Source organism: Megalops cyprinoides, chromosome 3, assembly GCF_013368585.1.
Source record: "Megalops cyprinoides isolate fMegCyp1 chromosome 3, fMegCyp1.pri, whole genome shotgun sequence".
In the NCBI taxonomy this organism is placed as follows: domain Eukaryota; kingdom Metazoa; phylum Chordata; class Actinopteri; order Elopiformes; family Megalopidae; genus Megalops; species Megalops cyprinoides.
In genome coordinates, this window is record NC_050585.1 from 39,627,285 (window position 1) to 39,699,373 (window position 72,089).

General features: G+C 42.0%; 2 protein-coding genes across 2 annotated transcripts; both read left to right on the forward strand.

The window, feature by feature from the left end:
• Positions 1–1,910: 1,910 nt before the first annotated feature.
• LOC118774917 (platelet-derived growth factor receptor beta-like) lies at positions 1,911–37,590 on the forward strand. The gene is made up of 23 exons (XM_036524513.1): positions 1,911–1,981; positions 18,264–18,337; positions 18,887–19,168; positions 19,716–19,973; positions 20,622–20,752; positions 20,888–21,062; positions 22,395–22,581; positions 23,164–23,279; positions 23,532–23,655; positions 24,929–25,140; positions 25,564–25,658; positions 26,124–26,256; positions 26,740–26,844; positions 27,112–27,222; positions 27,544–27,712; positions 28,212–28,378; positions 29,621–29,739; positions 30,951–31,073; positions 31,665–31,776; positions 33,051–33,150; positions 33,827–33,932; positions 34,023–34,261; positions 37,083–37,590. The coding sequence occupies exons 2-23, from the start codon at positions 18,289–18,291 to the stop codon at positions 37,225–37,227; spliced, it is 3,258 nt and encodes a 1,085-aa protein (XP_036380406.1). The 5' UTR covers positions 1,911–1,981; positions 18,264–18,288; the 3' UTR covers positions 37,228–37,590.
• A 12,261-nt stretch (positions 37,591–49,851) lies between these two features.
• Positions 49,852–62,714, forward strand: LOC118774525 (macrophage colony-stimulating factor 1 receptor 1-like). The gene is made up of 20 exons (XM_036523871.1): positions 49,852–50,140; positions 50,619–50,903; positions 51,330–51,466; positions 51,882–52,044; positions 52,342–52,534; positions 53,789–53,904; positions 54,684–54,795; positions 55,385–55,578; positions 55,996–56,111; positions 56,240–56,366; positions 56,614–56,718; positions 57,002–57,112; positions 57,689–57,839; positions 58,254–58,333; positions 58,458–58,567; positions 59,504–59,626; positions 60,349–60,460; positions 60,920–61,019; positions 61,595–61,700; positions 62,148–62,714. The coding sequence occupies exons 1-20, from the start codon at positions 49,852–49,854 to the stop codon at positions 62,295–62,297; spliced, it is 2,880 nt and encodes a 959-aa protein (XP_036379764.1). The 3' UTR covers positions 62,298–62,714.
• Positions 62,715–72,089: the final 9,375 nt, after the last annotated feature.

The following is a 72,089-nucleotide window of genomic DNA, read 5'->3' on the forward strand; positions in this document are numbered from 1 at the left end:
GGTAAGCAGCAGGGCTCATAACCAAACGGTTGCTGGTTCAATAGGGCAAGGTACTTAACCCACAAGTTTTGTCAGGTAAATGTCTAGCTGCATAAATGGATAAAACTGTAAGTTGCTCTGGATAAGGACTTCTGCTGAATGATTATAATGTAATGGACTTGGATGCAGTTTTAGATAAACTGGATTTATTGTATGTTATGGTCGAGATTACTACTGAAATGCTGGAAATTATATTATGTTATATTATATTATATTATATTATTAGTGTAGAGTCATACAGGTGTAGTTGTGCTTATTTCATTATTTTAATGTGAAAAAATATTCTATCACTAAATGTGTTTTTCTTTTGCTGTTTCAGTAAGACTTAAAAACACATAATCACGGTGATTATTCTGATTGTGTGCTGACTTTGGTGAAAAGCTTGGCCTCGGTGCTGCAGTGTTGCCAAGCACAGTGACTTGTTTCTGTGTACTCTCCAGCCCCAGGTTCTTGCTCACATTAACAAAGCTGTCCTGCTGCTGGCACCGCAAACAAGCCTCTTTTGACTAACAGTTTGAAATTATTTTGGCAATAACAAGAAGAATTGATGTAGTGATGTAGTACCATTGGGAGCAGGCATTATTTTCCATGCAGAGAGCTCCGCAACACTGTGGGCTGACCGTACGTCTCTGTTGGCAAATCCCAATTACCTCCCATAAAGGCCGGCAAATTGCTATGTAACGTCTTGTAAAGGACGCACACTCCAAATTGGTCGTCAGAAATGTGAGGAGCGGTCTCCTTTAATAACTCTGACTGCTGCAAATTATTGCTAATTATCTCCTCCAGGCTTTTAGGTGTACTCTGATAATTACAGGAGCCAGTGTGCTCAGCCTCCAGCCCGGGCCTGGTGATCAGTAATATAGCAGAAAGCCCTTACTCAGCTGCTGGCAGGGCTAATGAATTCTGTAGCCATCCACTCACATCCTGAGAAGGGGGAGAATGAGGTGGGGAGCCAGGGCCAAAGGCAGGCAGGACCTCCCCGCTGTGGAGAGGCACAGAGAGCACCCCCTTTCAGCTGACGGAGGTCCAAGCACATCTCCTCTTCTTTACAAAACGGGACAGCCTTCCTCTCAGCGTTCTCCTTCTTTTCTTTTATATTTTCTTTTCCCCTCCCTCTCACACACACTCCGTTGAAATGAAGTGATCTGTCTTTTTAATGGATCCTGTGCCACATGGAGCTGATTTAAATTGCGGTTTATTCCTGAAGGAGATTGTCAAAAAAATATATATAGTATATGTTTTCATTTTTCTTTTTTGACTTGTTGCTTTCTGCTGGACCTGGCGCTGAGAAGCTTGCCAAAACGTTTTTGCAGGAATCCCCCCCCATCTCCGTCCCCCCACCTCCCCCCAGCACCCCACACTTTCTCGTTTTCTTGTTTTCCTTACTTTGGGAGGAGAGGAACAGACCCAGTCCAGCCTGCTGAATTTCAGAGAACTTGCCTGCCTTTGCAGAAGCTGTCATTGGCGTTGCAGGGCAGCTGCGACTGGGAATATCACTTCAGGATCTTATACAGATAGTGGTTGTTTGGATTTTGTGTCTGTTTTGGTGTTTTTTTTTTCTTTTTTTTCCTCAGTTCTGTGCTGGAGAGTACCCGCTACACCCTTCATGAAAGCGACTCTCTGCGGGACTGCTTGCGAGCGGCGTCTGGTAATGCCCCTGGGCTTTTGTTGGGCTGGGTAAACAAAGCGTTGGTTCCTCTCCCGCGGGCCTCGGGGGCCAGGAAGGATCACTGCCCTCCTCTCTGCAGATCTGAGGAATCCTCACAGCTCCTCCACAAAGGACACCCGCTGGAGCCCCAGCATCACACTCACTGCACACGCCTGGAGCGGGACACAGCGTGACGGGAGAGAGACTTCGGTCTGCTGCGAGAGACAAAACAAGGGGTGCAATTCATTATCGTAAAACGTGGGTAGGACTTTGGACTGGTGAAGCACTTTGAAGGTAAGAGAACTTTTGTTGTCTTTTTTTTGTGAAAGTTATTTTTTCCACCAGTAAAATGGATGCCCACTAACAAGGCTTATGGTAGCTTGCCTGGCGTATTTTTGTGGGGCTATTCTGTGAGTACACAGACTTATGTGTCTTTATGTGGTTATAGTCTTTGTGCATGTCAATCGATGTGTTTTTGCTCTCAGTTCCAGTCAGAGAGGACACAGATGGATGTGTCCTTTTGTGGTTCTAGCCTTTTTCCACTTGGATTGATGTGTTTTTGGTTCGAGTCTGAATGCATGCAGATCGATATGTTTTCATTGTTTTAGTCCGGGCACATTGCAATTGATGAGTTTCTCTTTGTGCTTCCAATTGGAGCTCACACCAGACTGATGTGTTTTTGTGGTTCTAATCTTACCACACACAGACTGATGGTGTTGGTGTTTTTTGTGGTTGAGGTCTGAGAGCTAACAGATTGATGTGGTTTTTGTGGTTCCAGTCTGAGCACGTGCGGATCAATGTGTGTTTAATGACACTGTCTCCCACCTGGGTCAGCTTGATCTCCTTATGACCCCCCGCTGAGCATCATTAAAGCTGAATCTGAGCAGCCGGAGAGGGGGAACCTTTTCAGAGACCGTGCAGGCATCTCCAAGCATGCAGAACCTGTAGGTGTTCGTGTCTGATTTACCTGCTACATGCATGGCAGTGAAGGTGAAAAACCAGTCTTGGGGATCAGAGTCTGCATGTCCAGGAAGAGGTTAGAACCACATCTGCACACCTGGATGAACTTCTGGTGACCTTGGGGTGAACCACAGGTTTGGATTCATCTGCTGCTCAGCTGGGTCCCTGGTCTTACTCTAATCCAGACCATCACAGCTGTAGATAGCACCCATCAGAACAGGCACACATGGCCTGGATGAGCAAGGCTGCTGTTTTGCTGTGCACTGCAGCTGGGTGATAATGACAAACCCATCGGGGACATGAAGCTCTTATCATGGTTAGCTGCGGGGGCTGCGTCCTGGTCCACAGTATCCTGCAGCTGCTTGTTAGCAACATCAGCGTTCACAACGTGGACAGCATCCTGCTTGCGCCATCAACAGACACAGTGACAGGGAGGGATATGTGGCTGGGTGGTGGGGGGGGGGGGGGTGTGGGGGTGGGCAGTATCATCAGTGTCTGGAAACCAGCAGGCTGTTCACATTTTTCTGAACTGAGTCAATTTCAAGATGTAGCTCAAACAATATGGTGAATAAACGATACATCAGTTAGCAATAACAGCAATATGTTGTGCTCATAAAACACCTTTCGAGGGTCTCAGTATGATTTTGTCATTTTGCACCAGAACTCTCACCATACATCTAAGATAAGGTGGAATGGGAGGGGTTTATATGAGCAAACTGAAATGGTGGTGATGATGAGATAACCAGATTGAAAGAGGTTGATGGGGAATTCCATCAACTCATCAGAGAGGCTCTTACTCTTTTCCATCTGTGCCAGGGGTTGTTGCTGTGGACTCAATGTCCACTGTGAGTCAGAAGCTTGGTTTTAACACCTCACCAGTAAGGTCTGTTGAGTGCTAACAAGTGAAAAATACATATTAAAAATGAAAACAGTAGCTTTTATCAAGTCTACAGTATGTTGTTACTCTGTGTCCTCAAACCAAGACATTTTCCTCTTGTTATGGTGTCTGTTTGACATGCAATTGTTGATGATCCTGCAGAAAAATAGTCCAAGATCCAAGAGTCAGCAAGATCTCTCCCCAAACCCCAATGTAAACAAATAACGTGCAAATGTTTGCGGTAGCACATGTCAAAGCCAGGAACCTGCTGATCCGTTAATATTTTTAATGTGTTGAGGCGCGCCGTATGCATGGAGTTCTGAAAACATAGAACGCAGAGGAAAACCATTAATATTCTGGTGGTGATGAGTCAAGAATGCTAGCATGGTATCCAAAGCAGTCTCAGTGTATCAAGCTGCTGAATTCTTGTCTTTATTCCCATTCTGAAATGTACGTTAATGACCATGTTATGCCGAGGGGAGGGTACGTCTCAAACATATCATTTTGTCATTGAGTAGACAGACGGTCATTTGATCCTCGCCTGCTGTAAGACCTCCTCTGATTCAGAAGTCATGGAATTATGGGATTTTGTGAAAACAAGCCGCCCTCCTTCCCTGTTCTGGACGTCTGCCTTTCTCAACAATATATGACATACAGAGATGTATCAGCTGGTGTGGGTGTTTTTGTGATGGAGAAAATCTGCTCTCCACTGAGCGTCGCGAGGTCAGGCACTGACGGAACAAACAAAGCTGTGACAACAGTACAACAAATGATCCCAACCTGAAGAGGACCAGCTCAGTTTTACCATAAATGGCAGACAGCCGGACCAAAAAGGGACCTGGGCTCCATCCCAGGAGTGGTATTTCCACTTGCACCTTTGAGCAAGGTACTTAACTTGAATAAATATCTAAGGGGGGGGGGGGGGGGGGGGGGGGGTGTGTCTGAGAACTCTGAAAGTCATGATGTGGCTGTGGGCCGAGCAAATGAACGATGATAAAAATATGGTGTGTTTTCATAGCTGGAAATTAAAATGTATGGCTTTCTTTTTTTAAAATCTGGAGGCACCTCATGCTTAAATGAGGCATGGCACTTACTCCGTTCAGACTGAGGGTCTTTAATGGCATCTGCCGGTTACCATTCCAATCCGCTGAGTTTGCCTGTTCCCCAAAGCTGCCCGAACAAACAGCCGCGCTGTGAATAAAGTCAAACCGCAAGCATGTCTCGCTTTATAGAGCGCATTTTCCTGGGCCCGTCTCCAGTGCGCTGGTTTCTGCGGCAAACACAAGGACGCTGCTTAATTGGGATTCCAGTAACACTCTCTCTCTTGCTCTCTCTTTCTCTCTTTCGTTCTTTCCCTGTTGCTGTCTTTCTCTCTCTCTCTCTCTTTCAATCTCTTGCTTGCGCTTTCTCTCTATCTGCCCTTCTCTCTTTCTTTTTCTCTCTCTCCCTCCCTTTCTCTCCCCTCTCTCTCTCTTTCTCTTTCTTCGGATGGAGTGCTTTGTTTCGGTCGGGTTTGTTTCTGAGGAGAATAATACCCGTTTTGTTGTTGTTGAAGTTTTTAGCTCTCCTTCCTCCCTGGCTTTCTGGAGGCCAGTGTGGAAAAGGGGGCTAAAGTGAAGGCAGGGCTCTAATTGTTTTCAGATGTTTCTTTTTCATTTGTCCTCTTCTTTTTTTTTCTCGCGCATGTGTGGGAGTCCGCTGTCTGTCACGGAGAGAGACGAGAGGATATTCCCAGAGGAATTTTTGGAGCGGGGCCATTTTTTTCCACCAGATGGGAATAGTTTAGGGTCAGTCCCTGTCTGGACCTCTCTGTAATGCACCTTTGGGATGAACACTTTGGCCATTTCCAACAACATCACATTTTATTCATGACAAATGAATTTAGCATTGTTGGTAATCTTTCTTTACAGGACATCCCTGTTCTGTGTTGAGGAAATTAATAAGAGTGTTTCAGTGTTTGGTGAGACTGAGGGCTGGTTCACTCTGCACTGACTGTGATGGTGAGCAGGAAATTGACCCAGTGGGACATGGGGCTTTGGCTGTGGTCAGGGAAGGTCATAACACAGTGAGAGGCCCTTTCTCCTGATAAAACACATTTAAATCTGCAATGGCAGTTGGTCAGACCTCTCCAACTGGTGAGCCGATCAGAGAACGTGTATCTGAACATTAGTAGCTCATAGTGTGAGCTAACTAGCTACACATGTGAAACGCTGATCAGCTAGCCAGCAGATAACTAACTTGTTGGCTGGCAATGCTCTTCAATTTATAGCACAGTGATGACTAGCTAATGGGCTACCTACAGTTGCCCTCAACGAGAGATTAAATGTGTTAAAAGACATTCTGTTATTGAGTGTACTCAGATGTGGTTGTGCTGTTGTTTGCCAGGGTGCAGTGTTTTGTTTTCGCCACGATGAGGCGCGGGTCTGTACGGTACGTCCAGGGGTTCAGATTGTTTTCTTTTATTATTCCCTCCTTGACTGACAAAGAGGAAGATGTCGGGTCATGTTGAGTCCCACAATAAATATGCCAAAAGTTATTGAAGCATATTATTGCCTCCGCCAAATTATTCCCGAATTCAACGCTGATGAAGCCGCGAAGCTCAACAGGTTATGGGCCCAGGAGCAACTCGGGGAATAGTTGTTATGTTTAATCGCCGGTAGAAAGTCGCGACGGACAGCGTGCTAACGGCTAACGATAGCATCATGGAGGCACGAGGAACAAGCAGGTCGTCTCGACTCATGTTCGACGGAGATGAAACCAAGTATGAACTATGGGAGACTAAAGTGCTGGGACATTTGCATTTATTAGGATTAAAGAACACGGTTCTGAGAGAACCTAACGGCCAAGATGAGGTGGCGGCTGACGGTAAGAAGAATGCCGATGCGTACGCCGAGTTGATTCAACTTTTGGATGATAAAAGCCTCTCATTAATTATGAGAGAAGCGCCTGACAATGCAAGAAAAGCACTGAAAATTTTGAGGGAATATTATGCCGGGAAGGGGAAGCCCCGCATTATCAACCTTTACACCACGCTGACATCACTCCAAAAGACGAGCAGCGAGACGGTAACAGACTATATCATCAGGGCAGAGACCGCCATTACGGCGCTGCGCAACGCAGGAGAAACATTGGGAGATGGTCTGCTTATTGCTATGGTCTTAAAAGGGCTTCCAGAAAGTTTTAAGCCATTTGCAGTATATGTTGCAAATAATGAGGATAATGTAACATTTGCGGAATTCAAAACAAAACTACGCAGTTTTGAAGCCACAGAGAAGCTAACAGCAGCGGAGTCCAGTGACAATGTGATGAAGACCGTGGCGAGAGCCGGACGGAGGCCCGCCAAGTCAAGTGCACGGGACAGGAATAATGAAGATGCGGACATTGTATGTTTCAAGTGTGGCATGAAGGGTCACCGAGCGAGAGCATGCCGACGAAAGACATGGTGCAGTCACTGTAGGAGTGACACCCACGGCGATGCCACTTGTAGACGCAAAAATAAACAAGATGGAGCGAGGAAAGCCGCAGATGAGAGCTGCAACGGATCCGGGGTAACAGATACAAAGGATTATGCCTTCAAGATCAAGGACCCAGACATCGGGGATCAGCAGCCAGCGCGCAGCATCAATGAGAAGGGCTTGATGGTTGATACTGGAGCTACATCCCACATCGTTAATGATATAGCCAAGTTTAAAAGCTTTGACGACAAGTTCAAGCCGGAGACGCACTGTGTGGAGCTGGCAGACGGCACTCAGTGCATAGGCGTAGCTCAACGTAAGGGAAATGCAGAGGTGCTCCTGATAGACAGTACAGGACAACGACGCAGAGCAACACTGAGAGACGCGTTGTTTATACCGTCTTACCCCCAAGACATTTTTTCGGTGAAGTCAGCCACCGAGAATGGAGCAACGGTCACATTTAAACAAGGACGGAACACACTGACACATAAAGACGGTACCAGGTTCAACATTCATGTGTATGGCAAGTTGTATTATTTGCACACTGAGGTTGAAGATAGTGACAAGTGCAATACTTGTCACGACATGCGGACATGGCATGAAATATTAGGCCACTGCAACTATGAAGATGTAATGAGATTAAAAAATGTAGTTGATGGTATGCATTTTAAGGGGAAGGCTGTTAAGCCTGATCAAGAGTGTGAGGTATGTATTCAGGGAAAGTTTGTTCAAACCCGAAGTAGAGATCCTGATATAAGAGCAAAGGCTCCCTTACAGATGGTGCACACAGACCTAGCAGGTCCAGTAGCTAATGAGTCTATTGATGGGTACAAATATGTGCAGTCATTCACAGATGATTATTCAAGTGCAGTGTTTGTATACTTTCTTAAGACAAAAAGTGATACAGTGCAGGCAACTGAAAAATTCCTAGCAGATACTGCCCCTTATGGAAAGGTTAAATGTATTAGATCTGACAATGGCACAGAGTTTATGTGCAGGGACTTCCAGACTCTGTTAAGGAAGAATGGCATCAAACACGAGACATCAGCTCCGTATTCACCCCACCAAAATGGTACTGCTGAAAGGGGCTGGCGTACTCTTTTTGAAATGGGCAGATGTATGCTAGTTGAAAGTCAGCTACCCAAATGTCTCTGGAACTACGCTGTTCAAACAGCAGCTGTAGTACGAAACAGATGCTTTAATAAGCGAACAGGGAAGACCCCTTACGAGATGCTGACAGATAAAAAGCCAAATTTGTCCAAAATGCAGAAATTTGGATCTGTGTGTTACACATACAAAACGAACAAGGGAAAGCTTGATTCCAGATGTGACCAGGGATTTTTTGTCGGTTACGACAAGAACAGCCCTGCTTATTTGGTTTACTATCCTGACACTGAGAAGATTCAAAAACACAGGCTTGTTAAATTTGTGAGCAAGGTAAATGTAGAAAAGCAAACACAGACAGTCGAAACAGAACCAAATGATGATGAGGACAGAGTGAGACATTCTGAAACAGATAAAGTCACACAGGAGGTTAATGAGAGTAAGGAGTCAAGAGTGAGAAACAAAAATCCACAAGACAATACATCTGATGAGCGTGACAAAGAAAAGTCAATTGAGGAAGGTAGTGAATCTGCCAATGGGAGGTATCCTATAAGAGAGAGGAGGAAACCAGGTCATTTAAGGGATTTTGTAACAGACAACAGTGATAGTGATGGAATAAAAATTACTATGGATTACTGTTACAGGGCAGTGTGTGGTGTCCCACATACATTCAAGGAAGCTATGGAGTCCCCTAACTCAAAACAATGGGTTAAAGCGATGGACGAAGAAATTCAATCATTAAAAGAAAACAACACATTTACTCTAACTACTCTGCCAGAGGGCAAGAAAACAGTGGGGGGTAAATGGGTTTATTCTGTTAAGAGTGACATTGAGGGTAAAGAAAAGCACAAAGCAAGGTTTGTAGCAAAGGGTTACAGTCAGAAGATGGGGATCGATTATGGTGAAACTTTCTCCCCAACAGCAAATCTGACAAGTGTTAGGGTATTGCTACAAAAAGCAGCACAGGAGAACCTGCTAATACACCAAATGGATGTGAAAACAGCTTACCTACACGCTCCCATTGATTATGAGATCTACATAGATCAACCAGAAGGTTATGAAGAAGGGGAAGGTCTGGTGTGTAAGCTGGAAAAATCTCTATATGGTCTAAAGCAATCAGGCCGAAATTGGAATAGGATTCTACATGACTGTCTAACTGAAAATGATTTCACACAAAATCCAGCGGACCACTGTGTCTATACCAAATGGACAAAACATGGGAAGGTGATGATGATAATCTGGGTGGATGATTTGATAATTGCCGCCAGCAGTGAAGAAGTAATGATGGAGGTAAAAGAGATGCTTTCAGAAAAATTTAAGATGAAAGATTTAGGTAGGCTTAACCATTTTCTTGGTATTGATTTCTCTCAGTCTGATGGATGTGTGAAGATGTCACAAGAGAAATATGTCAACAGGATACTGGAGAAGTTTAATATGGAAAACTGTAAACCTAGAGAAACTCCTTGTGATCAGAAACTATGTTACACAGAGGATGCTGTTAAGATGTGTGATGTTAAAATGTACAGAGAGGCTGTAGGAAGCCTTATCTATTTAATGACATGTACACGTCCAGATTTAAGTTTTGTGGTAAGCAAGCTATCACAATATTTCTGTGAACCAACAGAAGAACAGTGGGTAACTGTGAAGCATGTGCTAAGATACCTCAGAGGTACTACAAACAGTGAGTTGTGTTTCAGAAGAAATGACAGTGAGGCGTTAGGCCTAGTTGCCTATAGTGACGCAGACTGGGCAGCCGATACCACTGATAGACGTAGCACTACAGGTTACTGTGTAAGTCTAAGCAAGAACAGTTCTCTAGTTTCATGGAAAACTAAGAAACAGCCTACAGTAGCGCTCTCAACCTGTGAGGCAGAATATATGGCTCTGGCCTCTACTATACAAGAGTGTATATACCTAGAGCAGCTATTGGAAAGTATTGATGACTACAAATACACAAAAACATTGGTGTATGAGGATAACCAGGGAACAATCGCCTTAGCCAAAAACCCTGTGAGCAGACAAAGGTGCAAACATGTGGACATTAAATATCACTTCATAAGGTCCATGGTAAATGAGGGAAAAGTGACCCTGGTATATTGCACTACTGAAGAGATGGTTGCAGATGTTATGACCAAACCTGTTACCAAATCAAAACTGAAAAAGTTTGCAAGTATTATGTTTGGTGTCTAAAAGTGTAAAAGAGGTCCACATTTGTATTGTATCCTATTGTATGTAATTTTTGTTTGAATTTCTGTAATCTGAGTACAAGTGGGGGTGTTAAAAGACATTCTGTTATTGAGTGTACTCAGATGTGGTTGTGCTGTTGTTTGCCAGGGTGCAGTGTTTTGTTTTCGCCACGATGAGGCGCGGGTCTGTACGGTACGTCCAGGGGTTCAGATTGTTTTCTTTTATTATTCCCTCCTTGACTGACAAAGAGGAAGATGTCGGGTCATGTTGAGTCCCACAATAAATATGCCAAAAGTTATTGAAGCATATTATTGCCTCCGCCAAATTATTCCCGAATTCAACGCTGATGAAGCCGCGAAGCTCAACAAAATGAACACAATGTAATGTCTTATAATTAATCATCCTATGAACCAATAATTTCAGTGTGAGTTAGCTAGCCAGCAACAGTATTGTATCAATCAAGGTGCACACTGTGGGCTTGACATGGTAACCACATTTGCCTGCTGCTGACAGTTGCTGTCTGCCCTCCTGTTCAACTGCCCTCAAAACACAGAGGGCCCCTTTTGTGAGTTTCCCATCAGCCATCGCTCTTCAGGTTGTTTTTCTTTCTTGCGCTGACTGAGAATGAGTTCACATACACAAAAAAAACTTGCAGTTTATATGTGACGGGTGTTTTCTTGAGTGGAATTAAGATGCTAATGGAAGCTGCAGATTAGGCACCAGACTGTGGCTTTCTTTAATATGCTTAGAGACCCTCTCACTTTTAAGTCTCTAGAATGAAGCATCACCCCTCAGTTGGACTGTATTTTAAAATACAATCTCCCCCACCCCCTCCCAGGGGCCTAATGTTTTGATGTGAAACTGCAGTTTTATTTTCTTGGCATAACACGTTCTCATGCTCGTGACTCAGCTTAATTGAATCAAGAGAAAAAGTTTTAAAGTCTTGATAACTTGGACAGGTTTACTGCACTGTGAAACAGAGGCATGATTTAGTTCCTGTGCATCATCATAATTTGGCCCCCGGATCCTGAGGATGTTATCCTCTGGGGAGGCTGGTTCCCACCCACCCTTCCAACACCCCACCCCCCACCCCCCGATATGGAAAGATAACAGACACATAAAAGTGTGTTTGCACTGGAACATTTTGCCTCAGTTTTCCCACAGACTGCTTCAAATCCCTGCCATCTGAAGACAGCTTGCGAGACTAATTCTGTTGTTATCTGTAAACGGTGTAGGGAGAAAAAAACAGACGCACACACACATCTACAAGATGTGGAGGTTAGCACTACAGAGAGGGGAGTACACGAGCCTGTGTCTTGGAAACTTTCCAACACATGTTTTCTTTTCATTTTGGCCACAGGTTAATCTTGCTGTACCATCTCTCTTTAAAAAAAAAAAACTACACTGGAAGAAGACTCAATGGCTACACTGAGTTTCCATTACAGGCACTAGATTCTATGCTTGAGAGCTGATGTGGAAAAACTGCGACAAGATCAACCGATGAGGAAAAACTGCGACAAAATTGAAACAGGTGCAGTTCGCATTAAACCCTGACAGAGATTAAAGAGTTGTCATGCTAAAGACCAAAATGTTTTTGTTTCTTTATGAGCAGCCAGTGTAGTGTAAATTTGGCCCAATGACTCATTTGTATAATTTCAAGTTCTTGCGAAATAAGAATATTGGTACACATTAAGTAAAACAAAATTTAAAGATCAGTATGTTTACAGGGCACTTTGAGGTAGTTTTCCTGAAAATTGTCATAGGCATCAGAACATAAATGATGTCAGAGGCCCCTCATAAGGATGTAGTTGTTTGGGACAGTCTGGCCAACCAAACACTTATCCTGGATTTTTATATTCTTATGGAGCAGTCCCGGTGTTCTGTGGATTTGTGCTACCGTATCGAAATGTCCTACCGTAGCGTAGATTGGTAGTCACATCTATTGATCTTTGCTACCCTATAAGGAAATACTACAAGTAGGTTGTGCTACCTTAGTAACCAAAAAAAAGGTTGGTAATTCTTTTTTGCCTTATCAGAAAATGGGTCTAAGCTAATTACATTATTGTTTTCATTAATTCATCCAACAGCAATTTTGAAAATGCTGTCAAGTAAGTTTTAATAATAGGCATAGCCTACCTACAATTTATCCATCACATAAACTGTATGTATTTCGACAGTCTAGTTTACATGATGACATGTAAATTTGTAGTCTAGTTTGTCCATCAACGCACTCTAATCAATACCAACGTAAAACTTTAAGTAGCATATTTTGATATTCTAAACCTTATCAGAAAAGACTACCAGGATATATCTATAAAACGTTCTGATAGTCTGAATTACCTTATCAGAAAGTGCTACCAACATAAACCTACAGGTAGCGTATTTCGGTAGTCTGAAATACCTTATCAGAAAGGGCTACCAACATAAACCTACAGGTAGCGTATTTCGATAATGTAGACATAAAGCTCTGTTTTAAACTCAAATCAATTCTATTCATCAATTTAGCATACAATATTTTGTTATTAGAGAATCAACAATCACAAGGCAATAGCACATAAAAAAGTAACTAATAAAAACAAAAAAATATTCACAGCAAGTGTGTTTGGGGGATTTGTGTACATGCAAGTAGGATGAATCGATGGGTTTCCTGCTAAACCCGAGGAACATGATGTAATTGTGATGTGCGCATGCACAGTAACCCTTGGTAGGACCGCTCGATAGGTAGGACAAATCAACATAACACCGGGCCCCCTGTGAGAGTGGGATTTGAGCTGCTCTGCAGGGTCGTGTGGCAGCTGTGTGGAGGTGTGGAGCTGCAGTGTTTATGCTGAGCTGCTGGATGTGTACGGTCTGTTTTCTGCCTCCATGACACCCACACAAGAGCAGGATGTCTCTGTCGCAGGAACATGCAGCCACAGACATTCTGTCATGACCACATATTCTTTCCTCCCTCCGCCCGGAAGGTTCCGGTGGGTGACGCTGGGTGGCAGTGCTGTGTGTATTCCTGTGCTAGCTACGGCTGTTCTGTCTTAGACCACACCCCTTGGATGTCCATAATGTGCCAGCAAATCAAAACACTTGTAGCCTCTGCAATGACAGACACAAAATTTTCAATGTGGAACGCGCAGAGCTGACCATCTGGTTCATATATTAAGTATTGTTGATTCAAGTCTCCAGACGGCGAAATAATTGTGTTCTTTCTTTTTTTTTTTTTTTTTTTTTGTTGCTCAGATCATCCCACGGGATAAATACTGAGATATTTAGGGGATCATTCAGTCTAACCACCATAGCAGTTTTAGTTACAAATTAACACAAGCAATTACCTTTTAAGATTCTTACACATTGTCACAGCCTCTATTAACTTTTTTCCTTGGGAAGTGTTGTTTTGCTGTATTAACCATCTTAAACTCCCTGCTGAATTTCCCGGATCCTGATGGCAAAAAATATTTTTGTGGCACACAGAGCAGTGCAGGTTTCGATGGCGCCCTATTACCATTGGCTATTTTCTTACAGATCACTTTTGCCAACTCAAGCCTGACTGAGAAACGAGTGGTTTGGCCTTCGAAAAGAACTTCCATTTATGAAACTGGCTCTGAGAGCTATGATTATATTACAAGCATAACACACACAGAGGGTGACTTAGGCAGCTTAAATTCATAATGCATATAATCCGTTTCCAGAACTGGATAAGTTCTTTGGCAGCTGCCTTGCTCAAATGTGGGATTTGAACCTATAACCTTCTTGATGGAAGTTCTGTTCCAAAAATTCTACCCCCAAGCTTCTAATGCATGCCTTCATTCATGCAGAATAAGGCTTGGTTTTTATTTGACACGAAGCAGGCTGAGAATGATCTGGCTGTGTGCTTCCAGAGGCAGTTCCTCTACGGTTGCAGCCACCCGTTCTAACGGCAGCGCCACACTTGCTGACACATGACCTTTCAAAGATCCAAACCCAGCACATTTTGTCTCTCCTCCCGTATGCGTCATCTTTGTTCCCTGGAAAAAGAAGCCCCTTTTGACAGAATGCGTTTTTCAAATCGAATTTCCTTCTGCTTGGCAGGTAGATGATGACTGTGTGATTCACGTCCCCCGGAGGCGCCTTGCCATATTAAAACCACAGTTTCTCTGCCACCTCTGGTCGTCACTCTGATTTGGATTTGTGCGTGCTCAACATTAACCCGACACCACCCTGATCTGTGGGGTTTTTGACAAATAACACTCAAACAGGTGTGCAGTGATGTATCGCTTCCTAGCGATGTGCTGGGGTGGCATTACGGGCCGTTAGTGCCGGTCCAACATCCTGTGCTGTCTCTTGTGCTTCTGGAAAAGCATGACTTCACCGGCGCTGGATTGCTCGCCTCATCTCACTGTCATTTCCTGTCATGAGGAAAACAGCAGAAATTCTCTTTGGGGGAATTGGAGGTGATGGGGGCTGGGGGTGACTTTAAAGCACAAAACTGAAGAGTATTAGTCCCTGCAGAGCAAGATACAGCCAGCCCAGTCCCTGTTACTGAGTAAGAGCCACACTGTGGTAGAGAGGATGGACCAGTCATTTTCTCTGCAGTGATAAGGCCATGAGTGGGGAAACAGACTTGCCCAGAGGATTATATTAGCAGGGATCACATGTCAGCCATAAACTGTAAATATAAGTTATCGTCTTCACATCCTTCTTTTAAATGTTTACTGGTGCCTCTCCCTGCCTTTAAAATCAGTTTGCCTGGATGGGGTTTTACTGCATTCTCTGTGAGATGGTGGAAGGTTGGAGCTTTCTGGAGAGACTAACATGAGATATCAATGCTCTGGCCTTAGAGGAAGTGATAGAGCACCCACATAATGGTGATTTTGCTTTGAGCCTGAGCCCTCAGGACATCAGAGAATAAAACAAAGATGAGATGACAGGTCAGTTAGACAGTAGAATCTTGGGGTTAAATGCGGTCAATCCTTATTAAGGTCATCCCTTTGATCACATATTTATGGCCTCTCTCCATTGCTGTGTTTCCAAGGCCTGTGATCTGTCTGTAATTGCTTCCATACCCATGATGCTCTCCACATGCCCTACTCTGTTGGAATGCTCCATCAGTTCTGGGTGCAGTGTTCCATTTCCTCTGAGTGCAATGTTGCTTCTCCTCTGGGTGCAGTGTCCCATCAGTTCTGGGTGCAATGTTGCATCACTTATGGATGCAGTGTTCCATCTCCTCTGAGTGCAGTATTCCATCTCCACTGAGTGCAGCGTTCCATCAGTTCTGGGTGCAGTGTTCCATCTCCTCTGAGTGCAGCGTTCCATCAGTTCTGGGTGCAGTGTTCCATCTCCTCTGAGTGCAGCGTTCCATCAGTTCTGGGTGCAGTGTTCCATCTCCTCTGAGTGCAGCGTTCCATCAGTTCTGGGTGCAGTGTTCCATCTCCTCTGAGTGCAGTGGTCTATCAGTTCTAGGTTCAGTTCCCTCTTTTCTAGTTGATGGTTACTCACAGACACATGTGCAATACTACTTACCTCACCCTGCTCAGGATCTGAGGAACTCCAAAACACTGGAGCACTATGCAACTGTAAGTCATTCTGAATTTTAGCATCTTTCTGGACTCTAGGAGTGTTTAATTGATTGACCCTGTGGATTGCTGGGAAGCATCAGTATAGTTCAAGGAAAACACCTCTTGCAGCTCCCCCATGTTTTGCATAATAATCTGTTTATCCTTTCAGTGTAATCTTACCCACATCTCTGTAGAAGTGCATGGAAACATGAATGTAATTACCATACTGACAGACCCCCCCTGCTTGTGTGCAGCTGGTTCCCTGGCACCCCTCAAACCCCCTAAGGGCTTTAGTGAATGTGACCTCAGAAAACTGAACAATGGGCTCTGTGTCACAGGCAGACCTGTGGGAGTAACGGTGAGCTGAATAATTGCACGCTCACCAGTTTCCACTGTGCATTACAGCTGCTGCATTTCATATTTTACAAGTGCTTTAACAGGCTGTGAATCAGAGTAAGGTTTAGAGAGGTAAAGCAGAGACAGTGTCATAAAGTAAAAGTGCATGCAGTAGTATGGAATGTAGAATGTAGAGGGCAGACTGTAGAATGTAGAATGGAGAATGCAGAAGGCTTCACACTTTGGGGAAGTGACTATCAACATAACAAATGACTTCAGTCCAACTTAGGTGAGACAATTATGGGAATTGTGAAAAGACAAAGAAACTTTTCAATTTTAATAATCCATTTAATATTTTATTCAAAATGGGCACCTTGTCATATAAATGCACAGACATCATCAGATACATGCTGACATGTGCCCTCCTAAACCAAAATGCAGCTGTAATTGCCAAACTCATGTGGTGTCAGACACAGGTGGACGTAATTTGTCAATTAGCACTTACTAGTAAAACTCAACTCATCAACTCAAAATCAAGGGCAGTCTCCTGTGTTGAACTTCAAAGTGAAATAATCAGAAATTAAAACTGAGAAACTGACATATGGTAACTTACTGCATCAGAAGTTTTTAAATGCCTCTTAATGTTTAATAAATTGGCCTTATTAATTACTTAAAAATTTGAGCATTTGAAAAAAAATAGCAACAAGAAAAAAAAAAAACAATGGCCCAAAACCAGAAAAGGCAAGTTGTTTATCTCCATGTTTTACTGCTAAAGAGCCCATAATTAGGCAGTCACGTTCCGGTCACTTTCCTCCTGCTTTCTGGAGTGCCCCAGTAGAATCACTGATTAGAGGGCTGGCAGGGATAATGACAGGACATGGTCCAAGAAGCCCCACCAGACAGGCAGCTTTGAGTTTGACAGTGTGTTTGACAGTGGGAAAGGGCTGAAACGCACCTTAAGTGTGAATGAAATTTGCTTCTCCCTGTAGAGGTGATCAAGCAGGATCAGCACAGAGCCTCTCCTTAAACCACTCCTCTGAGGATGCTTTGCATAAGTACATTCAGAACTCACGTTTCAGTCCATCTTGCCATGCTGCTGTCTGTGCTGAGGACCACAATTGAAATAAGTCTTATGATTTTACCATTTATACTCAATTTGTTTTTAGATGCCTTGTGTCTGCATTGTGGTAATAGTGCATTTTTAAATTTATCAATCAGTCTACTTTCAGCAATCCTCATAAGTGAGATATTTTATGCATGTGAGACAGGCTAATGATGAGAATAGGTCATTCAGCCCTTCCAAGCTCTGCTCTTTGCCTCTAGTCTAGAGGATTTCCAGCTCTGTTTCAAGCCTGGTCACTGCAATAGCCTGTTTCCACTACAAATGCTGATAAGCTTTTCTATGCATCTGTAACTCTCTGTGTGATGAAATACTTCCTCAAATCAGTGTGAACCTTAGTTTTAAGCCTGGTTTCCACATGTTCCCTTCTTGATCTGTTGACTTTGTGTGCCATGGAAAACAATTTTTAACCTTTCCATCACTATTCTGTCAATCACAATTAGAAAGAGAACAGCAACAAAGCCAGGCAAGCTGGGGAGGAGGGTTCTCTCTCTCTCTCTCTCTCTCTATATATATATATTTAATTATAAATATATTCACATTTAATTGTTTCAGACAGATGTTGACTGAAACGTGCCTTATTCAAGGGTAGAACAGCAGTGCCCCTTCTTTGATTCAAACTCACAACCATCATTGAGATACCTCACCATTCTGTTACAGCCCATAGTGCCATCTTCCTGTCTCCTTTTGGCTTGTGTTTTGGCTTGTTTGGATAAAAGCGTCTGCCAAATGAATAAATGTAATGTAATGTAATGTAACGTAACATCCAATAGAGCAGAATAAGTCATAGTGCAACGTGTCCATCTCAGTGACAGTGTAATACCTCTGTTAAATGCAATGAGTCCAAATAGAAGGGCATGTCCTCTATTGAGAGAAGAGATATTTATGAAACACAAGACAAATTACAGTTCTGAACCATGACAAGCGTACACAGGGGCCCCTCACTACACCAAGCTCTAATTCAGCCACCATAGCTTTGGATTTATGTGATTTATTTGATGTTATTTTTCAGAATAATACCTTGGAGCATCTGTACAATGAAGACAGATAGGAGAGATATTTTCCCTCTGGTAGTCTTAATTACAGGTAAGTACACACTGAATCTGGAGTACACAACATGACTGATATGCTTTGGATCAGGGATACTCACTAAAAAGAAGGGGAAAACCTTAAAAAATCTGTCAGATTTTCCCCTTCTCTTTAAACCACAGACAGGGGACTGACTGGGGGAGGAAGGCTTGAAAGATAAGATGAATCAGATGGTTAAGTGTCTGTCTGGAGAGAAAACCTGCCAGAGCTTTGGCCCCTCAGGATCTGGGATGAGAAGCAAGGCAGTAGATAACAAACAGAGATGCTACTCAACACAAGGAGCATATTAATGCAGCATGTGGCATCGGGAGTGGATCAAGGATGTCATTTATTCCTCCAAGTTGTGTTTGGCTAATGTTCAAAAATAAAATGTAAACTATTTATTATACATGCTCCTTATTTTTTTTCAAGGAGAATTTCAGTCCATCTGTAACTCACTGTAAATGCAGAGCTGTTGAGTGAATGCTGTTGTAAATCATGTCTTCAGTGTTCGTATTTGTCACCTGCTTGATGCTAACAGTTACTGTACCCTTGTTTTTTCTGAAGCGCTTCTGCGATCGTGTCCAGAGACAAATGCCCTCGAAATCAGTCCAAGCGACAGAGAGCTCATCCTGAACGCCAGCTCCTCCGTCTCCGTCACCTGCTCTGGCTGGAGCCTGGTGAAATGGCGGAGGAGGTCAGAGGTCGAGCTGAGCAGCGTTCGCATGGACGACGGGCCCACCTCCAGCGTCCTGACCCTGGAAAACGTGACATGGAGACACACGGGGGTTTATATCTGTGAGGAACTGGCCTCAGAGGAGACTGTGGAAATCTCTGTCTTCGTGCCAGGTGAGACGGGCTTTGACTCTGCGCTTTGGCGTGCCGTGAGTGAGTCACATCTTGAAGACGGTACAGCCTCTCCAAGCTGCAGCTAGCTCCAAGTGCTGACACGCAGGAAACTGCAGATGGGATTCATTTGGTGTACCAAAGACAACAGTCATCAGCCCAAATTTATCTCCACTTCCCTTTCAGGCAGCAGCTTTGCATGTGGAAATGACCTTTAAAATGTAGTTGTTAAGTTTGCCCTGTAACTCAAAATTTATCAGTAGGACTTGCTCTGACCAGTTCACCACCTTACTTAGCTGGTGCAAAACAGACTCTTTGAGGCAGACATTACCACTGAGGTTTGAATGTTTGTCCCACTGTGGGAGTTTGGTTAGATTCATTATTTTTCTTTTGTGTTTTATTTTGTTCTTTTCTGTGGGGAAACGCCAAAAGATGCATTTCTATCGATTTAGACTTAAAAAAAACATTCTCACTCATTTTGTCATCTTAAATGGCAGTATGTAAAGCTTGATAACTTTTCTCCCCCTGTTTCCCATGCGCCCTCTCCTAGACCCCGAGGTCTGGTTTGTCTCCTATGAGCCCAGGGTGGTGATGAAGGTGGGGGCAGAGGGCACCATCCCCTGCATCGTCACCGACCCCCGGATAAACGTGACCCTTTACGAAAGGGGAAGCAGTGCCCCCCTGGTGGGCACTTACAGCCCCAGCAGAGGGTTCACGGCCCCCCTGAATGACAGCACCTACGTCTGCAGGGGGGTTCTGAATGGAGAGGAAAAGGAGTCTCAAGCATTCCATGTGTACAGCATCGTGGGTAAGCCACATACTCTCTTGGTCTCGTACAAATAAAATGTAAAATATTAATTATATGTACTCGCTTCTTTTTCAAGCTGAATTTCAGCCCATCTGTAACAAAATGTAAGTGCATGGCTGTTCAGCAATTTTTTAAAAAATTATGTTTCCTCTGTCCATATGAACTAACCACATTTGTCACTTACTTTATGTTGACCATTACTGTACTGTGTTCTGAAGTACATCTGCGGTCATGTCTAGGTCGTGCCTCTCTTAACTCTACTGTGGTATTGGTCAAGACAAATGAATATAGATCTCCTAATCTGTAAGGCATCTACAAGGTCTCTTTTGTTGTTAATTATCCACCAGGCATCAAAAACATCTCTTCTCTCATGGGGCATCCAAAAGTCTTGGTCTTTTATGTGACATTCAAAAGGTCATCTCCACCATGAGACATCCAAACGTTCTCCTCTCTCATGTGGTTAGATTGGTAATATGAGATGAATGTCTGTAGTGTAACAAACAAGAAATATGGCAGTGTTTTTGGCCAGCCATGGACAGTGATCTGAGGCCTTCCAAAAAGATGTTCTCAATAATCTGTTAAATAAGACATTGGCGTTTACTGTGTGATTACTGTGTGATTCTCTGCTCTGCTTTGTACGCACTGCAGTTCCTGATGCAATTGACGCTTACATCAATGCCTCAAAGACCGTGCTGAAGCAAGGAGAGCCACTCACTGTCAACTGCACCGTTAAGGGTGCTGACATCGTTTTCTTCAACTGGGAGTACCCCCAGAAAGAGGTGAGGATTTCTTTAACTAGGAGTACCCCCAGAAAGATGTGAGGTTTCTCTTCAGCAGGGGATACTCCCAGAAAGAGGTGAGGTTTATTTTAAATGGGGATACCCCCCAGATGATCCGTGTTTCCCTCCCTGCAGAAAGGCAAGCACATTGAGCCCCTGACAGACTTCCTGCCCGGGCGGGACATGAGCCTCCGATCCTGCCTCAACATATCCAACGCCACGCTGGACGACTCGGGTCACTACATGTGCCGGGTGCAGGAGTCTCTGCAGGGCCAGTCCGCTGTGGACAACATCACCATCACTGTCCTGGGTGAGCAGGCCGTCCACGGTTGCTCCAAGCAAAGACACCCAAAAGAGTGCAGGCCTGGAGCCAATCAACTCTCTCATAGGTTCAGAGCCAATTAATGCTGTCATAGGTTCAGAGCTAGTTACAGCTCTCATATCCTCAGAGTCAATCAACGCTCTCATAGGCCCAGAAGCAATTAATGGCTGTCCTTAGTTTCAACCAGCAAATAAATGCAGCTTTTTTCAATATTACTGCAAATGTCCAATTACTTTAGAGATTACTGAAAATACCTTATTATGCCAGTCAAGTAAAAGATAAGATAACGCTTTATTGATCCCCAGGTGGGGAAATTTGGGAACAGAACATTTTATTCATATTGTTATTCAAAGATAAGGAAACACACACCTCACTCACCCCTGGATTGATATTAAATTCTTCTTGAGGGCAAAAGTCACTGTTTAATGCTGTACAAATTTATTCCTGGAAGCTTTGTTTTTTGATTCAATAGCATTTTCCTAGTAGATGGCTTATATTGGATCCAGAGGAAGGTGTCTTGAATTTGACTTGCTCACTAAAGCTGTTTTTGAGACTGGAATTTTTGGTTGCCAAACAGGAAACAAGCACTTTATTTAAATCTAAATTTATATAAATGCTTTCATTTAATCCAGATACACAGATGCGCAAGTGAAAAATAACTGTGATTTAGAGATTTCATTGACAAACAATTGAGGATAACGTTTTAGGAACTAATACTAATAAATGTGGTGAAAGAGCGTCTTGTCTTAATCTTGTCTAATACCTCTTTCTTTCTCTTACGAAATTATTTTTTGATGGTAGCGCGTTGGAATAACTAATGAAAACAGACATTTAATGAAACGGTTATTAGAGGTCTGACTCCTGAAGCTGTGCATGATTACATGCTTGGAGGGGGTCTGCAGGCGCACAGGCTTAATCACATGTAAGCAGACTCAGATTTACACAGCCGTGCAGACCCACGCAAACTGACGCATGATGTCTGGAATTCGTGTTGATTCTGACACTCAGGAATGTAAACAGGAAGAGTGGACTCTGGTCAGGCAGTCACAGTGAATGAAAAACAGCACTTCTTTGCCACGAGACAAAAAAATTTGAGAAAAAATAACAAACATCTCATCTTCCGACATTCTGGAGTATAGGTTTTGGTGCTGGAGCTAGACTCGCAACCCCTCAAGGTTGTGGGTTCTAAGCCTGAATGAGACCCTGAGTAAAGCTTAATGCTAATATGACGGTTGAATGTTCCATGTGTTCTGCTTAATTAACTGAGTGTGTGGCTATGCTAATGTCATGTTTTTTTCCCATTGAACCGTCTCGTTGCAGAGCAAGGGTTTGTGGCGTTAAGCTCCACGCCCTTAGGAGGGAACATATCTGCGCATCTTCATGAGAGCATGGAGCTCCAGGTGCACATAGACGCCTATCCCAAACCGCAGGTGAACTGGACAAAGGACAATGCTACCCTCGCTGGGGACACTGTGTCTGTGGAAACCAGACAGGTGCAGGAAGCCAGGTATACACACTCTCTTTTGCTGAGATTATGTGGCATGGTGATCAGGGGAACTGTAACCAGAGGGCTGCAGGTTTTAAGTCTGAGTTGCAGAACTTTCCTTGATACAAGCACTTTAACGTGAAGTGTTTCAGTAAGGGTGGCAGTGTAGCAAAGTGGTAAGGAGCAGGACTTGTAATTGAAAGATTGCTGGTTCATTTCCCAGCTGGGGCACTGCTGTTGTACCCTTGGGCAAGGCACTTAACCTAGAATTGCCTCAATAGATATCCAGCTGTGTAACTAGATAACGTAAAAACAACTGTAACCTATTTAAGTCTACTAAAATCTACTAAAAATCGACTAAAATGACAATAATGTACTGTAAATGTAAAATGTAAGTGAGAATATGTAAAATACTGTATAAATATCATCTGGGATAGGGTATAACAAGTGATAATACAAGCAGCTTTTAATTTAAAATGAATTCTCAACCTGTAACATGCAGAGCATTTGTGGGGCGGAGTGCCAGTATGTCTCTGTGTAGCTATTGCTGACAGAACGATCTCCCATAGACTCTAATGCCCTCTGCCTGCTCCTGGCCTCCAGGTACATCAGCACCTTGACTCTGGTGAGGGTCAGAAGGGAGCAGAGGGGTCTGTACACAGTTCGAGTTTCCAACGAGGATGATGTCCAGGAGCTTACATTTGACCTAGAGGTCAAAGGTCAGAACCACGACAAAGCTGATACCTGATCCTCCATTGTGAGCATGGCCAGAAACACACACTGGAACTGGAACCTTACAGAATTCTCCAGAAACGGAACAGTAACCCCCCAACATACACACAGACAGACACTCACTCTCACACACACATACACACACATACCATGAATGGGCAAATCTTATCATGCAGCAGTTGTGAGATGACGAAAACAGCTAGTGTTTCCAACCATATCCTCTCTCTCTGTCTTCACAGTTCCCCCGGTGATCATTGCCCTGTCAGACCAGCACCTGACGGGCAAGAGTTACGCTGTGAAGTGCATGGCAGAGGGGGTGCCCGCCCCCAGCATCCTGTGGCACATCTGTGATAGCATGCAAAAGTGAGAAGGGAAAAAAGTGTATATGGTTTACATTATAGGCAGTCTACTAGCATGTCCACTAGAGGGCAGTATTGCAGCATGAATTAGAGGAACTTTCAGTAAGAGGAGGAAACCTGGAGCTTGAAAGTTGATTTTGCTTTATATCGATAAGGTGTAGCATGCAGTCAAACATCACATAATGTTTCGTAATGCAAAAATACACTCCTGTTCCCTATCACCTTATCTTTATGCAAATGAACCTCCTCCCCCCCCAAAAAAAATCCTTTTAGGGCTGATATGTCCCAATAAGCCAGACCATTTTGAGAATAAGGTTCCCTTTAAATGTCCTGTCAAGTCTGATGTAGCTTACTCAAACTGAAACTGTTCCTGTTACTGGTAACAACTGAACTTTGTGGAAGTCTGATACATATACTGTACATTGCAGCCACTTCTCCCCACAGACACTCAGAAACCATGTCCAAGGACTTTGTGAATGACAGAAATATGTACTGAGGAAAACCCCTACTGCTGTCTCTGACGCATAGTACAGTATCTGCAAGAAGTACAGTACCAGTCAAAGGTTTGGACACACCTGATTAAGATTATGGGAAACATTCATTCAAAGACATTTTGGTGTAAAGACTTGCTCTTTAATGCATGAAATTTGAATGTTATACAAATATAAATAATGACGCTTATGCCTATGTGTGAATTCCTTTCCAAAAAAATTTCTAAAAAATATTTTTGCCTGCTAAAGGAATAAATGTAAATGTAAATGTACTTTGAAGAATCTAAAATATAAGATATTTTTGAACACTTATTAGGTCAATGCATGATTCCATTTCTGTAATTTCATAGTTTTAATGTCTTTACTGTTATTCTAAAATGTGGAAAATAGTAAAAATAAAGAAAATCCCTTCTATGAATAGGTGTGTCCAAACTTTTGACTGGTACTGTGTACAGTTGTATATCAAATGATGCTATGACCCTAAGAGACAGCAGCACAACTTCAATATTTAAAAAACATGTTTAGTCATCTACTTAGCATATTTTTTGACACAGTTTTAGTCAATAATTTTAGTCAATAATACAACATCATGAGTTCACTGATAGAATAAATGTGGAAAGCAAAATTCTGACTAAATTTGCTCCTGGGAGTGAAGGGCAAATCACACTGCTTTTCTATGAAATCTGGACCAACACATAAGTTGAAACATGCCCCTCTATCAGTTGACTTGTGTTCATGGTAACAATGCAGCATATCTAACTGGCTTTTTTCCTTTAATCTGTCTAGATGCGACAATAAAACCGCACCGTGGCGGCCTCTGGTGGCGAACCCTGAGAATGTCAGCATCCAGACGAGCGCGAGCTACTTAGAGGACCGGAAAATACACCAGGTGCTGAGTGTGGTCACGTTCCAGAGAATGCAGGGGACCATGACGGTCCGCTGTGAGGCCAGAAACGAGGCGGGACGCAAGGCGTGGGACATCAAACTCGTCTCAAACAGTACGTGCTCGTATGAGACACCACACAACGCGCTCTGGCCATTCAGGCTGGTCTCATTCACACTGATGTCATTTTCTGCCAAAGATGGGCACACATGTTAAATAACACCAATGCGTCTTTTACACAGTGTAGAATCATCTTCCCAATACATTGTTCAAGTTTGAGGCTGGCTAATCGACTTAGCAAGAACACTTCACTCCCTCTCCTGTGGCTGCTACTAAAATGCGTAGAAGGCCTGTTAATGACAGAAACACAGGGACTGGGCTTTTAATTAGTTCCCAAGCTGCCCATAAAGCTCTTAAACAGGAGGGCTTCACGCTGGGAGCTTTTTGGTGGTTTCTTGGTCGACTGATTTCATGCCAGGCGGGGCGCTGGTGCTCGCGAGGGGTGTGAACAGCATTCTCTCTCTCTCTCTCCCTGCAGCTCTCTTCTCCCAGGTGGCCGTCATGGCCGCCGTGCTGGCCCTGGTGGTCATCGCCGTCATCTTCATCATCATCCTGATAGCGCTGTGGAGGAAGGTGAGCTCTGAACTCTGTGTCACTCTGTGCAGCACTCTGTGCCGGCTGTGCCACTCTCTGATGTGTCAGTGATGTGTCAGTGCAGTATAATGGTAAGGGAACAGTGCCTGTAACTCAGGGGTTGCCAGTTCAATTCTCTAGTAAGAAACTATTGTTGTACAAATTACTTAACCTGAATTGCCTCAGTAAGTACACAGCTGCAAGAGTTTCTGCTAAGCAGCTGTGATGTAATAGTATCACTGTGTAATTCCAATATAGCAATAGGGGAAAAAGCCCATTGTTTCCTGTAATGTTTCCTGTTTCCTGTAATTTTTGCTTATTCCCATTCAGTCACAGTATTTTTTTTGTATTGGTATTATTCTGTTTGGACACAATGCACTGTAAAGCGATCTGTGGCAGTCTGATTGTAATAGGTACTGTAAAGAGTAAAAGCTAACTGATGGATGGATTGATTTTTTCCTGTAGAAGCCGCGTTATGAAGTGCGTTGGAAGGTCATCGAGTCCGTGGGCTCGAATGGCCACGAGTACATCTACGTGGACCCCATGCACCTGCCCTACGACTCCGCATGGGAGGTCCCTCGCGACAGCCTCGTTCTAGGTACCCCCAGGGAACTCTGGGAAAATTTCTTTATATGTGAACAGCAGAGTGGCCGTGAAACATACAGCAGTGGCTTTGGGCTTGATTTGTGACTAAAGACAGGTTACTTCAGGTTTGAATCCCTGATGGGACACAGCTGGTGTACCCTTGAGCAAAAGTACGGAATGCGAGTTGCCTCAGTAAATTAGTCAATTCTGTGAGTGAAAGACCTGCAAGATGTGAAAGTCCCACTGGATTGTGGGGTTGCGCAGTCAGAAGTTTCATGGCTCATTGCAAATTCAGGCTGGCTGAGGTGATGTACTGCTGGGTAGGAGGATTGCCTGATCACTACTGACTGCTGTCCCTGGCTTTACTCATCTCAGTAGCATCCAATGTTACAAAGCTTTATAACAGATTTAATAACATGCATATAATATACATGCATGCTTTTGGCATATTGCTTTTAGCATAGATGAACTACAATTGCTTTTTGTTTTAATTCAGGTGGGACTCTGGGCTCGGGGGCCTTTGGGAGGGTCGTGGAGGCGACTGCATACGGCCTTGGACGCTCTCAGTCTACCACTAAAGTCGCAGTGAAAATGCTCAAGTGTACGTGCCTAATCATAATCATAATGCCTGAGTTTTAGCCTCGCAGTGGCAGCCTGAATAAATCGCTGCTGAGTTTCTCACACTGAACATACAGGTGTTTGTGTTCCTGTCATACAGAATATGCAGGTTTGTGTTTCCCTCACTTTGAATATACAGGTTTTTGAGTTTGTGTCACACTGAATACGCAGGTCTCTAATGATTTTATTACACTGAATATGCAGGTTTTTGTGTTGGTGTCACATTGAGCTCTTTCCTTGCTTCTCACAGCCACGGCCAGCAGAAGTGAAACTCGGGCTCTGATGTCAGAGCTGAAGATTATGAGTCATCTGGGGCCCCATCTCAACATCGTCAACCTGCTGGGAGCCTGCACCAAACCAGGTAGAGAGAGAGAGGAAGGGAGGGAGGGAGGGGGAGGGGAAGGGGAAGGGGAGAGGGAGGGGGCGAGAGAGGCAGGGGCAAGGGGGGGACAGACACACAGATAGATAGATAGATAGATAGACAAACAGACATTTTTAAGTTATGTTTCTGTTACCAATGTTTTTTAAAAGTACACTCTTCAGTAGTTGCCTAGTATTTCAGGATTTGTGCATGAATGGTGTGGAATGAATGAATGTGCAGTGCATCCAGCTCTGTATTTACACAGTTAAGCATGTACGTATTCAGCTAAAATAACTCCTGACTCTTTCCTCCATCCTGTAGGTCCCCTCTATCTGATAACTGAGTTCTGCCGCCACGGAGACCTGGTGGACTACCTGCACAGAAACAAGCACACATACCTGCAGAACTGCGCAGACAAAAGCCACAAAAACACGGACATGAGTGCCGGCGGCACCAGCACCAGTGCCACGGCTGATGGCCAGGTGAAAAGGTGAGCCAGCAGCTGCTTGTACTCATTATGACCATGACCGTCACTGTGAACCCAAACCTATTCGGCTACTGGACCATTATTAAGACCAGAGGCAGAACTGATGAAAACTATACATGCATCGTTTTGGAGTATTGCTTTTAGCTTTTAGCGTTTTATTTAGTGGGCAGCAGTGTGGTGTTGTGGCAAGGAGCACGGCTTATAACTGAAAGGTTGCTGGCTCAATTCACCGCTGGGGCACTGCTGTTGTACCCTTGATCAAGGTACTTAACCTTAGAGTATATATGCTTTTAACAGTGTTTAGGCTGAATAGGAACATGACTAATGACAAAATGAATGGACAGATAACTGTGACCAAATGAAGAAAATGGAGGACACACCTAAGGCCGGTACTGAAACACTACCAAACAGCTACAGATATAAATCCTAGAAAGGGCTGTGAGTTTTAAAACTGGGCACTTTAAAGCTGAATAAATCCCCTGACTGCTTTCCTTTCCCTCAGTGACGCATCGTTCGGCAGCGAGAGCGATGAGGGCTACATGGACATGCGTCAGGAGGACAGCGTGGAGTATGTGGCCATGCAGGAGCTGAGCGACAACGTCAAGTACGCAGACATCGAGCCAGCGGTATATGAAACACCGTACCAGCAGGACACCTATCAGGGAGCAGGTACAGGACAGAGCACCTGGAAATACAAGACAGCAGCATGCCAAACCCTCTGTGTTCAGTCACTCATCTCCCCCTAACTTTTATGTAAAAATGAATTCAAGCTTTTCTCTCTTTTTCCAAACATTTTTTCTTTCCTATTTTGGTGATTCTTGACCTCACCAAAGTGATTGTGGAGAAAAAAAACTTTTCGAATTTACTTGCAAGTCAAATATAAGGGCAAATATTGATTGAAGCCAGAATTTATGCCAAATTATTTTATTTATGCACTATTTGAATCTTATTTTACCCCCAAATGTTTTATTCATGCACACATGTTTTTTAGACCGGTCTTGTAGCCCAGTGGGCTCAGAGGCCATACCAGGAGTCAAAATCCATGGTACATGTGGTTCTCAAAAAGACAAAGCTTGCTCCTCAGCTGCCCATAGTGAACACAGCAATGACAAGTGTAGTCAGTGGTGTAATGCTTCTGAGGTTTTCGTAAGGTTTCTGTGCACTTCAGTGTGCAGCTGGTGAACAGATGCTACATATGGTCTGGTTTTGAATTTCTGCTGGAGAGATAAAAAAGGGGAACCTCCTTCTGGTCTTCGGATCGCGGCACGCAAGTGTGGAGGCCGCAGGGTGACATGGCGTGCACCTCATCCAAAACCCCTCTGTCATGGGACCCACAGCACATCACAAGACCTGCGTCGGATCTCTCAAAGATAGCTGGGGAGTGAGAAAGGAGGAGGACTGGAACTGGGATCTTTAAATGGAATATTGTGCCAAAGCTGTTTTTTGATTGTTACGCAGGACTAAATACAATTTCAGCTTGCTATTTTAGTAAACCTGTCTGGTGTGGTGACCTAATTATGACGAATAGACAGGAGATCTTAGAATAAATTTTCACATTTTAACTAAGATGATTTCTCATGAGAAAGAACAAACATATAAAAAAAAGGCAACCATGCTAATCATGAAAAATATTAATAAGCAAGTTTGGGATGGTTGGCAGTTTAATGGTTACTTCTGTAAAGGGGGACCTTCCCCTATCCCTAGTGCTAACCCGCTGGTCCCTCTCATGCGGTCCTGAGAGTGCTCCCAAATAAAAGACACAACACCAAAAAAAAAAAGAAAATACAAGTTGGGTTAAACATCCCTTAAAGTCCAAAGCACCCCTAGTGGCTGATCCTCCTGCTGCTGGCCACCACTGAGGTCGCCGTGGTTCTGAATGTAAACACTTCCTGTTTCCCCATCCCTCTGCAGGCCAGGGAAGAGAGGAGGCAGCCCTGGTCATCAATGACTCTCCAGTCCTGAGCTACACAGACCTGCTCAGCTTCTGCTACCAGGTGGCCAAGGGGATGGACTTCCTGGCGTCGAAAAATGTACGTGTAGCTCAACCAATCAGACCCCTGTAATCACTGTTGGGATATGTAACGGATCTTGTGGTTGAGCATTTGGCAGATCAGCTTCATCCCAGGCAGCTGAGGAAAGGTGCTGCTTGAGCCCACCGTTTCATATGCAAACAACTCCTTCCTGAGATGACAGCGGGACTGTCTGCTCTCCACAGGACAATAGCTATTCAGAATGGTGGTTAACATCGATGCCAATTGAATGTTAACCCTGTGGGGACAATCTTTTGCTTGACCATTTTCCAGGCCAGTCTAACCCTAGGAAGTCAAGAGAAGGTGTTGCTTCAGCCCACCTTACAGAATGCAAATGATAGCTTCCTAGGGGGGACTGCGGGAACGTCCAGCCCCCACAGGTCACCAGCCAGGATGGGTACCCAGAATGTTGGAGGGGGTGGGAAAGAATTCCTTTAAAAATCAACGTTACCATATCACCAGGGTTCTTTTATCTCTGTACTTGGGGAAAAGATCCATTAGTTCCTTTAAAGAACCTATTTGTGAAACATTGAAATGAAGTCTGAGACCTGCATTCATTTTCACACTCGGAAAGTATGACAACTGTTTTATTTCTGCAATCATCAGCAAGGCTCTAGCTCCCTTAGTTGGGGGGAGGGGCTAACGGGCACATTGGGGGAGGGTGGGGGGGGGGCATCAAGAAGCTTGCCTATTCTGAAATTGTTGGGTTCAAGTGCTTGGTGTGGACAGATGAAAGACCAGGCCTGAATATTATTATTATTAATTAGGCTGTTTTTATGCAAAGGCTACAAATACAGCTCAAAATAGGAACTTATCTGGCTTGGCCAGATCCTCAGCTGAACAAACCAAAAAATGATGCTTAATTTACTTTTACATTCCTCACATAGCATAACTGTTTCCAAGGGTCATTGTCAAAAACAGCAAAGGTTACTGGTATAACAGCAGTATCCACCAACATTAAGAGTGTTCACCATCAGTAACAGTGTTCACCAGCGGTATGGTCATTCATCAGCAGTGAGGATCCACCAGCAGTAAAAGCAAACAGTACTGGCTTGAGGGCGTTTATGTCTGTGGGTGGAGAATGTGTTAGCTGAGATGCTGCTGACAGTGTCTGTGTCTGAGTTGCTAGCTGGGATGCTGCTCATGGTGTCTTTGGATGGACAGTGTGATAGCTCAGTAGCTGTTGACAGAGTCTGTGCTTGACCCCACAGTGTGTTCACCGTGACCTGGCGGCCAGGAACGTGCTGATCTGTGAGGGGAAGTTGGTTAAGATCTGTGACTTTGGCCTGGCCCGTGACGTCATGAACGACTCCAACTACATCTCCAAGGGCAGCGTGAGTGTAGAGATTGTGGGGCAGTCTTCATTTTTGGGAGGAATCTCTGTTTTGGGGGTGAACGCCATTTATGGGATGTCTCCATTTTTGGGGCAGTCTCCATTTGCGGGCCAGTCTGACAATTCAGTTTGATAGGAATTATACAAAGTGCTGTTAATTCTATTGTAACTTTAACTGTATTGAACCAAACCTCACTGCAGGTTTTTCTAATGATATCTAGTCTAATTAGGTCCCAGGCTTTGAATGTCAGCATTGTGGTGTTTTTTTTTACTACAGTCTGCTCAGAACATCTCTGTAATCATACGTAATGCAGAAGCAAAGACTGGTCTTTCATCACGACAGCCTGCACCAAGGCCTCCAGCCTAGAAACAGCTTTCTTTATCCTCTCAGACTTTCGCCATAGCAGACCAAAAACTCTCACAGCACTAAGACCACAAGCCCTCGCAGCACCAACAAAGACCAAAAGCTTTCACAACACTAAGAAAAACAAAGTTATCATCAACCTCATTGGTTAATGCCGACAGGAAATGAACTAAAAACCCAAGCTTTTGTTTCCCATTCCGTATAATCCTGAGACCCCTTGTCCCACAGACCTTCCTGCCCCTGAAATGGATGGCGCCAGAGAGCATCTTCCACAACCTGTACACCACCCTGAGCGACGTCTGGTCCTACGGCATCCTCCTGTGGGAGATCTTCTCATTGGGTGAGCTGCTGACCAGCTGGCTAGCGTGCTGGCTAAGGAGCTGTGCAGATGTAGAGGAGTGCTTTGTAATCAGAAATTTCTGGGTGCAGTTCACTGACACTGAATAAGATACCTGGCCAGAATCGCACCTGTAAATATAAATATATAGCTGTGTAAACACACAAATATACACGTACAAATACACATTTCAAAAGGTAAACTTTGTATGTTTGATTAGTAAACTGTGTAACTTAGCGTTGTTTGGTGAAATAGTTTAGTAAAATAGTTTGGTCTCCTTAGATAAAGTTCAGGGAAAGGATAATCATTTTGGGATTGGTCTAGGCATGCAGATTATTTCTGACATGATATTAATCTTAAGATTACTTTTGTTAAGAAAAATGGAGTGTATGTTTAAAAATAATTTCTTTATTGATAAAAGCTGTCATTTTGTGGCTACAGTTAATGTTGCATCTAGTCACATTTTTCCCTTCTATATTAAGAGAAAATAATAGGCATTACTGACCTTCCCAACTATATAATGATTTTAATAGTGGTGATGCTATTCATTCAATATGACCTGTTTCTGCACACAAAAAGTTTAATTTTATTCATAACAGCTTAATGGTAGTGACACACAGTCTACCAAACTTGTAAATAGGATGATTAGATTCCTCTGTGCATCTTTTAAAATCCATATTCACTCTTCCCTTTTTTGACACACTTTTGAAATGTCATTCTGCTGTGCCAGTTTCCACATTCTGCAAAATTTCCCTTTTCTTTTATGGTCCTTCCACATTAACAGCACAGCTTCCTCATACGCACTTCATACACTAAACAAACATGGCTTCCTCTTCTCGGGAAATTGCCATGAAAAAGGTTTTTAAAAGGTTTGCTCTTCATCTAATTTTCCTAAAGATGGAAGCATAAAATGTGAGTGTGGCAAAATAGAACACACCATCAGTCTAGAAGCAACCTATGGACAGTCTTTATTCAGCCACATCCACTTTTTACTATTATTATTATTATCATTACCATTATCATTATCATTATTATTATTATTATTATTATTACCTAGAATGCTTCACTAGTGGTGGAAGACTAAGAGGAAAATTCCAACCATAATATCTGAGTTATGCTAATGGTCATAACCCTGAATAAATGGAGAGTATATTTTAGTGAAAGCTCTCATTAATGGAGACTGGCAAGCGCAGGAATGCAGAAATAAACAGTGCTAGCATTGGAGGCTGCTCTTGGCTGCCTCACACACTCATCAGGTGTGTTCTGTCTGACTTCAGGAGGAACCCCATATCCTGACATTCCCATGAATCAGATGTTCTACAGCGCTCTGAGGAGGGGCTACAGGATGGCCAAGCCCCCCCACGCCACTGACGAAATGTGAGCCCCTCTTACCGCGTTCCGCCCCACCTTTAATTCTTTATTCTTTCTTTTTCAGTCAACTTGTTCCTTTCTTTCTTAGATGCTTGTCTTTACATTTTCATCTAAACCATTTGCATGTGTATGATTTAAGCATTTTATATTCACAGGACTTTACCATATGTAATTACATTGTAACAAATTACGTAATTATTATGTAATTACATTATGTTACATTCACATATTGTTACTAATTCATTATGGTGGAATTGAATGTTGAAGTTTATGCAAATACACAAGTCAGTGTTTCTCAACCCCCTCCTGGAGGACCCCCTGCCCTGCATGTTTTAGATCTCTCCCTGCTCCAACACAGCTGATTCAAATGATCAACTTGTTATGAACTCCTGAAGTTGCTTAATAACAAACTGATCATTTGAATCAGCTGTGTTGGAGCAGGGAGAGATCTAAAACATGCAGGGCAGGGGTTCCTCCAGGAGAGGGTTGAGAAACACTGATCTAAGTAACCCTTACTCCTCCCCTATTCATGACCATAGACTGAACCTCTGTTGTATCAGACCCTTAACTTGTGTGCAGTTACATAGTAACTGATGAACACATGTAAGTTCAGTATAATTATACAAGTAAATGTCTTTGACTTAGAATGTGACCGTGCCATTTTTTTCTCATGACCTTCCAGTTACGATGTTATGCGGAAATGCTGGGAAGAGAAATATGAGAAAAGACCAGAGTTCTCCTACCTGGCTCATACCATCGGCAGCATGCTGCCCGAGGCATACATTAAGGTAATGTGGTTTGAGATGATTAGTTTTGTTTGGAAAAAATAATAATTTCAACAGTTTCCTGACCCTGTCGCCGTTTCTGCTCTTTTGCAGAAATACAACCAGGTGAATGAGAGCTTCTTTAAGAGTGACCACCCAGCTGTTGTTCGTGGCAAGCCTAAAGTGTCTGTGGATGTGACATCATCTCCCTGTGACTCAGGCGTGGACATCAGACAGACAGCAGAAAGAGAGGAAGCAACAGCTATCTGTAATGATTACATTATCCCCATCCCAGGCCTGAGAGCTGAGGAGAGCTGTCAGGTGCTGGACACACCCATGGAAAGCCCCTCAAGGTATGTCCAACACAGTGCCTGTCTGCAAAACATCACATCTTACATCTGCATCAGTGTCTGAATGAGCATACTTGGGCCAATGTGAAATCTAAATAAAACTAAGCATTCTGGGTGCTGGCCCACTCCCAAGGAAACGGATTCACTAACATAATTTGTAGCAAATGCATTCTGGGTAGAAAGAACACGGTGGTGTGGTACATTGAAAAAGGAGATGTATTCGTCTGAAAAGCATGCTCCCACAACACTGTCTCCACCAATATTCCAAACACTGAGATCTTACCATTTCAGATTTCAAAATAGCTTTTCAAAATAACTTTTAATTCAAAACTGATGCTAAGTTTTATGTCTAATGGGTAATTGATACAATTTTTACTAATGTGCTCTGCATGATTTTAAGGCAATCAACAATTAATTGAAAGGACACATCGACATTCGTAATCTCATACTGAACAGCTAGCCCATAGTTCCTAGTGCTTAGCATAAGCAGTATGGGGTTTAAAGTGGGTATAGTCACATAGCCTCACTTGGCATAACGTGAAGAGAGCATGATGTCATTTGAAATCCCTCTATTTTGGGAGTGTTGCTAAACTAATTCATAAACAAACTAGTCCCTGTGGCTTCAGTATGCTGATAGCTCATAGGATTTGCGTAATTTCGAAAAAGGGTACTTGCACATAGGACACTGAAAGAGAGAAAATTCCACATGTGAGAAAGGGGTCTTATTTGTGTAAAACAGCAGACTGATGTGGAGAATACAGGAAAGAGGAGACCTGAAACCAGTGTAGCATCCTGAGTTGCTCAACAGTGCGCTGCCAGATGGGGGAGTTAAAAATAATCTATTGTGCCAGACGTTTCCTGCAGAGCACAGAGCTAAACAATAAATATTTTGATGGAACCTGAATATATAGAAGAAGAGACTTCCTCCTTTTAGTTTTTTTGCTGTGTCTTTTATTTGTACTTCATGAATCACTACTCTAAAGCATCTTGAATCTCAGCTCTAAGAACAAACTAAGCCTATCGTGTATGTGTAGGAGAACTGAAAGTAGCACAGAGGAGGGTCCATTAAGGGGCACAAGAGAATAAAACACTGATCAGTACTACCCTGCAATTACAAAACCGAAAATCTGATTATTAAGAAACAGAACATGGAAAATATATAATATGGTTGCATGTCTGAATCCCAGCCATTGCCATGCATCATTGAGCAAAGTGCTTAACCTGAACTGAGTGAATATCTACTTTTGTAAATGGGTGACATGCAAAATGATCTTGGAATTCAGCTGGAAAGGGGTATCTGCCAAACAAGTAATATTGTGAAATAATAAATGGTAATCTTCATTATAGTAGTAATAGTCGCCATCATCTCTAAAATTTAGTGTCCTGGAATACACATATTTCTTACTGTACCAAAACATTCTTCCTTTCATTCAGTTATTTTGCTGCCTCTTCCCCTGGGGCTACCCTTTTAAAGGAATGAATTTTATCCATTATCCATTATTTATTCATTAGTTTTTCTTTTGGAAAGAGAAGGAAACTTTGGGAACCCTGAAAGTGAGGAGGTATCATGTGCTGTCACTTACAGTGAATCATGTGAGTTGGTAATTTACAGTACAGGTTAGCTCCTCCCATTCAGGGTTCACAAAGCTTCATTCTGTTTCAAAACAAAAAAATAAAGCTGAAAAGAAAGACGTACAATTTTCAATTAAATGATAATCATTAATGATCCTAACACACGTTACTTGCTTAGCAGAAGCCAAAAACATTATTCTATGCAAGTGGATTTTCTCTGGCATTAAAGACTGCAGAAAACAGTACTGTTGCTGGGTTCAACCCCACAGCCCTACAATCCATGGTCCAATGCAGGCGCCACTTTGCAGCCTGATGCCTTTTCCTGGCAGCCATATTGCCTTCTATGTTGACTCAAAAAAGAATGAAACTAGTGCCAGGCCACAGCAAATGCCACAGTTACTTTACAAAATGACCAGCTATGGTGTGAGGCAATTTGTAGTAAAGCCACCTTGTTGACAACATATGGGAAAGTTTTGTTAGAGCAATAGTGATTTGAACCAGTTAGCTCACCAGTCCAACAAAAAAGAAGTGGTAAAATGGTTAACCAGCCCTTTAGAGAAGTGGCCGGCAGGCCCAGACTCAGAGGTTGGATGGAAAATGGTGTTAGCGGTCCGCTAAATGTAGAAAACATGTAGTAAACAAGGGCAGAATTCACTAATTCCAGAATGCAGTTAAAGTAATCCAAGTTAAAGATTATGGCATGATGCAGGGCAGAATTCACAAATTCTAGAGCACAATTAAAGTAAGGAAAATTAAAAATTCTGGGACGATGGACATATGGCACAGGGATAGCAAGCAGTAGATGGTAAGCATTGATAAATGATGCATTAAGAGGAACCACTGTATTTAGACTGCAGAAGTGTTGAAGCAACAATCCCAGAAGAACAGAAATAAACAGTTGCATGTAGATGAAAAAAAAGGTATGTCAAAAATAGGAGGATATTGTTAGTTATAAGAAAAACAACTTGTGTGGTTGTGTCGAGGAGACTTGGCCTGATGGCATGGCAGTTGTTTTTTTTTTCTTCTGTATTACTATGAATGTAATGAGTAAGGCGTGTCTTTCTTGTATTTGCATATCAAATGGTTTTTCTAGATTATTACTGATATGTGTTTAATATTAACAATAATAATGATAGTAATCAGGTGAAAACATGGTGAAAACATCATCACCTTATTTTTCACAGAGGAGTAAATATTTTTTCCTCCACAGTTGGATAAAGAATGTTTTTACATGTTTTCTCTCCAATGGCAGTTCTAAGGACACAGAGGAGGTGAATGGATCAGCATTACAGGAAGGCACAGTAACCACCACAGATGAAGGAGATCCCGGCCTCACCCAGGAGGTGAAAACAGCCAAAGGCCGCCTATGCGCAGAAGAAGAAGAGAGCTTCCTGTAGCCTCAGCAGGGTGTGGCCAGCCAGACCCTCATTTAAGTTTCTGTGCCAGGTAGACGGCACTGATTAATCTGAGGTACAGCCAGGTACTCCCAATGGTTTCACAGATGGGAATATCCACATGAACTGTACAGCACTGTTATGACACTATATGTGTGAAGAAAAAGGGTTTCATCCAGACACAAACACAGCTGCAGTATGAAAAAGATTTTAATGACACAGTAATAACAGACAAGGGATTAATGTGTATATTTATGTAATAATGGATAATATATATGCTTACCTTTAATGTCAGTGACAATATGGCAACCTACTTTGAATAAATATAGTTGTCAAGAGCTATTTGTTTTTTTAAAAAGTCCCCAGTCCCCAAGCAATGTTTGTTTGTATGTTTTGATTTTTTTTTTTAGAAAAATGTTGTGTTACATTTTTTAAATTGTGAAATGAATAAGAAAAATGAAGATAGCGTAGACATATGACATATCTCGAATGATAGAGGACATGTTTGGGGTGTCAGTGGTCACACTCACTTATATTTTAATACTAGCTATGAGAGCATGAGGTAAGCTGGCGTGTTTAGCACACACATCAGTCTGCATACAATATTCATTGCAATTTCCTTCATACTACAAACGTTATAATGCCATATAGATATATACCAATAAGTGTACTCAGTGTATATAATGAGCTATTCATATTGTGGGGTAATTTAGCATCTCACAGTGCATCTGCCCTAAAAACCAGTGCATTGCTTGGACACAGTATTTCGTGGCAAGATGAACATGATGCATTAATAGCTACTATTAGCTTTCGTTGACGGACAGCATGCACAGGCTCATTTGCTGTAGCAGATGGTAGCTTCCGCTCTTGCCAGCTGATGTTCTGCTGAAATCCTTAGATGAGGAAATCTGTCTGTAATGCTAACAGCTCTGTTAGCCTCTGGCATTTCTCTGGCATTTCTCTAGTTCTGGTATGAAGAGCATTCAGGTGTGGTGTTCAGGTACATTGTGCATTCAGGTGTGTAGGTCAGTGGCGTGGTGCATCCAGGTGTGTAGTTTGGGTTTGTGGTGTGCTGGCTGGCAGGCTGTTTCAGTCTGTCATCTTAGTATTTCTATAGGTAATCAGGACAAAGATGCACTGCATGATTAGCGTGTAAGGACAACAGTCTCCATGTAATGCCACTATGGACAACAACACTCCTCATCTGCAGTTTTCAGCCACGTAATCTGAAAGTTAAAGTGATGGCATGTCAGTTACCCAGTTTATCAGACTGATATTTCCATAGATACATGTAGTTCACCACAGACTCACAAAACCATTAATAATCTGCTTCTTCAGTAGGATATTCAGGCTGGGAATAAAATATTTCAATAATGCATTACCTTCAGACACTTTTATGTTTATTTATGTGGTAGTACATGTTTGATATTTAACCGTACTTTCGAAGGGCGTAACATTTTGCATTGCAGTCTGTTTATTGTTTGGGTGTGAAATGAGGTCAGCAGCTGTGAAGTTTCCTCATGTAACTCTGTGCAGCCACATGTATTAGACTTTATATAAGATATAGATGTAAGATACCATTTCAAATTTTCAGTTTCAGTGGTTTAGTTTAATTTTAGTGATGACTCTCTTATGCTTTGTGCTGCTCACAGTATCAGTAAAGGAATTAGACATAGTGTTTTCCAGTATGAAAAATTTCCCCCTGAAGTGATGACTTTATTTTATTGATTTATTCTTTCATTGTTTTGGGCAGCTCTAGAAATGATAGCCTCACCTACCATTCATGTTCCTTGGTTCAGTCAGTCTCGTCTCCTACGTGTAATGAGAAACATGCTACCACTCACTGGCTGTGGGAGACAACCACCAGTTGCTTTTCATCACAGTGTTTGCTATCTCATATATTATCTCAGTTTACAGCATGGTTGCCACCAGATGGCTGACAATCAAGGCTAAGTGACTCCCTCGCTGAATGAGCAGCTCCAGCAGTAACAGAATTTTGCCACTAGAGGCATCAGAGAGCAAATAGATCATGAGTATGAGTTGTGCCTGCTCAGCTCTTTTTATCCTTTACAATATCAAAGTATTTATACATTTCCAATATAATGAAGCCTTTATCAATATAGCACAGACATACACACATCTTTCCAATAAGATATGTCTCTGCATATCTGTTACACCACTGCTATACCTATATATAATCAGTTTTGTGAAGTTTGTTTGAAACACATTTTTTTCTGTGTGATGTATGATTGCAGAGGAAATGTTTTATTATTTAGCAGTAACTATATTTCTCCTTTTAGCTTTTAACATTTAACCCCAGAATCACAGGACAAGTCCATTCTGAGTTTTGGGTATCTGATTTTGCAAATTTGCACAAATTTGAAAAATTTGGAGGAGACCAATAATCCCCTAAGACTCTTATCAAAATGTTAGCATTTGACATGCTCAGTTTTGTAGGTTGAATATTGAGTATGTATATATTGAGCTGAGTGAGTAAATGAACTGTAAAGGTACTAAATTAGAATGAGCTGATGAATTTCTATTTATATTTAAAATATCACGGCTTTAAGCAAAGGTCACACACTCACACTCTTACTAACTACAAGATTACTAAAAAATCTTTTCAGCAATGTTTTCAATTCTTGCAGTTCAACCCTCAGTTAACTTCTTTCAATTGGTCTGACCCTTATAATGTTGTGTGCTCAAGCTCTTGTTATTTCATTTCCAGGGTTTAGGATCCCTGGTAATATTCTAAACACTGGGGATATTCTGTGAATATGAATGAAATGTGTATACATTCAGTCTTCATATGTTAGCAAATTCATACAATGTGATTATAATATGACGGTTGAGCAGTATTACCTAAAGGGAAGAGTATCATCTAAAAAAAGAGTATCACATAAAAATATCAGCAGTGTTTTTGCCAGTTGGGGGGAAAAATCTGAGAACAGCTGTCTGTGGAGGGGAGATGAGGCCCTCTCTGGAAGGGGGTTGGTGTTACATCAGGACTGATTGCTGCAATGCCAGGGTGGTATGTGGCCTCTGACTCAACAAGCAGTCTCATCTAAAATGGCACATCCTCTCTGGAGCTGCCTGTCTCTGCTTTAACATGTCAGTTACATTGCAGTCTGCAGTCCTTTGCTGACCTCAATTTTCCTGCTAGGACTCTGAACCCGAGAGAATGATGCTTTGAGATGCCTGACCAGATTAGCTGTGGAACACACATGTCAAGAATCCTTGATGTAGGCAGAATTCTCTGTACCTCTTTCTGAACATTTTGGGGACCAATATAAATTAACAAGAGAATTAGAAACAATCTGTGACACTTGCTTAAAGCTCTCCAGTTGCAAAGGTAATCTTACAAAAGGCCCTGGTGGTCAAATCAAATGCTCCCTTTAGCTGCATAATGCACAACGTGCATCCCATAAGCTGTGGTACCATATTTTTCATATATGTTTACAGTCATGGTATTTATGCCTATTGTACGATATCTGTTTTTATATACCTGTAAAAACATGGATAATAATAAAGACTTGTTACTGTCACTTCTCTCATTATTGTTTATCAATAGTTCACCTCTTGACGTGTTACAGTTTTACAAAAAGACTCAAAATGAGAACTGAGATCGAAACCCTCCCCCCAGGTTACAGGAGAGATGTCATAAATGAATCATTTTCAATATGGTACATAGGACAAACAAACAATATAGTGCAGTGTAATGCATAAGACCTTTGGAAAACAGTTTGATATAATGCATATAGTATAATTCAAATAGTTTTGATGTAATGCATTGATGATATAATGATATAATGCATAGGATAAACAAACTACACACAGATAAAACAGACAGTTAAGGGGGGAGTAATGCAGAAAATTAACTGAAATAAGTTAATGAATTAAAACTAGTGACTAGCCTATCATCTTTTGCTGAAATATATAAAAAGAGGGAAAAACATTAATTTACTTACTTTATTGTCTCAATATTTCCTCCATGAAATGATCTACCACAAATGACAAAAAAGATACCAAATTTTTAAGATTATGTCAGATTTGTCTTGTGAATAATATGTACATATGTCTTCAAGGGTGGAGAAACTTTTGCAAAGAATCTTAATGTTTTAAACATTTTTCTTGGTCTGAATTCATATTTGTATTGAGATCACAGATTGGAGATTTTTTTTCTGAATTTAAAATCAGGTATGAATTATCTTCCAGCTTGGATTGATTGCCAAAAGGGTCTAAGGGTCTAAACCACAACATGTGAGAACAGGAGTGAGAAGAGGAGTAAGAAATGCTTTCAAAATGAACTTACAGCTGTGTGCTAAAATTCAGGTGGGGGGCACAGGCAGGATGTACTTACATACTACATACTTACAAATTTACATCCAATGAAATGCCAAATGAATCAATCCAATGATTCATTCATCCTGATGAATCATTAAATTTGAATCAGATTCCCATATCTGTCTGAGGGGCTGAAAGGAAATTTAGCACTAACATTCCTAAAGATCTGAGATGTAATTTTATCCATAAATGTAACATCTTACATGATTGTTTCTGATTTTTCATCTTTCTTAGTCTTAATTGTTCAACTGTAAGCATTAGAAACTATGGGTAGAGGAAAGACAATATTACTCTCTCAATATTACTCTCTCAAGAGGTCCTTTTTTAGTCCAGTTATGCAAACCCACATTTCTGAGACTAGTTTTGAGATCTGTTGAGGAAGAGGAGAGAGAACAGAAATACCTTGGCTGTGGATACTCTGGTATGAGTGTGATTATGCAAACAGAGAACAGCACAGCAATGCAATCCTCACAGTCATGTTTACACAGACAGCAGGAAGTCTGTCAATGTCTGCATGAAACAGGAGTTACGGTTACATTTCAACACAAGATCACACATGGAGCTTAGCTGAGCCTCGAGTGTCTTACATAGCCTATATTTCACATATAATCCATTTACATCACTGGATATTTACTGATACAGTTCAGTACTTCTACTCTGACCTTATAGCATTTATTATCAGAGGATAGTCTGTGTTATTACTGTTATTATCACTGCATAAAAAATTAAAAATGATTATTTTGTATCATAGTCATTATAATTTGTTACAGCAATATTATAGTCTCTAATTAAGGGGGGACGCACTGTCCTGGAAAAAAAAAACAAAGCATGTTTAGTGAGACAGTGAGTGAGTCTGACACCCTGCTGTTTCAGTTAAAGATGAACAAAAGTTCTGTCCTAACTCTGTTGTAACCCACTTTATTTGAAACCCCAGTTACAAGGAGTATAATGGACTGCAGCAAGACAGCAGCCTGCCAGAATACAAAGTTACACACTCACTGATACAACTGCAGTATGTTAAGCTCAAATAAATTATTCATTCCAGCTGTTCACTTCCTGCCTTGTTTGATATCACACACACTCCACGTTCCTGAACAGTGGAGGCTTTCTCCAGGGTATGCGTTAGCATGGTCCCGTTGGTGTGTATATCGTGTAGCACCTATTGACCCATACACACACACTTGCAATCTCAGCACAGTTTGGCACTGACATTCGTTCACATGTGGTTAGTGGTGTCCTGTTTGTGAAGCTTTTCAAGCCACTTTATCAGACGCGCTTTGCAAGACAATGTGGATAAGAGTGTCGACTAAATGATGATAATTTCACTATCGAATTAAAGATAACGCAATGTTCTTATGTGTACCGTGTTCTGAGGCTCTAAGAGGGGTCCGTGCAGTGCGGCATCATCCTTCTAGATCCCACTGACATCTGATGTGTGGAAAGCGTGAGGTTACACTTCATGTGAGGTGTCCCGCATAGGATATCACAAGAACTATATAACAAGGACTGTATAACTTCATAACTGCCAAATTGTAATTCATTCACAGAGCATTCTTTCTGATTTGCCTCTGTCACAGATACTGAATAGCTTATGTTTTTGTTTCGCTTGTTTTACATTAGTAACATGTGTACTGGTCTTTTGCTCATCAAAGTAACAGGCAACTGTTAGCATACTGAAACCTAATCGAATATCCTTTAGCTCTGTAATGCTGACATAACGTGCGGTTATGACAGTGTGTAGGGCCCAGATTCCATAGACTGATTATCATTTATACCATTCTTAGGTTTTTGGGATAGAAGGGAACAATAAGACATATCAGACAGACATATCAGTTCTGATGTGAGACAAAGACTGTTATTTAATCACCTCTGTTTTTACCATTTCTTCAGTTACTTTACCCTCTGTGTATAAATCAAACTTCCATACAAGAAAATGGTCTTAAAATGACAGACAGACACAGTAGTTATGGCAGCAGCAAAATGAAGACCCTCCCATCCGTATATGGCACAGATCGATTCAAGACAGAAAGAGAGGAAAAAAAGCATATATGTATTGATAAAATTGACTGAGTTTGACTCCTTGAAATAAGACCCCTATACCATATGCCATATAATTGGGCAAGGTACTTAACCCACAATTTCCTCAGTAAATATCCAGCTGTATAAATGGATAACATTGTAAAGAACTGTAACCTATGTACGTCGCTTTGGATAAAAGCGTCTGCTAAATGAATAAATGTAAAAATGTAAAATAATGCAAATCTGTGATATTTTCCATTTCTTGCCCCTTGTAACATTTTCAGTGTAGTTCTTGCATAAGGGCATTGCAGTAGGCTGGCGCTTCCCTCGCATTTAATTGAATGAAGAAAGTTCTGAAGATAATCTTTGTGCATTTGTTGCATTCTAGGTATTGCTGAGCAGGCCTAAGCGTTAAAGCATTCAAACCCCAGATATGCTGAAGAACACTGAGTAGAAGTGAGGAGAGATTGAATGATGCAGGCCTTATTTCAGAACAGTGATTTGGAGATGCGGAAAAGTCTTTGGAAACTCATGACTCAGAATCACTCACGTGTGAGTTTATTCATAGTAATATTGCAGTTTCTGAGCCGGAAAATCCATCACAAGATCACTCTTTTATTAAGAAACACCATGCACGATACTTTTTTGGTAGCCCAAACAAATAAATATATAAATAAGAATTAGAAATGATAAGTGTCTAGCTGCACAAATGCCCTGTTAGACACATTCAGTACAAGGACTGACCTGATCAGAGCATTGACAGACCAGCTCAGGGTGATACTGCCACTAAAGATAAACCAGCAGCACATTGGAAATTCGGTGTGTTTGTTGCATGTGTCTGTGCTGTGGTGGAAAGCCGTTCGTCGCGTGGTTACGTTGCTGTGGTCAGCGCCCCCTGCTCGGGGGAAAGGAAATAAAAGGAGAAGTTGGGGAGGCCGCGGTGGTTAGGAGTCGAGGGCCGAGGCGCCTCCAGCAGCATTTCCCTCTCAGCACCTGGAGAGATCTGTCCCCGGAGCGCGACAGGGACTGAACGCAGGATGCTGTGCGTGATTCTCCTCCTGGGCGCCCTGCACGCCACGGCGCAAGGTAAGAACTCAGAGCTGACCAGCCACGCGCACTCCAGCTACACACACTCCAACTACACACACTCCAGCTTTCCACACTACAGCAACACACACCCCAACCACATGTACTCCTGCAACATGCAGGGTGATGCTCACCTCTACCAACGCATAATGATTTCTTCACTGATACGGAAATCTACCCTTTGCCGCCCTGCTGTTTATTGTTGTGGTGGTGCAGGATGTGTGGACGTCTCTGCAAAATGAAAGAATGGGCACCAGATGTCCTTTAATTTTCACTAATAAAAATCAGTATTAACAGAATAAATATATAAAATATATAATATATATTAAAAGATTATGTAGTGTTTTTGTTTCTTTTTTCCTTCTACATATGTTCATTTTCTTATACAAACTTGAATTTCTTGTGTATCACTTGGAGGCATGAGAACACTAACTTATTAATTGATTCTGATTCTAAAGGGCTCTGAATTTCTTACAAGGGAACCTCACCTCTTACAGAATGCTGCTGTCTGGTTTAGAAAAACTGTACTTAAATATTCTCTCCAGACAGATCAGCACATCAGTATGTACCTGTACATTTGTACATTCAAGACATGGACAATGTGAAAGACATTCTGTACAGTTATATAGTACCTTGTCAGCACTAATGCGAGGAATTTTCTTCCTGAAATGTATATTTGTCATAAGTATCATAAGCATGAGCGTTCTCTGTGAATATTAAGATTTCATGCATAATCAAACACAAAGTGGAGGTGTACCTCATCCTAAATGCCACAGTCCCTGGAGTGACTAATAGCATAAACAACCCACAGGAAGGATTTGTAAGAAATAGGATTTCTTCCATGGAAATGTAAGAAAAAGGGTAGCTTGGGATGGAAAAGGGTGGTTTAACTTGTTTTCACCAAAATAAAATTTTATGCCCGGTAATATGGTGCTGATGACTGATGTGCAAAATCATTGATCAGAAGCAAGGGCCTAGAATAAACATTAAAGCACAGATAATGCATTCAATGTAGTTAATAGTTATGAATATAACCATTATGTCCCTGCCATCCATAAACATGTATGTTTATGTACAGCACTGTATGTATGTGTATATGTATGGATGTGTTTGTATGTATGTATTTCTGTGTCATGCACTGTATGTATATATGTGTATGTATTAGATATATCCGCATACATTTCTGTCTATACCTACGCATATATGGTATGTGGCATGACAAAGAGCCTGGTGCTGATTTATATAAAAAATGCAAATAGTACTGTTGAATTTTGCAGCGGTAAAAATAGCCCCCCACAAACTGTGCACTCAATGGTTAACCACATGTTCACACCTTTGATTGTGAGCAGATAACATCAGATTAGTGAGGGCTATATGCTCACTGGTCTGCTGTAGGACCCGTCAAAGTGAAGTCGGCTCTGTGAAATGAGTTTTCTAAAATATCTACAAAATATATAAAACGTATGTAGTGTTTTCAACCAATTCTTCTTTCCCCTGTTTTCAAATCACCATAGTGCCATAGTGCCAAGAGTTAATTGTCATTATTTAATTTAGACAGTGAATTTATGACACTTTATTTAAATGAATATTTATGTTGAGGTTCTTAAAATATAATAGTTGTTGTACCTATTATTATTATCACTATTAATTTTATCATAATTTTTGCTGCTATTTGTGTTAGCACCGTCATGATTATTATTGTCTCATTATTTTTACTATCTTTAATATAACTATCTTTCTTATTTTTACTATGATCTACAATCATGATTATCATATTCTATTATGCCTCTATTAATCCTCTTAAACCATTACTGAAATCACACTGCAGTGTCATCTCTGGAGTGAATACTCTGCTAGGCATCTCTTCTCATTTCTCATATTATGTGAGCCATGTGAATAATATAGAGACCATTTTCATAATAATGCGTCAACCATGTTAATAATTCAGGGACCATGTTAATGATGCGCGGGTCATGTTAATAATGCAAGGGTCATGTTTATAACAACGAGACCGTGTTAATAACAGATGTGTTAATGCTGCTGCTGGGGACTTCCACAGATCTGTTAATAAATGAAATCTTAGCAGTTCTAGGCAGATTCTTAGAATAGAGTAGAAGTGGTAGTGCTGCCAGGGTGGTGTGGGGGGTGGGGGATGGGAGGTTTGAGTGGTCTGGGAAAAGTGACTCCCCCAAAAACTCCCCCCCCCCTTTCTGGGAACAATGTGTTTCCTGGAGCTGAGAGCTGCTGCTGTTCAGTTAGGTTCCATTTCCCCCACACCAACTGGCTCGGCTGCTTTCGTTTCCTCTCTCTCCCCCAGAAACCACGCAACGCCCATGTCAATAACAGCCAAATGTAAGGTAAAAACACTCTCCCTTACTACCGCCCTGTTTGCCTTTGGCTCCCAGTTCTCCTTCAGGCTAGTATTCCACGCAGTGTTTCATTGGATCAGTCTGAGTAATGGCAATATTCTGTGAATGTTTAGTTATTCGTTCATCTGGCCCTTACCCACGGCAACAAACAAGGTACAGAGGAGTATGTTATACATCCATGTAGCCAGAAATCATATTTGAAAATGTGTCATTACTTTACATAAGGCTACAATTGCCTGTCCCACAAACAGTGCTACAATAATAAATAAAAAAAAAAAAATCAGCAAGAAGTAACGTCAATATGTAAAGCAGTAATAAAGGGAAAAATATCTGCATATTGATGCACAGGTCTATGAAAGGGAGCTATTGCACTGAGTAAATGTCATATTTTTCCATTTATTACCTTTTCCACTTTTACTACACACCTTAGGAACAAAGGAAGTGTGTATGTTTTTAATAAAATCCAATGTAAAAATCAATGCAATAATAATAATAATAATGCACAAAAAGGCAAGACTTCAGTGCTGCACTTAGGCAGAGGCACTGCTGGTCAGAGAGTGCTACTCCATCATGTACGTCTTGGCCAGTGTCACTGCAATGCTCTGCAGAGAAGCAGTAGTCCAGTGAGTAAGAATAAGCAAGGCTATGGACCCCAGTGTCATGAATCTGATGCATGTGTATCAGGCCTGAGCAGAGGATTTGTGACGCCACCATTGTGATTCCACGTAAGTTCACGTTTTGCATTTGATTACTTTTTTTTTTATTTTGCTTTTATGAAACAGGCAAGAGCTAAACAATGTCACAAGCAGATTTATTTCTTGCAAATCCAATTTTGTCATTCAGTCCATTTGAGCCTAAATCTCCATACCTATTGAAAAAAGTGAACTGTAAAATATAGGTTCATCTTTACGCATAGCTGACCACAACAGGACCTCTTGTAAGAAGGTTTTTCAGATTTCATTTTGGCAGCTAAAAGAGTCTATCCCACACCATTACACTACAATGTGTGACATCTTAGATACCTTTACTTGCCCTTTATTAACATATTTTCTAATATCTGTTTTTTTGAACACAGCTGACATTTTCACAGATTATACATTACTACAACTACTGCGGTGACTTAGGGTATGTACCAAGCTTGCCCAAGGGTAAAATTGAAGTCACCCGGGATTCAAAACTGCAACCTTCTGGTTCCTAATGACCAAACCACTATACCACATATTGCTTATCCATTTTCCATTTGTTTTTGGTGGTCACTAAACTCACTGTTTTGTTCAGAAAAAAAGGAAGCAATGCTAATATTTAATCACTGGTAAAAGTTGAGGATGCATGTTGGTTGGTTGAATGCTTTGGTAGGGAATATTAGCAGTGTGAACCCGAGTGTTGCTTGCATACGAAGTAGTAGATGCAAAACAAGCGTTCCACAAAAGGGAGCAACCATTTTTGTTCTGTCCCCTTGCAGCTGTCCCCATGTCTGACGAGGATCTGCACGAGCCCCCCCTTCCCACAACTGACCCCCCTGGCTGCTGTGGCACAGAGGCTCTGAGGCTGGTGCTGTCCCAGCTGGTCCAGGAACAGCGGGAGGTGACAAGCGGCCAGGCGGAGGTCATCAGAGTGCTGCGCGCCATGAGGGACCAGGGGGAGCAGCAGCTGACCGACCTCCACAATCTGGCCCGCCACCAGAGCCTGCAGGTGGAGAACAACCAGGCCCTGCTCCTGCAGGTGTCCCGAATTGCCAACATGCTCCAGGAGCTGTCCAAGAGCCTGGTCTCCACCTCCCAGAGAGAAGAGGCCAGTGAGGCTCGAGCGTGAGCCATGCCCACCAATCAGTCCTCACGCATCCTCAGAGTGGGCCTAGCACCACAGTGCTAGGTTTGAGATCCAGTCTCAAAACAGGCTCAAACATTGCTTATTACATAATAATACATTTTTCTGCTTGGTATTGCAAATAAGAGACAAAAAATAACAGTATTACTGCATTATTGGGGAATATAACCACAATATAATGCCAGCATCACTCATATTATGTGAGCCAAGTTAAAAATCAGTGTCATTCAAATGTTCTGTGTAATAACAGCAAAATTATTTTATTTCTCTTTGGCTTTGTTGTTCAATATATGTGATTTGTAATCTAATAGTTGTTTGATTATGTTTCCTGTAAGCAGAAAAATAAATTAATATGATAACACAAAACTGTTTCCAGAGTGCTCATTGAAAATATGTTACTGTTGTGTGATACTTCACGGTGTGTTTTCATTCTGCCTGTCAAAAATACTCATTTCATAGAAGAAATAAAAATAACAAAAAAGTCCAATGTTGAGATCGTGCCATGAACTAAAAATTTAATTGACTGTAATAATTAGAATGCATATTTTCTCCAAATTCAGAAAACCTGGCTTTTGGGTGACTAGTGGTATAACTTTCTCATCCAGACCTTTTCCAGTAAAACAGAACTCCTCTCTGATTTCTTACACAAGGTTTCTATAATAACTGAAAACATTCATTTTTTTCTCTGTTAATAAATCTATTCAGACTTTGCATGCATTTGCAACACATTTGAATGTTGTTCACCAGCAACCATGGAGCATCTATCATCTTGAATAAATACAAGATTCAAGATAGCCATAATCTTCTTTGTCTTGCAAATATACTTACACAACATGATATGTTTGGTGTATTACAATAAAAGCGTGTATTACAATAAAAAAAACTCCAATCCTCTCTTGCAGTTATTTAACAAAGCTATTGACAAAGCACATTGTGGTTAGATTGAACCTGGGCCTTGGATCTGACCTGATCCCCCTCACTAATGGCTTACTGGATTTTCTTTTGGACAGACTGGAGACCCCCGGTGATCAAACTGAATTCCAAGGTGGTGAAGGGGTCAGAGGTCACCCTGGCTGTGGGGACACCCCTGGTTCTGAACTGTGAGGGTGACAGTGATGTCAACTTGACCACAGCACATCAGAAGCACAGGAATCATGTCCTCAACAACGTCTTCAAAGTGGTGCAGCCCACAGCGGATTTTACTGGAACATACAAGTGTGCATATTGGAGCCGTCAGGACCTCTTCTCCACTGTCCACCTTTATGTGAAAGGTATGTTTTTCATTGGTCCACCTCTCTGTTAAAACTTTGTATGTTTAATTGTTGTGTTAAATTTACACAGAGATTTAATCCTTGTGTTGTTAATCAATCTAGATACCATTTACAGAAAGGGTTTGTTTACTAGAAAAGAAATGAAAATATGTGTATAAATGAGACAACCAGCCATCAATACAGATGCATGAGTATGTTGTGTATATACAACCAGCCTTCAGTACATTTAAAATATAAAGTAAATGTCTGTGTGTGCACCTAAATAAAGAATTTAAAATGTGTGTGCTTGCATAGAAGTCTCTGGTTCACAAATATTCTTAATAAACGATAATCCCAAACAATGCCAGAAAAGCAAATAATTGATGTAACAAACATTAAAATACGTGAAATACATCCACCAGAGTTTCATACTCGTCTTAAGACAGTCACTGAAGTGAATCAGCCAGGCCTTCTGTGTGTATGTCCATTTCCCCCACAGATCCGAATAACCTGTTCGTGCCGGCGCGCCCCATGCTCCGGACATCAAAGGAGGGCGAGAGTGTTCTGCTGCCATGCCTGCTCACGGACCCCAGTGCCACCCACTTCTCTCTCCGCATGGAGAACGGCACCGCTGCCCCCCCGGGAATGAACTACACCGCTGACCCCAGGATGGGGGTCCTGATCCGAGACCTCCATCCCAGCTACAGCGCCGAATATGTCTGCAGCGCCAGGGTCAGCGGGGTGGAGAAGACCTCCGTAAAATTCACCCTCAGCATCACAGAAAGTGAGTCATGTGACCACTGTACCATAGCAGTGCAGGAAACGCCATACCAGAGTACTGCTCTGGGTAGCACTAGACCAAGAAGTAGTGGTGTAGCCACGTAGCTCTGCGCTTGCAGGTTCATCAAGTTACAGTCAAGGTAGGACCAGCGACAAATCACAATCTCCCACCCAATGCAGGAACGCACCCTTAAGGAATATAAGTAAACCCACTTTGTGGCAAAGGAACCTCTTCTTTTGTGTAACCCTTCGATGTGAAACTTGCTTTATATGTGCTGGGATCAAGAGTGTACCATTTTAAAGCCAGTGCAGGAAAACCAGGAGACTGTAGCCATGCATTTCATTCAAATCATTTTGTAGACTCCTGCTGTGGATTAATGACACTGAGCGTTGCAGTACAATGATAAAATTCTGCCACCTTGTCTCCCAGGGTTGCGTTCTCCACCATCTGTGGCTCTGGAGAGAGATGAATTTGTGAGGCTCGTTGGGGAGAGGCTGCAGATAACCTGCACCACCCACAACCCAAACTTTGACTACAACATCACCTGGAAACACTCCTATGGCAAGGTAAGCATTCCAGAAGAATCTGTCGGTTGTAGAAACCAAGCCTAGAATCACGCATCATTACTAAACTACTAAAGCGGAGGGTCGTGTTCTCTTCTTTCAAAACAGGTTTAGAAATCTCTCTTTTCTGCTTGATTTAGGCTTCTAAACAGGTCAACTCATAGGTATTCTGCATTATGACCTAGTACTGCATTCCTTCTGTTCTCCATACATCCTTCTGAAGGAGGCTCCAGTTGGTAATAGAGGGTTCCTGTGGTGTTGTTATGAAAACTATAGATGTTCTGCTTTAGACCACAGTCCTTCAAGGATGTTTGTAACAGTGAATAGCCCCCCTGTCTAGCAATGTAAAACCCCACCAATCATTTGCATTTTGGTTCTTTTGGTGGGCATCAGGGTATTGATTGGTGTATCTTTCCAGACATTAATTCCTGAATTCCAAGTGGATTCCGGCAGAAATCGTGTTAGCATCAAGAGTACTGTGACAATCCCTGCGGTGAATGTGTCAGACACAGGGAACTTAACCTGTACAGGCATGAACGAGGCAGGCCTCAACAGCTCCACTGCCCACCTGCAGGTAGTAGGTAAGCTGTTGACCAGGGATCTCATCATCTGATCACCTGTCCAAATTTTTTTTGCTTGAATATACTTATCATGACAAACTATTTGTCATGTAAATATCATGATTCAAATTTATTCTGTCTGGAGTGAAACCCAGGAAACACGTTGTACCTAGCTGACCAGCTGCAGGGTAAGATTGTGGTGTTCTTAAAGAGCAAAAGCTGAAGTAAAAGTTAAAGTCAAATGGGGTGTTTATGCCAAACGTTCCCTTTGTGTTGTGAGTGAGCTGAACCAGTTTTTATGCTCTTGGACATTTGCAGAGGAGCCTTATCTCAGGCTCTCACCCCGACTGACACGAAAACCCAAATGGTGTGGAACAGCCATTGAGGTGAACGAAGGTGAGGATGTGGAGTTGAAGGTGGGAATCGAAGCATACCCTGAAATCGAGGTCAAGGGCTGGGACACACCCACATCCCATAACACCTCACAGGAGTTCTACCAAAGGAATTACAGGTGAGTCTTATTCTCTTTTTCTTTTTCTCCTTTGTTGTGACCTCTATACTACTATGCAAATTCCATAATTCTGGAATCTAGTGATAACAAAGTGAGACTTCATGAACCTCAAAAAATGGTGATGATTGCTATATTACAGTCATTTAGCAGACACTAAAGCAACTTTTAACCATTCAGATAGATGTTCATTTCAGGCAATTGTGGGGTGAGTACCTTGCACAAGGGTAAAAAAGCAGTGCCCCAATGGAGAATCAAACTAGTGAGCTTTTGGTTACAAGCCCTGCTCTTTACCACTACACCACACTGCTGCTCTATGTTATCATTTATCCTGTAAATCACTGCTCTGAACCAGTCGCAGTGTATTGCTGTGGAACACAAAGTCTTGTAATTCGTTCAAGCAAGAGGTCAACAGCACATGGCAGCTACACCCATCTTGGGATTCATGAACCCTCCCTCAGTTTTCAAAATAATTTCAAAAGGGTGTTGCAATTGCTGAAGTGAAAGAGGTCACAGGTAAGGTGGGACACATTTGAAATGCTTTTGTTATGATAAAAGAGTTACACAAGAAACCAACTCAGCTGTCACAACTTCTCCACGAAAGGTATCAATTCCTGAATTCTGCAAGGAGTACCATTACAAGCTCCCAGAGTGACCTTGCACTCTGAGCAATATGAATCAGAAATTTGCATCCACTTGCATTTAGGCAGTGATGACAACAATCTCGCAAACCTCAAAATGTGCAAATGCATAGCAGTGATGTTTCGTCTTTTTACATTACTCATCATGTAATGCCACTGAGAGCTGAGCCATCTGATGGGTTTGTATGAGACGGTGGCTGAGATTTACAAAGCGAGTATTCACTGAGGCAATTAAGTATTACATTATTTGTCATTTAGCAAGCACTCTCATCCAGAGTGACTTACAGTTTAATCCATTTATATAACTGGATATTTACTAAGGCAATTCTAGGCTAGGTACCTTGCCCAAGGGTATCGCAGAAGCGGTCCAGTGGAGAAGTGCCGCAGTGGGGAATTGAACCAGCAACCTATTGGTTACGAGCCCTGCTCCTTACCACTATGCCACACTGCTGCCCATTGCTTTCTAATTCAGGTGAAGTACCTCACCCAAGGGTACAATAACAGCGCCTCACATGGGAATTGAACCGACAACCCTGCTCCTTACCGCTACACCCCATATCCAGCTCCATCCAATCAGACTTTACTGTCACCAAATGTAGTACCACTTTTCACTCAGGTATGAGGCAACTCTGCTGCTGAAGAGGATGAAGCCTGGAGAACAGGGCCAATACATCTTCTATGCCCAGAGCAGCAAGGCTAACGGCTCCATCACCTTTCATGTTCGGATGTACCGTGAGTTCACCTGTTAGCGTTTTTCACCGCTGTAATCAGGTCTTCACATATTACATTATGATATATCTCTTGAGCTCCGCTGCGCCGCTCTTCTTAGAAGCTCAGACTGCTGTCACCTGATCCAAACATGCAGAGGTATCTGGAAGCCAGGCACATGCAAAGGACATTAGTGTCCATATAAGGGAGATATTTCAATGACACATGCACAGACAGACCCCATCAGAAACCTACATGCCAGCTGTACCCCTCTTTACAAGAACACACTCACAGCACTATCCCAATCGATTTAGATTAGCAGATGCCATTGGTCACCATCACTTACACTCACACATGCCATCACGTGTACTTACAGAAGTATTTTTACAGACCTATTTGTGCAGCTACAGTACCTATAGAAGCAGCTCAGGTTGGGTATGCTGATCAAAGGTACAGCAGTGCCCTATGTGGAATGTGAACAACCTCACAACTGTATCTTGTGAATAGTTGCTGTGTTATTTCAACAGCCAAACAGGGCAGCTTTTAGCAGAACATACATCTCTGCTACCTTTAACATTTGCCACAGCAGCCCTAAAATCTAACAGTTTCCTCCTTTAAACAAAGCCAATCATTTAATCAGATTTCATCTGAATCAGTATCCCATCCTCAGTTATAACATTTGCAGGTAGACAGACCAATAGGAGTGATCACATAACTTAAGCTCACCTTTTGGTGGAAGAGGTAATAGCGAATGAGCTGAGCCATACCTGAGGCTGACCGGTGTCTCTCTCCGACCCCAACAGAGAGCCCCAGCGCTGTGCTCAGCTGGAGTAACAGCAGCACGCTGACCTGCACCTCCTTGGGATACCCGGCTCCCAGAATCCTCTGGTACCAGTGTTCCGGAATCAGAAGCACGTGGGTATCACTGCACCAGGACGGGGTGCAGACGTTACAGCACGGGTCATGTTGTACTGCAGTCATCCACGGTCGTTAAGAGAGCGCTGCGGCAGTGTGGCACACAGAGACTGCTCCTATCATGAAGCAGTTCTCAGATAAAACAGGGACAGTAACAATAGGAAACAGGAAATAACACACTTTAGAGCAGGCAGTACATTGTTTCACCAGCTTTTAAAGTAAGCACTGCCAACCAACAGCTCAGAGTAGAAATAAAACGTTCCTATTTCAGCACCATATATTATATGCACAGTATATTCTATATAGCACAGACTCTATATTTTACACATTTTTGTATATATTTTTGTATAATTTTTGTATTTTATCTATCTATCTATCTCTCTATCTATCTATACATATATTACCATCCCGTTACCATATATCCTTACTATGTCTTGTTTCGTTGGTTCAGCATAGGGCTTTATGCTAGTGCCCAGAAATGTGGCCACACTATCCGAAACTTCTAAAATAAATGTAAATCCAGCCTTCACATCAGCCCTCTGCCGCCTGCCTCTGTTTGTCCTGACGTGGGTTTGTGCTGGGCTGGCAGGTGCCGTGAGAATGACACTGGTGTGTGGGAGCTGGCCCCCACAGCAACAGTGGAGGTGCAGCATGCAGAATATGGGCCAGCGGAGGTGAAGAGCACGCTGACCCTGGCCCCGCCCGGTGACAGGACGACCGTGGAGTGTGTGGCCCTGAACTCTGTGGGAGAGAGCCATGACACCTTTACCATGAACGTCCCTCGTAAGTCTCTGCCCGCTAACTCACCTCCCATGCTGAGATGTTCCTACGCAGTCTCCCAGCACTGATAAAAAGCCCCTTGTTTCAAGCTCTATTGCCAAGGTGCAAAACCGAGCGTGTTATTTGCTGACAATGACCAGAACATTCTAGCTTTGTCCTACCAGGGTTAGGGATAGGTTTCCTGCAGCCTCCTTGTGCTGATCCTGACATCCTGGGACTTGGGTGGATGTCTATGAGTCACTCAGAAAGCATCAGGAGGATGTGCTGTCCTCCAGCAGCATTGCTGAGGACAGCACATTACCACAACATTACCACAACACCACACTGCTGACCTGTAACTACATGCATAATTTGCAGCTACTTATTGTAGGGAGATAAAGGGGAAGAACGCAGGATAAGGATGTGTGTTGTATCATGCAGAAGCCCTTGGCTCCCCCTCGGACCTGTGGATGTCTAAGCTGCTCATTCCCATCCTGGCCGGCACAGTTGGCTTCTTTCTGCTTCTGCTCATCATTCTGCTGTACAAGTACAAACAGGTGAGATACCTGAGGAAAATGCAGCCATGACACTGTTGATGCTCACTGTTTACACTTTGGAGATATTTCTTAATGACTCAGTCTTGTTAGCTTGTTTATTATTCTTATTCTTATTATTTTGTCATTAGAAACCAAGGTATGAAATCCGGTGGAAAATCATCGAGACCACTGATGGGAACAGCTACACCTTTATTGACCCTACTCAGCTTCCATACAATGAGAAGTTGGAGTTCCCCAGAGACAAACTCAAATTTGGTATGATAGTCTGCTTTTAAAACTTTGAAAATGACAGTTTATTGTTGTGCTGTAAAACAAAAGAGATTAGAGAATATGTTGAAGGTTTTTAATGCTTTTGTCCATATTAAATTGAAACAAAAACATCAGAATGCCATAGTTATTACAAGCATGAAAACTGCTCAGAAAACATTCATAAACACCTAATGCTCTCTTCCTAAAGGATGCATTTACTGATGTCATGTAATGGGCCCTCCATCTATTCCAGGGAAGGTACTGGGAGCAGGGGCATTTGGAAAGGTGGTTGAGGCCACTGCCTACGGTCTTGGAACACAAGAAAGTGTTCAGCGTGTGGCAGTGAAGATGCTGAAACGTGAGTCATTTTCCAAAGTGATGGGCTTCTGGGACATGATCCTTTTAGTTGAATTTAAATTGAATTTGCAGTTATTTTAGGGAGAGGAAGAGTCTGTTTCCTACACAGAAAATGTTTATTTTCCGTTAAGTTTGTGTTGAAATTTGCATGACAAAGTTTGTAGCTGTTTCCAAGTTTGGTTAAAGGAAGTTCTGAGAAGGAACTTAGCCACGTTGTATAGGCAAAAGCAGAATTCTATTTTAGAATGTGGAGGAATGTCTGAATGAAAGAGTTCTGTCTGCAGCCTCGGCCCACTATGAGGAGAGAGAGGCACTGATGTCGGAGCTGAAGATTCTGAGTCACCTGGGACAGCATCAGAACATTGTGAACCTGCTGGGTGCCTGCACTCATGGAGGTAGTCCAGACTAGCCGACGCCAGAGAGAACAGAGACAGCAGAAAACCTGACTCATAGCCACTGCCTGGCTTTGAGGTTAAGCAAAGGGAACATGTCTCTCTTGCACTGCAGTCAATAGTACACTCTAGATGTCTGTATATAGCATTGCTGTGTCCTCATGGTTAAAAGCTTGAAACTTATTTTGACAGTCTACCATGAATTGTAGCTTCCCAAACATAATAAACCATAAATATGAAAAATATGAGTGTGGGGGAAAACCAACTTTAGCAAAACCAACTTTATTTCAGAGGAGACCTCACGTGCACTTGTTCACTTCCCTGTGTTTTCCTCATGAACACTACCTATTGACACAGGTGCCCCTGGTCTCTGCCATCTCTGCAGACTCTGATTACCATTGCCATTGAAAACACGGATACTAGGAGATTTTGTACACAGCCCACCACAGCACAGGGCTTAAAAAACTCCCTTAAAATTCCAGGTTTTGGGATTTGTGATTATGAAGGGCTAAATGATTTGCTTTGAAATGACATCCCCCACTTCCTGCCCATAACCATCCTGTCTGCACTTGAACCCAGGGCCAGTACTGATTATCACGGAGTACTGTACCCATGGCGACCTGCTGAACCTCCTGCGGAGCCAGGCGGAGACATTCCTGAACTCTGTCATGAGCCTGGCTGGAGTCCTGGAGGGCATCAGCGACTACAAAAACCTGTCCGTCAAAAGGACGTATGTCAGAGGGTGCACTGGGCTCAGAGCAACCTGAAATGGCAGCCATTATTAGCTTTGTATTAGCAGTTATTAGCATTGCCTATATACATATATACAGTGCCTTACACATAGATTCTATATAGCCTGATACTTTATAAGACTGATACTTACTTGTTGATCCTGTAAGTACAAGTGGATCACATTAAACTTCATGCTGTTACAAAAACAGGGGACAAACTAAAATGCACAGGATCATATGACTGCTCATGTGGTCATGTGGTCATGTGCTCAGAATTATATAACTGATTATAATCTTATCAGTGAATCTGACCACCAGTGTTCAAAGGAGCAAACCAGATCATCCAAATGCTGATTGGATGTGGCCATTTCTGTATGCATCATGCCTCTCTTTTCCTGCCTGTGTTTCCGCAGCGACAGTGGAATCTCCTGCTCCTGCTCTGATGGTTACCAGGAGATGAAACCTGCACAGGCACTGACCAAGGCCTCTCAGGGTAAGCCTGCTGTTACCTGCGTGCCACAGGAGCAGTAAAAGGTCAAAGTTGAAAGGTCAAAGGGCTTTAGATGCAGAGCAGAGGTTGCAGTCCCTCACGTCTCATGCCTTACTGTTTCTTTCAGGCCCATCCTGTGAGGACGCTGAGGTGGACATCTGGTCACTGGACATGAATGACCTGCTCAAATTCTCCTTCCAGGTGGCTCAGGGACTGGAATTCCTAGCATCTAAAAATGTAATGTAACACCCCACCCCCAGCCTCTTTAACCCTTGCACTGAGCTCTAGTGGGACAGGTCCATACAGCTCCTGCAGATGCTTAGGAAATACTTATGTAGGTGACATACCAGGAGGATATACTGATCTGGGTTGAAATGCATGTAGTCAAGGTTAGCTAGGTTATTAAACTAATTTCTATTTACAATGTAACCAGGTTACATTGTAGGCCTGTCTTCGATCAGTGTCTAAATGACACACCACACCAATCTCCAGGCAACAATGTAGCTATGACACAAATGTCCACAGATGTCTTGCTGTATATACACTATATGGACAAAAGTATTTGGACACACCTGTTTTTCAGGGTTTGGGCTAGGCCCCTTATCTCCAGTGAAGGGCAATCTTAATGCTTCAGCATACCAAGACATTTTGGACAATGCTATGCTTCCAACTTCTTGGCAAAACAGTTTGGGGAAGGCCCTTTTCTATTCCAACGTGACTGTGCCCCAGTGCACAAAGCAAGGACTATAAAGACATGGTTTGATGACTTCGGTGTGGAAGAACTTGACTGGCCCGCACAGAGCCCTGACCTCAACCCCATCGCGCACCTTTGGGATGAACTGCAACGGAGATTGCGAGCTAGGCCTTCTCGTCCAACATCAGTGCCTGACCTCATAAATGCTCTACAGAATGAATGGGCACAAATTCCCACAGAAACACTCCAAAATCTTGTGGAAAACTTTCCAAGAAGAGTGGAAGCTGTTATTGCTGCATGGGGGGCCAACTCCATATTAAAGTATATGTATTTGAATACAATGTCATTACAATGTAATGGTCAGGCATCCGAATACTTTTGTCCATATAGTGTATCTCTACAGTGTATCCACAGAGACCTGTTTCTGTGGCTATCTCTGCAGTGTATTCACATAGATGTGTTTCTGTATATATCTACAGTGTATCCACAGAGACGTAGCAGCCAGGAATGTGCTCCTCACTGATTCTCTGACTGCCAAGATCTGCGACTTCGGCCTGGCACGAGACATCATGAATGACTCCAACTACGTGGTGAAAGGAAATGTGAGTAACTCTCCCCTGGAGATGAATAAAGCATTCAGCCATTTTATATGCATTTCCTGAAATGTGCATTTTTTCTGAGCCTGATGCATTTATAACTAAAGTGAAGGAAAAGTAAAAAACTCACAGGTTTAATCCACCGGTCCTGACTGGCCTTTCAGGTCTCTCCTAACTCACAGACCAGACAAAATGTTCCTTACAGTCTGGCTCACCTCATCTCACTCTTTCACACAAGTTCAGTTTCAGCTCACACCTATGTGACACCCGTCCCATTAATCAAAGTTCCAAATGAAGGTTCAAAGGTAGAATTTTCAGACAATCCCTACACAATTAACCAAACTTAGACAAACTGGTCCCCTCCACATCTATAAAAATCCCACTCACCGCTTCCTTTCTGCGTCAGCTGTTCACGGCATCCCTCTTACATCCCAGCTTCCCCCTTTCTTTTCCCTGGTTATGTCCACAACGGGGGTCAACAAGCTCAGCCAGGTACAATAGTTTCTTCGGACTCCAAGCTAAATACAAATACCACTGTAATCACACCAAACATAAACTTTAGTCTTTGATTGTATAGAGATTAATATATTTTAAATTTACCAAATTAGTACTGTTCCTTCCATGGCAACCATTTACCATTCTGCAAAGAAAAAGTGGGTCATCTGTCTGGATAACCACACAGGCTGTGCTGAGCTAGTGTCAATGCTGTGCACTACTGCCCCCTGCAGGCCCGGCTGCCAGTGAAGTGGATGGCACCAGAGAGCATCTTTGAGTGCGTGTACACCGTGCAGAGTGACGTCTGGTCCTATGGAATACTAATGTGGGAGATATTCTCTATGGGTGAGACGCACTAATGCATCTGCTGTCTGCTGTTTCTGCACAGCAAGGTCACAGGGCCGGTATGACTCAGAGTGAAGGCACTTATGGTGTTGGGTTTTTTTGGATGTTTCTGTTCCACAACACAACAATCATCTCTGCTAGCAGTTACATTGAACAATATAGGGGACGTTGTCTGCTAGATATTTCTACTGTAGAAGAAGTCTAATCTGCTGTACTGCACCCGATGAAGCCTGAGTAGGTCGAATTGTGTCTCACCACCTTTTGTTACTACAAAATAAAAGCATGTTGCAGGAGCTCCAGCAGTGTGTCAGTACTATGGCTTTATCACTGTGTCTATGTGTTGTCCAGTATCTTGGAATCCGTGGGTGTGTGTATGTCTTCTGTTGTGCGTTTAATCATTGTACCCTACAGTGGTTCTGTACTGCAGTTTACAGGACTTTGCTTGCTGTCTTTTTTTAGGTAAAAGCCCATATCCTGGCATCCCAGTGGACACCAGGTTTTACAAAATGATCAAAGATGGTTGCCACATGTGCCAGCCAGACTTCGCCCCTGCTGAGATGTAAGTCAGACAGAGCCGGGACAGGAGCAACCTGGCTGGGTTTCACAGTGCCGTGTTTGGACTCTGTCTGGGACATTATGTAAAGAATATAAATAGACAGAAAAGACAAAAGAGCGTTTTGGCTCTCAGAGTTCCAGAAATGCTTCCATTTGATTTAGCTGTTAATGCATCTTTTCTGGACTAATTATCATCAAAAACGTAATCATCCATCCCTGTTTTTTTTTTTCCTTTTTTTGAGCACAACATCTAGTGACCTTTATTTTTGTGTAGTCATCATGTGATGAAAGTGAAATGTATTGCCAAGATAACACTTTATTTGGGATGAGGTTAGCACCAAGTTAAGTACCTTGCCCAAGGGTACAACTGCAGTGTCCCAGCGGGGAAGTCAAGGACCCTGTACAACAGTGCAAGAGCACTGACTGCCACAACTGGCAATCAAACATGAAACCATGTGGTTACAAACACAGTTCCTGTGGTATTGTGACAAACTGCCACCCCAAGAAGAGATGAAATTTACAGTGATAACATGTCTTGTAGAGGTGCAATATCCCACACTGTACGTCTGTCTCCCCCAGATACACAATTATAAAAATGTGCTGGAATCTGGAGCCCACAGAGAGGCCAACATTCAGCAAGATCGGCCAGATGATCGAGAGGCTGTTTCAAGACCGACATGAGCAGGTGAGAGAGGAATGAGTCAGGGAGAGAGAGAGACAGAGAGAGAGAGAGAGAGAAAGAGAGAGAGACTCACGTGGCATTGAAAGGTCCTGTTTCCATACTTGGGTCCCCACAGGCGTGGTCCAAAGTTTTTTCCAAGTAACACCTACTTCCACTTTTCGTGAGGAACAGTGTGACCACAGCAAAAAATAGCTCATGTGTATAAGGTGGTGTGACCTTTTGTTAGATATTTCCTCTCCAAACACTTCAAAACACTCAGTAAAACTAAAATTATGTGCAGACCAAGTTGACCAGCTGTGTGCTGGCTGCTTTAAGGTTTAGCGATGAGCCTTATTAACAACTTTGACTTCATCAACAGTCTAGAGGTACGAAGGTCTAGAGTGTGAAGGTGTATTAGAGTGGGGACAGCCAAACAGACAGTAATGGCCCTACATTTCTCTCCTCCTGCAGACCTATAAAAACATTCAGCAGGATGCACTGCACCACCAGCCAGAGTTGTGTCACACTTGCGAGGGCGGTGAGGAGTCATGTGATCGGTCATGTGACCAGGGAGATGAGGGGCAGCCTCTGATGAAGACCAACAACTATCAGTTCTGCTGAGATGCAGACTGCATGGCTGATCTCCTCTGTTCAGATCCACGCCAGGACAATCCATCACTGGAAGTTTTACATTTTCACACATTTCAGACACCTTCCTCTGCATTTGCACCATTAAGCCTCTCCTTTGATGCTCACTTTCTGAACTGAAGCACACTGTGCCTTAGTCAATGCAAAGCTATGCATTCAGGCCATGCGTTTACACTGTAAATGCAAATCACTGTCATGTGACCTTTACAGGTCAACTCTCATCTAGATACTTACAGGACAAAGTAAATAGGGGTGTTTTTAGGTCCTGGAAACTGGTGGCTCCTTTTTTCCCCAGGCTGTAAATAAGGGAGGGAAGGTACTGTCTGCATGCTAAGTTCCTGATGAGCTCTAAAGGAGTTCTGTCAGCAGGGGCATGTGTTGATCCTGAGTGCCAGAATAATGTAACATCTCACAAGCGTTAAACTCGTTTGTCTGTGGTTTCCATGTCTGGGTACACAATTAAGGCCCGATAAGGCAAACTCTCACCAAGACATGCTGCCATGAATGCACTGGTATTCTGTGTGTTTTAAATATACATTGATAATATATTAATGAGGATGAGAAAGATTATGTTTTTGATTGGTAATGTTGGTGATGATAATTATGATGATGTTAACAAATAATCATACAATACAAAGCATAATCAATAAGCTAAACATGCAGCAGTGCTTTGTAAAGGACAGTAAGTAGCTAACACACAACCCACAATATCATGCTGCATATGTAACATACTATAGCCTTCTCATCCATAAAGAGTGTTTTGTTTTTGCAGTCTTTTTCATTAGATTGTTCTCCTTTTGTTTACTTTTATTTTACAATTTTTTTAAAACTGCAGAATTTTATAGACACTTTTCTACTATCAATATTTTTTATATCCATGCAGATTATTAGCAGAATTCATATTTTATATTTGTATTTTTTTTTACATTTGTTGTGAAGTTGTGAAACATAAATTACACATACTTATGTTTGTATCTTATGTAGCATTCAGCATACACTGCCTCTCCATTGGTGTGTTATTTCCAGGGGGAATGGGTCTCTCCAGAAAGGATGAGTGAACACCAACTATTATTATACGAATGAAATGGTTTTACTATTAAAAAACTCAGTACTGTACAAATACTGAAACAGTTATGGGAAGATCTCTTTTCTCTGTACAGTGAGAAGGAGCAAATGTTTAGATATTTTATTACTGTACTAACACACGCTATATTGGGATGGCTGCAAATAATTTTTTGATATTGTGTAGTACGGGTACAATACCATAGACCATGGCTATGCTAAACAGCTGCTCAAAGAAAAAAGAAAAAAGGGGAAAAATTAATATGAGTAATGCAATGTATTCCAATGTGAGAAGAACACACAAGTGTATTGTATTTAAAGCAATTTTGACATAAATATAATAATTCAGTTACAAATCTTATTTGCCTGTTTTTTGTTTATTGGCACTTGGCTTTAACCACTGAAAAATATTCTGCAGCAACAGAAACAATGTAATACTGTCACTATATATAAAACAACAAGAAAACACACAAAAGGTAACCAAAGAGCACAATTGTATAAATACCATACATAAATACAATATCCTGCACCTTACATACATGAGTTACTTGCATGTGTAATGGCAACAGAATGAACAAATGGAGGCAAAGTAAGTAATACAATCGACAGGAAAGAACGAAAGGAGGGTGGGGGAAAAGGTAGGGTAGAGATGTGGAGGGCTGCTAATCTAAAGTGTTTGCATCAAATTCATTTGCATAATAGTCTAAAAAGGGTTGCCAAGTTTTTTGAAACCTTTTCAAAGAGCCCTGAACTGTGCATCTGATTTTTTTCTAAGCTAGTAATGTTGAGAATGCCATTAGATCTGATTGATGTCTGGATACCCTGCTGTTGCTAGGGACAACTCCAAATGTTGCGATAACAGGATCTGGGTCAACCTTTTTTTACATATGTAGGAGAATGTGTTAAAAATCTCCGACCAGAATGTGTACAATGTGTTTGGGCATGTCCAAAACATATGGCCTAAAGTAGCCTGATGCCATCTGATACACTTTGGGTCTGAACCAGGATATATCCAGGCCAGTTTGGCTTTACAGAAGTGCAGGAGGTTAAGCACCTTAAACTGTAACAATTTGTGTCTAACACAAATTGAGGATGTATGTATTCTTTTGATAGCTCTTTGCCAGGTTTCCTCAGAAAGCTCTGTGTCCAAGGCCTCCCCCGACTGTACTTGCAGGTGGTGTAGAGAACAGCATTCCATTTTCTGAATATTACTATATAAGTGAGACACATAGCCTGGTAGGTAGAGCTTCAGCTTCAGACACCTATCCAGTGGACTAGCCGGTGGTTTGGATGGGAATGTTGAGAAGTGTGTGCGAGTGAAGTCGCGGATTTGTAAGTACCTGAAAAAATGGGACTGTGGTAAGTTATACTCTTTTACTAAATGGTCCATCAATGAAAAGGTCCCCCACACAATGTATTCCTTTCCCAAACCAGATCTGGAAAGCTGCATCCATCAAGGAAGGTTCAAAAAGGGGGTTTGAGGTAAAAGGCATAGACACCAAGGCCTGCGTATGGCCAAAGTGTTTACGGAATTGGGTCCATATGCATTGGGTCCATATGCCTCTCACAATAGGATTATCTGTATGGACCCCCACAGCCAGTGGTAGAGGAGCTCACAACAAAGAAGCTGGGGAGACTGGTGAACACGCCTGCTGTTCCATAAGGGACCGGTCTGGACCTTCCCCATTTACAAAGGTATCGTACCAGATAGTTAGTTTGTGGATGTTGGCTGCCCAGTAATAATACAAAAAGTTTGGCAGTGCTAGACCACCGTTTGCTTTGCGCCTCTCCAGAACAGTTTTGTGTTCATGGGGTATAGTTTTATTCCAACTGAAAGTGCTAATGCATTTATCTAAGTGTTTAAAGAATGAATTTGGCAAAAAATGGGAACTGTCTGAAATAGGTATAAAAATTTAGGTAGAATAACCATCTTTATTGAATTAATGCGACCAGCCAGTGACAGTGGGAGAGTTGACAAGCGACTGAGGTCCTTCCTAGCTTGGTCCAAAATAGGTTGAAAGTTATGTCTGAACAGCTCTTTGTAACATCGCGTTACCTTGACTCCCAAATATGTTAGGGGGCCAGTTGTAACTCTGAAAGCATGTGGGTTAAAGGACATTGTCAATGCTTTCTTATTAATTGGGAATAGTACACTTTTTGTTAGGTTGATTTTATAACCTGAGGCTGCACCAAATTGTGAAATGGTGTCCAGGCACTTTGGTATTGAAACCTCAGGGTCAGACATGAACAACAAAAGGTCATCCGCGTATAACGAAACTTTGTGGACCTGGCCACCCATATCTCATTGTTTTGTCGCAAAGCTATAGCTAATGGCTCGATGGCAAGATTTAAAAGGAGAGGAGACAATGGACAGCCCTGTCTCATGCCCCTTTGAAGGGTAAAATAGTCAGAGTGGGTATTGTTGGTCCTCACCAATGCCTGTGGCAGAGTATACAATGTCAGAATCCACAAAATGGAAGTCGGGCCAAATCTAAATTTGCATAAAGATTTAAAAAGGTGTCTATACTCGATCCGGTCAAAGGCTTTGTGTGCATCCAATGAAATGACTATCTCTGGGAACTGGGACGAGTGCTTAGAACAGATTAAATTAAAGAGGCTGCACAGATTGTAAAATGACTGCCTACCCTTTATGAAACCTGTTTGGTCAGGATACCAATGGTAGGTACTATAGGTTCCAGCCTGAGGGCAAGGATTTTTGTAAGCATTTTATAATCACATGTAAGTAAGCTGATTGGCCGGTAAGATTCGCACTTAGTTGGGTCTTTATCTTTTTTTGGAAATACAGAAATTGTGGCTTGGGTCATGGATGTAGGGAGTTTCTTTTGTATAAGTGGTTCTGTATAAACAGAGCACAGTAAGGGCATCAATTTAGTGGCAAAGGCCTTGTAAAACTCAATCAAGTATTCATCTGGGCCTGGTGCTTTTCTATTTTTCATTAATCTGATCGCCTGCCCAATATCTGTGGCTCCCCACCTGTGTAGGAAATTAGTGGATCACCTGTTTTAATTACTTAAGGAGCATAAATAATCCAAAAGGAAGAGAAAAGAGCATTCAAAACAAGCGGGATATAATTGTGGAGAAGCATAATTCTGGTTAAGGATGCAAGAACATTTCAAAAGCACTGAACATACTTCGGAGCTCAGTGCAGTCCGTCATACAGAAGTGGAAGAAATATGGAACTACAGCCACACTGCCTACGACAGGCACCCCCTAAACTTAGTTGCCGAGCAAGAATGGCACTTGTCAGAGATGCTACTGTGATACCAGCTGTCACTGTAACTGACATACGGAAGCCAGTGGTTGCAACTGAAAATGATGTCTGTGGGCCAACAATCGTCAAGCTACTGCACAAAAAGGGCCTTGATGGAAGATTAGCAAGGAAGACGCCCTTGGTGAAAAAAATAATATGCTTGTCCGTAAAGACTTTGCCAGACATCACTTGGAAGATACTACAAACATGTGGCAAAAGGTCTAAAGTGGAATTTTTTGCCTCAGACACAAAACTATATGTGTGGCATTAAGCTAACACTGCACATCAGCCAGGGAACACCATCCCCACAGTGAAATACGCTGGTGGTAGCATCATGTTATGGGATGCTTTTCAGCAGCAGTGCCTGGCAAGCTCCTCAAGATTGATGGGAAGATGAATGCTGCACAATACATGGAGACATGGATAAAAACCTACTCCTCTCTGCCAGAAATTGTAAACTAAGAGGGAAGTTTGTTTTTCAGTAGGACAACGACTCAAAGCACACTGCCAGAGCGACACTGGATTGGCTCAAAATGAAGAAAATTGACATCCTTGAGTGGCCCAGTCAGAGTTCTGACCTTATCCCCTGTGGAACATCTGTGGAAAGACCTCAAAACTGCTGTCCATCGCTGCTCTCCAATAAACCTGGTACAGCTTGAGCAATTTTGCAAGGAGGAATGGATTAATATTGCTCCATCACATTGTGCAAAATTAACAAAGACTGATGGCTGTAATAGCTGTGAAAGGTGGTTCAAACAAGTACTAAAGAAGGGGGATGAATACATATTAATTGTTGACATTTCAGTTCTTGACATTTTTTTATTCTTTAATGGTTTACAGTTTTTTTTTCTTTTTTAGGGCTACACTGATAATATAGTGTATATAATATAATAAAAAATATATATATATAAAATATCTATATAAAAAGTATATAATAAAATAAAAATAATATAATATAATATAGTATAATATAATATAGTATATAATATAATAAAAAAAATCTCAGTCTAATTAGTCAATCTCAGGTTGTGGAAATCATTTAAGTGAAAAAAGGGTTGGGGCTGAATACCTTTTCAAGGCACTGTATATAATATTATAATATATATAATTACTTCATTCATTTAATAGGAAAAATCACCCATTACACATATTGCCCCTGTGAAAAAGTAATTGCCCCTTTAGTTCTGAAACAAACAAATCAACAAAATTTTAGCTAATAATTACATTCAGGTGACTGAACACAGCCAGGCTTGATTGCAACCAGCCCTGTTGAGTTTGAATGGCATATACTGTATATTGAACCTTACCATCGGAGAGAAGTTGTCATCACAGAGCTTCTAAAGGCACACACTGCCACGATCAAAGGAAATTTCAGAACAGCTGAGAAAAAAGGAAAGGGTTACAAAGCCATTTCAAAGGTTCTTGGACTCCACCGAACCATAGTGCGAGCCATTATCTCCAAATTAACCAGCAGGGAACACTTCTTATTTACAAACATGATCTGACAAATAGCAAAAATAACCACAGTAATAATAGTAATAACAATAATAATGATTACATGTAAATATATGGAAATACAGTGGTTAGATTGGAATGACCCATAAAGCTATCAAGGTAAGTGACTATGACTATTTTTGTATACTTTTATTGTATGTTGTATTTTCATCAATGGAAAATGGTGTGAACCAGATAGAAAACTGTTGTGATGTCCTCTTTGTGTTACATTATGTGAATACATATTTGATATTGTCTTTCCCAAAGACCCATGCCCTCAGATTTATTTATTTATTTATTTTTACAAATATTAAGATGTTCTGAGTCCCGTCAGTAAATTTCAGATTGCTTTATCCCTCTGCACCTAGAAGCAGCTGTAGTATATAAGGCATGAAAATATACTATCCCCCAGTAAGACACTGGGTTGCATTTTAGACTTTATTTTAGATAATATGAATTCAATTCAATTCAATATAAAGCTTAGACATGTGGAATGGTTTCTTGCCTATCAAGAGATGATATATTTATACAAACATACCCAAACCATATTAAAATTTGATTTAACATCTTTTTTTCTGAAATCTAATTGTGCCAATTGCATTTCAAAAATTATACAGGGAAAGAAAACACCTGTCCAGAACATGTTTATTTAAATCACATTTGTGACTTTTTAAATGTTGTTTTAACAGAATGTTTCTGGAGTTTAATAACATAGCATTCACTTGTTATATTCACTGTCAGGGAAGTGTAGTTCCGCAGTGAGTCAGTTATTTTTGAAATGTAGTAATCAAACACATTGTGTCAGCAGTGATGCACTTCTGCTCTGAAAGCCCCAGGAGAAGTTGTGCAATCTGTAATCCCTCTGAGGCTTCACCAGCAGGAGCAACCACACACACACGCACACACGCACACACACACACGCTACCCCCCCCCCCTAAAAAAACACACACACACACAGACTCACAGATGTATGCCTCAATACCTCACTTGGCTTGACTTTCACTAAACTACTTTCTTATCTCTTTTTTTCTAATGGCCAAAATGGACATGCAGAGGGTTCTCTGATTGTAAAGTCACTATAAATGAGTAACAGTGTGTCAATCTGATGCACCTAGAATATTAATTCTCCCTAAGAAAGGTCATTTACCAAAGGCAAAAAACAGCTGCCAAAGCCACAAACATCACTATTTGCAAACTCTCAGCCAATGACAGGACTACACTGTGTAAAGAGGTATTATTAGAAACTCTAGCTAGCCTCTATCCACACATGGCTATTGAATTGTTTCAAAACACTGTCAAAGAACAATGCTTTAAAATGCACACCATCTTGAGTAATGAAACAGTAGTATTATTGATAGCCTGAAAATGTTTTCTCTGTAGTTTTATCAAGAACACCATTTTTTCAGTTAATTTATTCTAAAAAAGAAACATAAATTTGCTATCTAACTGCCAATAGGTCAGGATTTTCCCCCAACAATATCTAAAGACACACATTTCTGCAATACACAAGTTGTAACTCAAGGTGGCAGCGCAGAACACATATATACGAAGCAGTTGGAAAATACAAGCCACCACTGGAATTCAATGAACGCACGCATCGGAAGCATCTCGTGATGTCATAATTAGAAAATAACAGTGTTTTTTTCTGGAATTTTAATATGCGTGCCTAGGTCCATCCATGTCTCTAAACAATGGCAAGTTTGTCACGTAACCTCTCCCTCAGATTCAGTCTGATAAACCACATAACAAGCTTTCTGTAGCAATTCTGTACAACCCTGCTGTTTGTACAGCTAAGAGAAAATTCATAAAAATGAGAGAAGAAAAAAATATATACAATAAAGAGAATTTGATACAACACACACACCATATATACAGTACAGTGCAAAACTAAGCAGGTATATGAAATCAAGTGACAGAATAAAAACATTGTGAAAATATTAAATATTATAAAAATGTTTTGGTGTGTTTTCAAAAGGGCTTTAAAGGTGACAACGACTAGCAAGCTCGTTTTCTGGCGGTACACAGAGGAAGTGAGGTCACCCTTTGTTCTTGAATGGATCACGGAGGCACAAAGAAAACCCTTATCTGATGACCTGAGAATATTCTGTGTGAGACACGGAGTCAGCCGATTGCCGATGCTATGCAATGCCTTAAAAATAATGTACTTTCATGTTGCTCCTGCAGTTGCTCCTATGGTTCTTTTGTAGTCACTTCCTGTATACATATACGTGTGTGTGTGTGTGTGTGTGTGTGTGTGTGTGTATGTGTGTGTATGTATATGTTCCTTTTTAGATGTTCTGAGGCAGAGCATCCACAAAATGAATAAATAATAGAGATCAATAAAATATTTAAATCCATTATAAGAGCAACTAGTTGCTCAAGAGAACAAGAGGTTTGTGTTGGCTGCTAGCATGTTTCCCAGAGAGCGGGTTACTCAGAAACGTGCCCATTAATTTCTGCTCATTTTTCTCAATTACCTCAAGATCGGAGAGGAAGGTTCTGCTCCTGATTAGCCCCAGTAAGGGCAGGTTGGAAACTATGTGAGTGCGGAAAAAGGCTTTTCTCCCCACGTGGTTAGTTTCTGTAACAGCTCATCTCAGGCCAGTGTCTTACCACAGAGCCACTGTTCCACTCCCCAGTTAAGATGCATGTACAAACTCACTCGATGCTTTTGACTCCGGCTTCCATGGCTGGGGCAGGCGGGGGGGACAGGGGGGTTGTTCATGCACTAATGGCAACTTCTCATTCTATCCCATGCTCACATATATGCATGCTCACATGCAAGCACAGTCTCAACACTGAGTGGTTGCTTTATATAAGAATTTCTTTTCATAAATAGCATGCCATCCTTCCCTTTAAGTACACATGTGCACACGCGCGCGCACACACACACACACACACACACACACACACACACACACACACACACACACACATACATGCATACATAAGTCTTAGTTGTTTCACTTCACCTCACATTCAAGCGGATTATTCATGTGTTGTTTATAAACCGCTACAGAATGCAAGGACGTGGCTGTGATGCTGCAGTCTGACAGAATGGATGCATGTTTTTCATCTGATGGAAAGAACAGCCTCGAAAAAAGCATTAAATCTCTGTGGAGAAAATATCTATATCAGAAGACTAGAACTCTTTGTGCTGTGAACTTAAATGGATTTATTTTATTATTAGAGTATAATTACGATATAATTCGTTCTTTCATTCAGCTCAGGTTTCTGTCCAATCAGCAGATTAGGGCAGGTTCTGGTCAAATGGCACCAAGGTGAGCTTCCATAAGGTGGCAGGGGAAAAGGAGGAACACTGCTCTTCCAGGGAGAGTCTGAGGGGGGCAGCCGAGGGAGGTGAGTGATCAAAACAAATATGAGACATGTGATCAGTGATAAGTGATCAAAAAATATAAGAGAACAACATATTGTTCATGGACAGTGGAAGGCCATTGGTTTGATCCCCTGTTGGAGCACTGCTTTTACTCTTGAGCAAGGACTTCAAGCCACAATCGCCTCTGTAAATAACCAGCTGTATAAATGGATAAAATTGTAAGTCACTCTGGGTAAGGTCATCTGCTAAATAACATTAATGTAACTTAATAAATCCATTTCTGTTTATTTAACATCTACCATAACGCTGTAGTTTAATGTAAACGTTATGTTGAACAGGTAAACGGTCATCCTATTGGCCGTGAGCATGTCTTCCTTATGGACTGGGCTGTCAGACTCCCATGAGCATGTTTGTAAGTGGGCTGCAATGTGCTACAGTTTCTCTCTTCCTGTGTCTGCACACGTCATGAGAATGGAAGTTGTCCATCATTGGAGCACCAATGCACGGCACAGGATCTTGCAGAATACAACTGTGTTGCCACAGAATGTGTTCAGTTTTGGTTGAATCACATCTAGTTTTGTATGAGGACTCGCCAAGAAGA

What these genes read in the sequence shown, in the direction of transcription:
- LOC118774525 (XM_036523871.1), top strand. Translation starts at nt 49,852, where the DNA reads ATGGCTTACTGGATTTTCTTTTGGACAGACTGGAGACCCCCGGTGATC. An exon ending in TGTCCACCTTTATGTGAAAG is followed by an intron (nt 50,141 to 50,618) that starts GTATGTTTTTCA and finishes TTTCCCCCACAG; the next exon opens with ATCCGAATAACCTGTTCGTG. An exon ending in CACCCTCAGCATCACAGAAA is followed by an intron (nt 50,904 to 51,329) that starts GTGAGTCATGTG and finishes CTTGTCTCCCAG; the next exon opens with GGTTGCGTTCTCCACCATCT.
- LOC118774917 (XM_036524513.1), top strand. Translation starts at nt 18,289, where the DNA reads ATGAAGACAGATAGGAGAGATATTTTCCCTCTGGTAGTCTTAATTACA. An exon ending in GGGAGCCTGCACCAAACCAG is followed by an intron (nt 27,223 to 27,543) that starts GTAGAGAGAGAG and finishes TCCATCCTGTAG; the next exon opens with GTCCCCTCTATCTGATAACT. An exon ending in ACTACATCTCCAAGGGCAGC is followed by an intron (nt 31,074 to 31,664) that starts GTGAGTGTAGAG and finishes CTTGTCCCACAG; the next exon opens with ACCTTCCTGCCCCTGAAATG.